The sequence below is a fragment of the Hibiscus syriacus genome, unplaced genomic scaffold, assembly GCF_006381635.1.
Source record: "Hibiscus syriacus cultivar Baekdansim isolate YM2019G1 unplaced genomic scaffold, ASM638163v2 tig00110419_pilon, whole genome shotgun sequence".
Lineage (NCBI taxonomy): Eukaryota > Viridiplantae > Streptophyta > Magnoliopsida > Malvales > Malvaceae > Hibiscus > Hibiscus syriacus.
This window is the reverse complement of record NW_024062731.1, coordinates 798,262-870,350: the sequence shown is the minus strand read 5'-3', so window position 1 is coordinate 870,350 and position 72,089 is coordinate 798,262. Positions and strand designations below refer to the sequence as shown.

Genomic DNA, 72,089 nt, shown 5'->3' with positions numbered 1-72,089 from the left:
TTTTTCAAAGTTTGGTAGATGTTTGTTGAAAAATGATAATGAGATAATCACAATTAATCCCTAGGCTTTAGGGCATTTACAAGATTAAGTCCTTAAGTTTCAACTATAAATACCCTAGCTCATTTAGCTTCAAAACCATCCCAAAAATCATTTCTTTCTCCCAATACTAGAGAGCTTTCTTGTGAGTAGTGAGTGTTTTGTAAACACCTGTAAATATTCTCTCTTAGTAAAAGATCTGCAGCAGTCCGAAGACGTAAGCACAATTGGCTGAACTCCGTTATCAATTTCGGGTATTATTTTTTCGCTTTTATTTCGTATTCTCACTAATCTGACTATAGGGAAATTACTTGTACTTGGTTTATTTCCCAACAACTGGTAATCAGAGCTTTTGGGTTGTGAATTTTGTCAATTTTTTGCGAGGTTACTATTCGGGTTACTATTCACATGAATAGTGAATTTTGTGAATAGTAAAATTCGGTCGGCGATACGAGTTTGTCGACGGAGGTGTTCTAATACACGGCGGTTCGCAAAAATTGTCAGAAACGATCCAAACGAAGCCAGATTCGAGTGGGAGCGATGGCTGCAGACGAAGGGAAGGTGAAAATTGAAAAGTTCGATGGTGCGGACTTTGGATTTTGGAAGATGCAAATTGAAGATTTTCTATACCAGAAAAATCTATATCAACCCCTGTCAGGAAAACAACCAGAGGGCATGAAGAATGAAGACTGAGCTCTTCTCGACAGACAAGCCCTCGGAGTTATCCGACTGACGTTATCCCGCAATGTTACTTTTAACATAGCAAAGGAAAAGACCACGGCGGGTCTTATGACGGCTCTCTCCAGTATGTATGAGAAGTCATCGACCTCAAACAAAGTTCATTTGATGAGGCGATTATTCAATTTGCGGATGATGGAAGGGGCATCGGTGGCACAACACCTAAATGAACTCAACACAATCACAACCCAGTTGAGTTCAGTGGAAATTGAATTTGATGATGAAGTTCAAGCTTTAATTCTCTTATCATCTTTACCAGACAGTTGGAATGCTACTGTTACAACAGTCATCAGTTCGTCGGGAAACAGCAAATTAAAATTCGACGATGTTCGGGATCTGGTACTGAGCGAAGAAATTCGACGGAGAGAATCGGATGAAGCATCAACCTCCTCAGCCTTGCACACGGAGTCCAGAGGGAGAACTTCAGAAAGAAATTCAAATCGTGGCAGATCAAAATCCAGAAGGGGAAAATCAAGAATATGAAATAAAGATTTTACCTGTTATAATTGCGGCAAGAAGGGCCACTTCAAAAGAGATTGATGAGCACCAAAGAAAAATACCGGCGCACAGGAATCTGCCAACATGACGGAGGAGACAGGTGATGCCATGATTTTAAGCGTCAACAGTCCGATTGAATCATGGATTTTGGATTCAGGGGCATCTTTCCACTCCACGTCATGCCAAGAAATCATGGAGAACTATGTCAATGGTGATTTTGGGAAGGTTCATCTTGCTGATGATGAAACCTTGAAGATCGTCGGAAAAGGAGACATCCGACTAAAGCTGCCAAACCAGACCACCTGGAAGCTGACAGGAGTGAGACATATTCCTGGTCTCAAAAGAAATTTGATTTCTGTAGGACAGCTTGATGGAGAAGGATACAGTACAACTTTTTCAGGCTGTGAATGGAAGATTACCAAAGGAGCACTCGTCATTGCTCGTGGTAAGAAGACTGGTACTCTCTATGTAACCTCAAATTTAGAGAATATCATTGCAGTAGCAGACGTTGATGGAAAATCAAACCTATGGCACCAAAGGCTTGGCCATATGAGCGAGAAAGGAATGAAGATACTTCTGTCAAAAGGGAAGCTGCCGGATCTAAAGAATGTAGATGTCGGACTATGCGAGGATTGCATCTTTGGCAAACAAAAGAAAGTCAGTTTTGCAAAGATTGGCAAGACACCCAAGGCAGAAAGGTTAGAATTAGTTCATACTGATGTATGGGGACCATCCCCAGTTCCATCTCTTGCAAGCTCACTATATTATGTCACCTTCATCGATGATTCAACAAGGAAGATGTGGGTTTATTTTCTGAAGAAGAAATCAGAAGTCTTCGATACCTTCAGAAAATGGAAGGCCATGGTGGAAAATGAGACTGGTTTAAAAGTCAAGCGGTTGAGGTCTGAAAATGGAGGAGAGTACAGAGATAGTAGATTCAGAGATTTCTGTGCAAACAATGGGATCAAGATGGAGACAACAGTTCCCATAACACCGCAGCAGAATGGCGTAGCAGAGCGCATGAACAGAACTCTGAATGAACGTGCCAGAAGCATGAGGATACATGTCGGATTGCCCAAATTTCTATGGGCTGAAGCTATCAACACTGCAGCTTACCTGATCAACCGTGGGCCCTCAGTTCCTTTGGATGGCGGAATACCAGAGGAAGCTTGGAGCAAGAAAGAAATAAACCTTTCACACTTAAGAGTGTTTGGTTGTATTTCTTATGTACACATAAACTCTGCTGAAAGAAGTAAGCTTGATGCCAAGTCTAACAAATGCGTATTTGTTGGTTACGGTGGTGATGAGTTTGGTTATCGGTTTTGGGACTACGAAAATCGGAAGATCATTATAAGAAGAGACGTCATTTTCAATGAAAATGTGATGTACAAAGACAGGTCAACCGCAGAATCAAGTAATACCGAAGCTGAAACAAAGGAATTTGCTGAGTTCGAGGAGATTTCTGGAAATGATGTTCAGATCAGTCCTGAAGCAGTTCAAGAGGAAGAACCAGGCACACCAGAACTGAGACGCTCCTCCAGAATTCATAAACCAACCCAACGGTATTCTCTTTCTTTGCACTACTTGTTGCTGACTGACAATGGTGAACCAGAGTGCTATGATGAAGCAATGCAAGTGGAGGATTCAGTCAAGTGGAAGTCTTCCATGAAAGATGAGATGGACTCGCTTATGTCAAATCAGACGTGGGAATTAGCTGAATTACCACCAGGCAAGAAAGCGCTCCATAACAAGTGGATTTACAGGATCAAAGAAGAGCACGATGGGAGCAAACGCTATAAAGCAATATTGGTTGTCAAAGGTTTTCAACAAAAAGAAGGTATTGATTACAATGAAATTTTCTCTCCATTCGTGAAGCTATCTACAATCAGACTGGTGTTGAAAATTGTAGCTGCAGAGAATTTATATCTTGAGCAGTTAGATGTAAAGACAGCTTTCCTTCATGGTGATTTGGAGGAAGAAATCTATATGAGGCAGCCAGAAGGCTTCATAGAGGTAGGCAAGGAAAACCTGGTATGCAGGTTGAAGAAGAGCTTGTATGGTTTAAAACAAGCTCCTAGACAGTGGTACAAGAAGTTCGATAGTTTCATGAGTAGCAGTGGTTTTACCAGATGCCAAGCATATCATTGTTGCTACATCAAGAGGTTCGATAATAGCTTCATTATTTTATTGTTGTACGTTGATGACATGCTCGTTGCAGGCTCAGACATGCAAGAGATTATAAACTTGAAGCAAAAATTGTCAAAGCAGTTTGCTATGAAGGATCTGGGCGCTGCAAAGCAGATTCTTGGGATGAGGATCAAGAGAGATACAAAGTCGGGGACTTTGATATTATCACAGGCTGAGTACATCAACAAAGTACTCTCCAGGTTCAACATGCAAGATGCTAAACCAGTAAGTACACCTTTAGGTGTTCATTTCAGACTCTCCAAAGAACAGTCACCAAAGACGGAGGAAGAATGTGCACACATGGTGAATGTGCCGTATGCCTCAGCAATTGGAAGTCTGATGTATGCCATGGTTTGTACCAGACCAGATATTGCTCAAGCAGTGGGAGCTGTTAGCAGGCATATGAATAATCCGGGCAAGGTACACTGGGAAGCAGTCAAATGGATCCTCAGATATATGCGGGGTACCACAAACAAAACACTTTGTTTCAAAGGTGGAGATACGATACTGACAGGCTATGTAGATGCTGACTTAGCCGGAAATGTTGAAATCAGAAGGAGCACTACAGGGTATGTCTATACTCTAGGAGGAACCGCAGTGAGTTGGGTTTCTCAACTACAGAAGATAGTTGCTCTCTCCACAACTGAAGCAGAATATGTCGCTGTTACGGAAGCCAGCAAGGAGATGGTTTGGCTCCAAAGTTTCTTGGAAGAGTTAGGCAAGAAACAAGAAAACAATGTCTTGTATTGCGACAGTCAAAGTGCTATACATCTAGCAAAGAATCCATCTTTTCATTCCAGGACAAAGCACATACAATTGCAATATCATTTTATCCGGTCTCTTCTGGAAGATGGGATTTTGAAACTTGAAAAGATTAGTGGAGCTCAAAATCCGGCAGACATGTTGACAAAGACGGTGACTACAAACAAACTGAAGTTGTGTTCAACTTCAGTTGGCATGCTAGAGTAACAAGACTAGAAAAGTTGTTGCATTGATCGAGGTGTGAAGACAGATTAAAATCAGTCTTCAAGTGGGAGATTGTTGAAATTATTAAAATGGTTTTCAAGTTTGGTAACCAACTTTGAAAAAATGGTTTTCAAAGTTTGGTAAATGTTTCTTTGAAAATGGTTTTCAAAGTTTGGTAAATGTTTCTTTGAAAAATAGTTTTTCAAAGTTTGGTAGATGTTTGTTGAAAAATGATAATGGGATAATCACAATTAATCCCTAGGCTTTAGGGTATTTACAAGATTAAGTCCTTAAGTTTCAACTATAAATACCCTAGCTCATTTAGCTTCAAAATCATCCCAAAAATCATTTCTTTCTCCCAATACTAAAGAGTTTTCTTGTGAGTAGTGAGTGTTTTGTAAACACCTGTAAATTTTCTCTCTTAGTAAAAGATCTGCAGCAGTCCGGAGACGTAAGCACAATTGGCTGAACTTCGTTATCAATTTCGGGTATTATTTTTCCGCTTTTATTTCGTATTCTCACTAATCTGACTATAGGGAAATTACTTGTACTCGGTTTTATTTCCCAATAGTTAGCGGCTTGCGGTGGCGTAATTCGGGACTCTAATGGACGTTGGATCCTGGGTTTTACAAAGGCGTTGGGCTACTGTACAACTTTAGATGCTGAACTTTGGGGTCTTTATGAAAGCTTATAGATGGCTTGGGAGATGGGATTGAGAAGTATTGTGGTAGAGTCAGATTGCAAAGACGCCCTCAATCTCCTTCAACGAGGTGGGAGAATAGATGGAGGTTCTCATCTGACTCTGCATTTGATCGAGCTTCTCTCGAAATGCTGGCAAATCCGTTTATCATATGTGCCAAACGCCATGGTGAAGTTCTCATGGACGCTCCCTTTTAGTTTGAATCGGTTTACTCCTCCACCAGCAGTTAAATCAATTCTGCAGGATGATATGGCTATGGCCACTGCTTAGTTAGTTTTTGTTTTTACTCCTTTATATTCAATATATATATATATATATATATATATATATATATATATATCTAAAATATATGTTAATTTAAAATTTTCAAGACGATCACTCCTTCCATTTGCCTTTCTTCGGTCTATCCCTAACTGTAACGCAACATTCTAAAAAAAAAAGTTGGTTTTGAATTGAACCCATAATGTTATGGAGCATAATGGCACGACACTTGTGAATAATATATGTTGTTTATATCAGGTTTATGGTGGAAGAAGAAAAAGGAAGCATGCAATTTTTATTTTATTTTTTAATTGTCAAGTTAGATTTCTGTCATTGGATTAACAGAAGTTAACGGTTAAAGAATCAAAATCGAACTGATCGGTAATATAAGATGTCAAAATAGATTTTTTTTTGAACCAGTGACTAAAATTGAACATACTAAAAACATAAGGGTAAACGGAAGTTAATAACTGAGTGACCAAAATTGAACATATCAATAACATAAGAGCCCAAAACTGATTTTTTTTAACGGGTGACCAAAATTGAATGGATAAAAAATATAAGAGATTACTCGTGTAATTTATCCGTGAAATTATCAAGGGATGTTGATTGACTTTTGATTACGTTGAAAGCTTTAATCGATATGTCCGTTTGAATTGCCATTTTGATCATTTGACATAAATAATAAATGTTTTTATTCAAAAAGCTTCTTTTAAAGACTTGAAAAATATTTTTTTTTATCCATTTGCATGCATGCATGCTCATAAGAAGCATGGACAATAAGGTGGAGGTTTAATACGTTTCTTCTGTAGAGATCTATAATAAAAGTAACGGTAAATTACACATTGTCACTTACTTTTATTATGTTAATATTTTGGTCACCTAATTTTATATTTTTAACATCCAACTTCTGAATTTCATTTTTAAATCACTCGACCGCAAAGCATCTAACGTCAATTAAATTTGATTAAATTTATATAAAAAACCTACAACTTTCCTTTCAAACTCAAATTTTCAGACTCTCTTTTATTACGATATGTTAAAGTACTTTTTTTCAAGCTCAAACGATGGGATGTCAAAAACAATGAGAAAACCTATTGTCGTAACCGTCTTTCGGTTGAGTCCCGGAATTGGGCTTCGACGTGAATTAAATGAATTGGGAGTCGACACCGATCATTTACTTTACGAAAAGCGGGTTGATCAGATACCTTATTTCTTATCTGATTTGCGTCTCACCAGAGATATGTCGGATTCGGGAGTCGGTTACAGTCAAGGAAGGGTTAGCACCCTTGAACTGCCCTTTCGGTACTACGTAATTTCCAGTTGTCATTAAGTAAGAAAATTGAAAGTTTAACTCAAAAGGTAAAATTACGATCCAAAATTACTTACCCTAATTCGATTTGAAAGTATCCTTTTTTTAAAAAAGGCGAGAAACACGCTAGAGGAAAAAGACAATGAAAGTAAATAAATAAAACAAAGAAAACACATAAATAACACGAATAAACAAAATGAGATAAAAAATAAGAAAATAAAAGAAGTAAAAGTAAAAATAAACAAGAAAAAAGAATGAAGTAACGAATCTAATAATAAAAACAACAACAATAAAAAAAATGAGGAAAAATACAAAGAAAATAGAAAAGAAATGAAAAGAAAAAACAATCACATAAAAAAATAAAAAATATAAGTTAAAAGTAAAATAGTAATATCAATTATAATGATAATTATAAATATAAATATATAATAGCAAATAATATAATATAATATATAATATATATATATATATATATATATATATATATATATATATATATATATATATATATATATATATATATATATATATATATATATATATATATATAACAACTTATAAACAAGGTATAAAAAATAATAGTAATAATAAGTATTAAAATAAAAAAAATAGTAATAAATAAAAAAAGAAATAAAAGAAATTATAAAGAATATGAAAATCAAAGTAAATATATATATATATATATATAAAGTATAAATGAAATAAAAAATAATAATAATGGAAATATAAGTAAACATATATGATATTAGTAGGGGATTAAATTGAAATAAAAGCTAAATCAGTAGGCAAATGTCAAAGAATATTGAAAATTAAAACCGGCAAAAATAAAAAAGTTTTCATTTTTTTATAGATTTTCGCACTCTCACTCCAAAAATGTAATTTGTTTTTGTGAAATAGCCTCTAGGGAACGTAGATCTGAAATCAAAGTTTCAAAAAACTCCCTCCGGGTCATCGGCTAAAACATTTGTCTTTGGGGTTCTCAAGCAAAGAAAACGCGATTAACAACGTATCCAAGTGAAGAGTAAAGAGAAACAAACGAAAGATAAAAAAAAAACTTTCACCTTTATTACTTCGAATCGTTTACAATAGCCTCGAAATCACTTTTTCTTTGCTCGTATTTTTCTGGCATTTTTTTGTGTGTAACTCCTGTGTGTTATGGTGTAGTAATTACAAGTCTTATTTATAGTACTAAAAAAACCCTATTTTAGACTAGTATTTGAGTCCTAATCCAACTCTATTTTAGACTAGTTTTTGAGTCCTAATCCAACTCTTCTTTGTTGGTTACATGAAGACTCCTCGGTTGGTAGGACAAAATCTGGTGTCTTCAGCTGCCCCTCTTTGCTCATTATCGTATAACGAAAATGGAGCAAAGATTACAAGACACAAATTTTGTCCATATCGAATATCCTCTGTCGTAGAGTTGAAATCATTGTGAGGTTGAGTCAAACTTGGAAAATTCTGAGCAAGAAATCATTCGTCGTGAAGTTGAAAACGAGCTTAAAGCTTTTGACAAGTGGCCTCTGAATCGTCTTCTGGCTCAATATACTTCGTCATGAAGGTGGAACTTGACCTGAAGACTTTGGTGTTATGATGTTACAGATGACCCCTTCGTCGTGAAGTTGAGTCAATCCATTGGGGTATGATATCCTTCGTTATGAAGTTGTATATGTATATGGCCCCTTCGTCGTGAAGTTGAGCCTGAGAATTGGATATCCTTCGTCATGAAATTGAAATCCAATGTAAGTTGCGTTGCTCCGAGTCCAATATCCTCCGTCGTGAAGTTGAAATTGGCTCTGGAAATGGGAAATTGTTTGTTGACAGTCAGTCGCCCCTTCGCTGTGAAGTTGAGCTTGTGTTGTCTCGAGTCTAATATCCTTCGCTATGAAGTTGAAATTGACTCTGAAATTGGGAAGTTGTTTGTTGACAACCAGCTGTCCCTTCGTTGTGAAGTTGAACTTATGTTGTCTTGAGTGTTGAGCCTGGTAATTGGATATCCTTCATCGTGAAGTTGAAATCCAAGTAAGTTGTATTGCTCTGAGTCCAATATCCTCTGTCGTGAAGTTGAAATTGGCTCTGGAACTGGGAAATTATTTGTTAACAGCCAACCTCCCCTTCGCCGTGAAGTTGAGCTTGTGCTGTCTTGAGTCCAATATCCTTCGCTGTGAAGTTGAAATTGGCTTTGAAACTGGGAAATTGTTCATTGACAATCAGCCGTCCCTTCGTTGTGAAGTTGAACTTGTGTTGTCTCCAGTGGCACGATATCCTCCGTCGTGGAGTTGAAATCGTGGATGGCCCCTTCATCGTGAAGTTGAGCCTTGACTTGAATATCCTTCGTCGTGAAGTTGAAATCCAAGTATTGTATGTTGCGGGTGGACACGATTCCCTTCGTCGTGGAGTTGAAACCGTGGATGACCCCTTTATTGTGAAGTTTGAATTCGAGCTAGATATCCTTCGTTGTGAAGTTGAAATATACTCTCGAGCAAATTGTGTCTTTTTGAGTTCAATATCCTTCGCCGCGAAGTTGAAATTGACTCTAGCTAAAACCTGAAAAAGTTATACATACATGTGATGAACATATGTTATCTTGGGGCTCTGGAGAGAAATCTCGATCTCCAGTTGTCTGTCTGGAATTTTGATTCTGGAATCTTGAAGTTTCGATCCTTGGTCTTGAATTCTTCAAATGTTCAAATATGATGTCTGTTTTTTATCCTTGATCTGGGAAAGGCTCCTCGACCATCTCAAGTTTATGCATGAGCCTTGATCGGCTTCCGAGTATCTGTACTTTTCAATGAATCTTTGTACAGTAATATGCAAATATCTTTTGCATAAGTAAATAAATCATTAAGCTTAAGCTCAATCTAAGATGCTCAAAAGGAATTGGTTTGGAGAAAAAAAAATTTCTTTTATTCATGAGGAAAAAGGAACAAATAATACATGGCAAATATTCTGGAAGATGAAGACATGATGAGGTGTAAACGAATGTCTTAGATTTCAATAATGTGTGCACTTCTGAGCTGAAAAACCGTTAGGTGACCCTGAATACAGCCTTTGCCAAAGGATCTTTGAGAATGCGACAACATTCAGGAGAGTGCAACCTTTCTCCGACTCGTTGAGTCTGTGGAAAATTCAGATGCTGGGGAGTTTCAACTGTCTGGATTTCTTGAATTATCCAAATCGCCCTTTCGGGTTTTCAACTTGGATCCATCCTTGGTTGCAAGACGCCCTTTGCGGGTTTTCATCTTGAACCCACCTTATTTTTGTTCTTTCTCTTTTTTTTCTTTTTTGAATTTTTTTAATTTAGGGCGCCCTTTCGGGTTTTCACCCTAAACGTTTTTTTCATTTTTTTTTCTTTTTCCCTTTTTTGACTTAGGACGCCTTTTCGAGTTTTCATCCTAAGCGAAGTATTTCTTGACTGTATCTGAATTAATGGGATGCGGCAGTTCAGGTCCGTCCATTTCAGCCAGGACAAGGGTTCCTCCGGAGAAGGCCTTTTTCACGACATAAGGTCCTTCCTAATTTGGCGTCCATTTTCCTCGAAAATCTTTCTGGACTGGCAAAATTCTCCTTAGCACTAGATCTCCTTCACGAAATATTCTCGGGCGTACCTTCTTGTCATGTGCTCGAATCATTCGTTTATGATAGATTTGACCATGATGAATGCCTTTCAGTCTCTTTTCATATATCAGGTTAAGCTGATCGTATCTAGATTGCACCCATTATACGTCATCCAGTTTAACTTCTGTCAAGACCCGTAATGACGGAATTTCTACTTCAATGGGCAGTACTGCTTCCATTCCATAAGCTAATGAGAATGGAGTTGCCCCAGTCGAGGTTCGTACTGAGGTTCAGTAAGCGAACAAAGCGAAAGGCAACTTCTCATGCCAGTCTTTGTAGGTCTCGGTCATCTTCTCCACTATCTTTTTAATGTTTTTGTTTACTGTTTCTACTGCGCCGTTCATATTTGGTCTGTAGGTAGTAGAATTTTGATACTTTATGTTGAATTGCTCACAAGCAGCTTTCATCATTTTATTGTTCAAGTTTGTAGCATTATCGTTAACGATCCCTTCAGGTAAACCATACCGACATATGATATTTTTTTCAAAAACTTGCAAATAACGGATTGAGTGACACTGACATAAGAAGTAGCTTCTACCCACTTGGTGAAATAATCGATGGCTATAAGGATGAAATGATGACCACTCGAAGCCTTTGGATGGATTTGCCCAATAACATCCATGCCCCACATAGAGAAAGGCCATGGTGACGTCATGACATGAAGTGGATGAGGTGGAACATTTATTTTATCTCCGTAAATCTGACATTTATGACATTTTCTAGCGTAGTTGATGCAATCACTTTCTAGTGTGGACCAGAAATATCCGCATCTCATTATTTGTCTCGACATCATATGCCCATTTGCATGTGCTCCACAAACTCTGTCATGTACTTCTTCCATTATCATTTTTGCCTCTTTAGTATCAACGCACCTTAACAGAACTTGATTATGGTTTTTCTTGTACAAGACCTCCCCATCAAGGGTGTATCCAGCTGACATCCTTCTAATGGTTCTTTTATCGGTTTCAGTGTCTTCCTCTGGATAACTTCGATGCTTGATATACTGTAAAATGTCATAGTACCAAGGCTTAGTGTCTTTTACTTCTTCAATCTGGTAGCAATGAGCCGGGTACTCATACGACTGCATGTCAATTGGCATCATTTCAGACTCTGCGCCAACTTTGAATGCGGCTGCCAAGGTAGCCAAAGCATCAGCCATTTGATTATCTTCTTTTGGCATATAGTGGAAAGTGACTTCATCAAATTCTTCGAACAGATCCAATATTAGCTTCCAGTATTTCCTCAGTTTTGTATCTTTGGTTTCCCATTCTCCACGGAGCTGATAGATTACTAATGTTGAATCTCCGTATATCCGCAAGGTCTTTATATTTTGCCCCAGTGCAGTTCGAATTCCCAAGACACAGGCTTCATATTCTACCATGTTATTGGTACAATCGAAGTTCAGTCTGCTGGTAAATGGGTAGTGACTCCCTTCTGGAGAGATCAATATTGCCCCGATACCATGTCCTAATGCATTGGATGCCCTATCGAAGTACATTCTCCATGAACTGTCTGTTGAAGGACTTGTTTCTTCTAAAGATAAAGCCATTAATTCTTCGTCTGGAAAATCAAAGTCTAATGGCTCATAATTCTCATCGGTTCTGTTTGCCAAGAAATTTGATATGGCACTTCCTTTTATGACTTTTTGGCTCACATACTCGATGTCGAATTCAGACAATAACATTTGCCATCGGGCTAACCTTCCAGATAGAGCAGGTACACCCATCATGTATTTTAGTGGATCTAGCTTGGAAATCAACCAAGTGGTATGATACAACATATATTGTCGGAGTCTTTTTGTAGCCCAGACTAAAGCACAACAAACTTTCTCAATAGGAGCATATCTGGCCTCACAATCGGTGAACTTCTTGCTCAAATAGTAGATGACTCTTTCTTTTCTTCCAGATTCTCAATAGGCAGGTACTCTTTCACCTTCTCGAATGCAATCTGACAGTTTTCATCCCACGCTCCAGGGTTGTTCTTTCGGAGAAGGTGAAAGATTGGATCACACTTGTCGGTTAACTGATATATGAAACGAGCTATGTAATTCAATCTGCCCAGAAAACCTCAGACTTCTTTTTGTGTTCGAGGTGGAGGTAGATTCTGGATAGCCTTAACTTTGTCAGGATCAACCTCAATGCCTTTTTGGCTGGCCACGAAGCCTAACAGTTTCTCAGATATCACCCCGAAAGTGCACTTGCTAGGGTTTAGTCATAGCTGGAACTTCCTCAATCTCTGGAAGAGCTTTCTCAAATGTTTAATATGTTCATTCTCGGTATGTGCCTTGACAATCATGTCGTCGACATAAACCTTGATTTCTTTATGCATCATATCGTGGAACAGGGTCACCATAGCTCCCTGATATGTTGCCCCAACATTCTTTAATTCGAAAGGCATCACTTTGTAACAGAAAGTTTCTTATATTGTGACGAAAGTGGTCTTCTCCATGTCTTCTGGGTGCATCTTGATCTGATTGTACCCCAAAAATTCATCCATGAATAAAAAGTAGTTGTTCCCGGCTGTATTGTCTACCAGAGTGTCTATGTGTGGCAGAGGAAAGTTGTCCTTGGGACTTGCCTTGTTTAGGTCCCGGTAATCGACACACATACGTACTTTCCCGTCCTTCTTCGATACAGACACTATGTTGGCCACCCACTCCGGATATTTGGCCACTTGAAGAAATTGTTTCTTGACTTCTTCCTTTATCTTAAGAAGCATTTCTGGTCGCATTCTTCTCAGTTTCTACTACACGGGTTTGCATTCTGGTTTGTTAAGCAGTTTGTGGACTACCATATCTGTGTCTAATCCCGGCATGTCTTGATATGACCAGGCGAACACCTCTCTGTATTCCTGAAGTAAGACTATCAGGTTTTGCCTTGCTTCAGTCGAAAGAATTGTACCGATTTTAACATCCTTTCGATCTTCCTCAGTGTCCAGATTCAAGACTTCGATTTTCTCTTCATGTGGTAGTATTTGTTTATCTTCTCTTTCTACCATTCTCAACAATTCGGTAGGCAAGTTGCACTCCTCTTCAGTGTCGCATTCATCAAATTTTCCGAGACAAATGGCCGATTCAAAATCCACCTCCTGATCAGGATCATTAGTGCCCACATTATCGTTATCTGGGGATTTGAAAGAAGGGAAAATGTGCATGCGTGAGGGGAAAATATCCCACACGAAATAGTCAAGAATTAAATTCGAGAGAAAGTGGAAATGAAGTATCGAAATGAAGAATATGGACAATGAATTCAAAAAGAAAAAAGGAAAATTTGTTTGCCATGGGAAGAGGGAAAAAATGCATATTTTATTGAATTTAAACATAATGTTTATTCACCCTTACAAAAGATCACCTATTGCCCCGGGTATAGGCAAATAGGGATAGTTCGAATATTACTCTGAAAGACTCTTGTAAACCACATGTAGTTCTTCGACCGATCAACGGCTAGGCACGAACCCAGGTGGCAGAGGGCATATCCCAGGTCTAATTGCGTCGTCAGCATTTTCAGTGGTTACGACATTGATGCTCAGATCTTCCAAAGCCGCTTTTAAATCGGACGTGGTGGTTTCAAACACATAACTACCTGAATTGAATGTGTGGCAAAGAGGCGGGAATGTCACGGGCTCCTCGAGTTTTTCCATCCTAGCCTCCATTTGTCTCTTCTTTGCTCGAGTATTGTGTGGATGATGCGTATTTAATGCTTGCGGTGGTAAACTTGGTATTTGCTCTTTCTGAGACATATTCTGTTAGTTAATAGGAATGTAAAAACATGAAAAATATAAAAATAAACATGAGATATAAAATGCAAAGTATGCAATGCATGATGTATGCAATTTAGAGGCATTGATCCAGAAAAGTGTTCATTATTGTAAACAATCCTTATTCAGACAAAAATGTTTTATCTTGTAAGAGACATGAAAAACAACCAAAGGTACGTTCGGACTAAATCCTCTAGACCCTGAATAGCTTCTAGTAGGTTGACAAGTCTTTTGCCTTCATTTGTCATTGGTTGAATGCCTTATCGAACCACTCCGACTTCCCTTGCAAGGCTGTGAAGATGACGGGCTGCCTTCTGTACTTGATCTAGGAAATCTCGGATGACTGCGTCTCTAGCCTTTACCCTTTGTTGTGCTTGCTCCCAACGAAAACGCCACTGCAAACCTCTGTCAAATGGTACTATCTGGAGCTCGGCCGCTTGCTTCTTGAATCCATCTACGATAGCTTCCAACTCGGCTATTGTTTTTCCGTCTCTCTCATGTTGTTTTTCTAGGTCAGCCATCTGGATTCTCAAGCATTGGTTTTGATACTGACTGTCTGCTAAGCGCCTCTGAGCAGTTTTCAACTGTTCCTTCCAAGCTCTTTCATCAGACCCCTCAAACTTTCTTTTCAGGCTATGAGCTTTGTCTTTCCAATACTCAGATGTTACTTTCAACTTGGAGTTATCCTTGACTTTATCCTGATATCCCTTTCTCAAGTCTTCGAGCTCAAAACAGACTCTTTTCTGTTCTCTTTCCAGTTTGTCTGCTCTATCTTTCTAAGAGTCGACATCTAGCTTCCATTGATAATGTTCAGCTTCTAGTTCCTTAATTTTCTGCTTCAGCTCGTTATTCACAGCTTCAAACTCTGCCTTGGTTATCTCAAGTTCAGAAGGGACAGGCATGAGATGTTCCTCCATGGTCCGGGTGTCCTCACATTCTGGCACCGGGATGCTATCATTCTTTCTCAATCTTCGCCACTCCATATAATCCGGAGTAAGCATATCTTTAGCAGCCACGACATCCATCCGAAATACTTTCTTCCATGACTCAGCTATTTCTTTGATCATCTTCTTATAACTGTCACCGTGATACACAAACTCCGATATAGATAATCCATATGTTGTTGGGACAAACTGACGTGCCCCATACTGTCTAAGTGTCAACAACGGAGCATACCCAATTACACCCCAAAGTCCAAGTAGGGTCACAGTGTCAGAATTCCCACACTTGAAAAGAACATCACTGAGGAACAACCATGGGGTTCTCCATGTAATATCCCGGTCCTGAAGATGCGTGAAGACCTTCATCCATTTTTTCTTTGTAGCACCTTCATGCCATTTCATAGTGAAGAATTCTCCCAAAGGTGAATAGGTGGTGCTAAATCGGCGGTAGGCAACCTCGTTAGTCTTCCAGAAGTGGTTGTGAATCCAAACTTGAAGGAGCTGAACACATCCAATGAACCTTTCTCCACCAGTTCTTCTACAATGATTAAGAGACCGAAAGGTCTCGGCTAAGATGGTCGGTGCTGGGTTGACTTACCTTGGAAGTTGTTCAAATAGTTCTACCACGGCTGTGTCAATGCAGCCCAAAGTCTTCGGAAAGATAACCAGGCCGTACAGACCTAGTGCAAAAAGGTCTATAGTCTTCCATTCATCAGGGTGGTTCTTCATTAGTTGCCTTATGTGAATCCACTCGATTCCTTCCCCGTTATCTTTGTGTCGAAGTCGATCAGTCACCCATTTTTCATCAACCCCTGCAATCTTAGCTAGTTCGTTCTTGAATATGCCCTCTCTAATATGATGTGTTTGATATATGCCCTCTCTAGTCTGATGTTTTCGCAGTGCAGTAGGGTAGTATACTCTTCAATTGTGGGCACCATGTCCTCCTGGTTAAAGGTGAAACAACTATATCCCCGGTTCCAGAATTGAATTAATGCTCGGAGCAGGGGTTCATCAGTCTTGACATGGAGTAAGAGGGCAATATCACCATATCGTTGGATGAACTTATACTTTCTGTCATTCCCCCAACTGTCCAAAATATTTCGCAGTTCTTGGACATCGTTTTGTTTCAGGCTGACAGATGCGTAACTAACAAGCTCTGACACATAATTTCCCTGAAAACTGTCTCCATTCTCTTTCTGAGTCTTCTCGGACCATAGTCGTGCCTCAGCGTTTTTAATCTCTTGTATTACAACACCTTTTTCCATTAATTCGGATTTATTTTGTGTTTAACAAATGCTTTTTAAGGATCAATAGTCTCTTGTTATGATGCAAATGCTAGAAAACAAACACAAAGGCAAAATGATTAGTAAAATAAAAATAAAAAAAATGAAGAAAAAAAACACAAAAAAGAAAATGGTTAGGGTAAAAATATCCTAGGTTTTGGAATATGGTTTCGGGGTAGGCTCTAATTCTCCATGGTTTTTCGGTTTAGGTTCTAAAAACGATACCCCAGTTCTCCTTGCCGGTGCCCCCTTGGGCTTGCCAGACCCTTAGTTCTAAACCCATCACAGGCTTGTGTGGACTAAGTTAAACTCGAGAGGACACATTCCCTTATGTCCGCACGGTGAATACATTCACACGAAGACATAAGCTATATGAATCCTGAAGGCTACTTGTTAGGCCTGCACGGTAAATAAATTCACACGAAGGCGTCGCTTTCACCCCCACTTAAGACAGGGTTTGGAGCTCGAGTATAGAGCCTTAAATGAAAAAGATTTGAAGGCTGAAATCACGAGAAAACGATTAGTACAACTATTTACCCGAAAATATAATCAAAAGTAAGTAAAAAAAGATCGAAATGTTACCTTAAAATTTAAACTTACAATTTTTCGTTAAAAGACAACTGGAAATTACCTTAGCCTGACTCACTTACCTGTCCCCAGCGGAGTCGCCAAGCTGTCGTAACCTTCTTTCGGTTGGGCCCCAGAATTGGGCTTCGACGTGAATTAAATGAATTGGGAGTCGCCACCGATCATTTACTTTACGAAAATCGGGTTGATCGGATACATTATTTCTTATCTGATCTGCGTCTTACCAGATATATGTCGGATTCGGGAGTCGGTTACAATCAAGGAATGGTTAGTACCCTTGAACTGCCCTTTCGGTACTACGTAATTTCCAGTTGTCATTAAGTAAGAAAATTGAAAGTTTAACTCAAAAGGTAAAATTACGATCCAAAATTACTTACCCTAATTCGATTTGAAAGTATCCCTTTTAAAAAAAGGCGAGAAACACGTTAGAGGAAAAAGACAATGAAAGTAAATAAATAAAACAAAGAAAACACATAAATAACACGAATAAACAAAATGAGATAAAAAAATAAGAAAATAAAAGAAGTAAAAGTAAAAATAAACAAGAAAAAAGAATGAAGTAACGAATCTAATAATAAAAACAAGAACAATAAAAATAATGAGAAAAATACAAAGAAAATAGAAAATAAATGAAAAGAAAAAAACAATCACATAAAAAAATAAAAAAAATGTAAGTTAAAAGTAAAATAGTAATATCAATTATAATGATCATTATAAAAATATAAATATATACGTTAATAGCAAAAATAAATAGTAATAATACTAGTTATATGAATATATATATATATATATATAACAACTTATAAACAAGGTATAAAAAATAATAGTAATAATAAGTATTAAAATAAAAAAATAATAATAATAGTAATAAATAAAAAAATAAATAAAAGAAATTATAAAGAATATGAAAATCAAAGTATATATATATATATATATATATATATATATATATATATAATAAAGTATAAATGAAATAAATAATAATAATAATGGAAATATAAGTAAACATATATGATATTAGTAGGGGATTAAATTGAAATAAAAGCTAAATCAGTGGGCAAATATCAAAGAACATTAAAGATTAAAACCGGCAAAAATAAAAAAAGTTTTCATTTTTTTTATAGATTTTCGCACTCTCACTCAAAAAATGTAATTTGTTTTTGCGAAATAGCCTCTAGAGAACGTAGATCTGAAATCAAAGTTTCGAAAATCTCCCTCCGGGTTATCGGCTAAAACATTTGTCTTTGGGGTTCTCAAGCAAAGAAAACGCGATTAACAATGTATGCAAGTGAAGAGTAAAGTGAAACAAACGAAAGATAAAAAAAAACTTTCACCTTTATTACTTCGAATCGTTTACAATAGCCTCGAAATCACTTTTTCTTTGCTCGTATTTTTCTGGCATTCTTTTTGTGTAACTCCTGTGTGTTATGGTGTGGTAATTACAAGTCTTATTTATAGTACTAAAAAAACCCTATTTTAGACTAGTATTTGAGTCCTAATCCAACTCTATTTTAGACTAATATTTGAGTCATAATCCAACTCTTCTTTGTTGGTTACATGAAGACTCATCGATTGGTAGGACAAAATCTGGTGTCTTCACCTATATATCTCAATTTCATGATGATTAGATGGTGGAGATTGCATATCAGATAAAGATAACATCAAAGCTTTAATTTGAGTTTTGTTGATTTCAAGGAGATTTTAAAGAAAACTAAACTAAGAAGAATAAACAGAGGAGAAAAAAAAAGGAATATTTTAGTATCAATTTAATAAAAAATGATAGTTGATAACATACAAACAACGAGAGGGATGTCGATCAATAAAAATAGATTAATTTCATAAATAAAACTATTTAGGGTTTATTTAATGTTGTCTGAACGCACTTTTGGTCTAAAAGACAGGTCTAAAAGTAAAATCATAACCAAACGGCTAAATTTTAAAGGTAAAAGTGCATTTAGAACAGTGGTTTTAATCCAAACGCAAAACCTAAATTTTCTAGTTTTTTCAGTTCAAATTTCCGTTTAGAAGAAAAGTTATGATTTTAGCCTTAGTGAGATGCATGGGCTCTGCTCCTTTACCCAATTTTTTTTAAATTCAATTGTTTTATAAATTATGTATTAATTATATGGTAATTATGTTTTACCCAAGAAAAAACTTTTAAATTCATTTTATATTTTTATTATAATTATATTTGTCATTTGTATTTTTTATAAATTTAATTTGGTATATTTTATATAATAAAAATATTAAAAAATTAAATTAATATATTTTTAATTTATAATATAACGTTTAAAAGGAACATTTTATCTTATTAAAGTTACTTTTGGATAACAATACTAAACACTAGAATTTTAAACTTAACATTTCAAAATCGCTTTTAAAAATATTTTCTAACATCATTTTTTTAATATACTTTTCAAAAACAATGTCAAATTAACCCTTAAAATGTGGAGTTTTGTTACTAGCTTAAACAAAATATTCTATTATGAACATAGCTTAAAAGACCCTAAATGATTTGGGAACATTTGCATTACAATAAATGATTAAAAGAAAACATAATTTTATATAAAATCTGATAAAACGAGAAAGAAGAAGATACATAAATTAATCAACAGCTCATAGGAGGAAGATCAGATGTTTTACAATCGAACATGTCAGTATTCTTCTTAAAAACCCTACTACCAAACAAAAGAAATCCCAACGTATGACCCAAAACCGCAACCAAAAACACTCCGCCATTAAAAGACATGACAGCAAGCATTACCAAATACGCAAGACCGATCCTAATCCCATACAACAACGTCTGCTTAATACCAGCCGAGACATTATCGCTCGATCCCGGCTTGATCAGCCGGCAATGCGAGAGCCATTCGACAAGGAAAGCGAGCAAGAAGATGAATATCAAGGCTAAAGCGTACATACCGGCGCCGTGACGACCGGGCCAGCCGGAGAAGAGGATCTCGGCATTTTTTCCCCAAAAGAAGCTCATATGCATCATCATCATTTTGTGGGGATGCATCCCAAAGGTTCCGTTGGTTGATGGGTATGTCGGTGCCATGCCTTCCATGCCATGATCACGATTCATTGTGTAAGGACCGTGAAAATTATATGGAGATTGGTGTAGTGTTTTTTGGGTGGAAATTAGCGTTGAATTTAAGGGAGATGAACTGGATGATTTAAGGAGGCGAGTAATACCCCAAATTTTAGTACTTTTAGGAAATTAAAATGTATAGTACAATACTTATTATTGTACTATTAGAGTTTGTACTATAATTTAATTTATTTTAATTTCTTCTCCAAGTAAGAGCGTTGAATTTTTTTTTTAAAAATGATAAAAAATTTCCTTTGTGATGTATGTACGTCGGGGTGTTCAAACAGTTAATTCGGTTAATCGACCGAAAAAAAATTAATAGAATTGAACTAAGTAGGTTAATTGATCAGTTGACCGAATTAACCAAAATTTATAAATATTATATATCATATTCAACCCTTAACTTTAGTGAATAACAAATAATTTTAATAATTTAAATTAATTGTTGTACATGTCAAAATAATCTCATGTTGGTCTGAACGTTTGAGTCATTGAGGAGCTTGTCACGTAATTAGAGTTGTCATCGATTGTTTTGAGATAGGTATAACCAAATATCCGTAAATTTGATTTGTGTTTATATTAGGACCATAGTTGGATTTGAGAGTCAATTACAAGTGGAAAGATTGAAACATTGCCACAACGTCCAAAATTGATACCTAAAAATGTTACATCGTTTAAAAAAATGATTAAAAGGACGGGGCTAGTTGCACACCAAAAAATAAAATATATATAAAAATGATGAATGAATAAATACTAAATAAATAAAATAACAAACATTCTTAAAAATAAAATTGCAAATGATTAGAAAATAGGGGTTTAGAATCTCAAATTGATGTCTAATTATAATCGATTAAAAGAGTAAAGTTAAATTTATTAATCAATTTTGCATTAACGATTAAATTGAACGCAATTAAGAAATTAAAGACAAAATGTGAACCTATTCCATAGTAAGAGTCAAATCGAAGAAATTTTAAAATACGAAGCCCAGTATGAAGCCCAATTATTAACCAACTTTATCAACTAAGGACATGATTCAAAAACTCTAGTCCTAGAGGCTAAAATTTTATTAACTAACCTAATTGTACAAGTCTGAAATTATAAAATAAATTATGGGATAAGGGTCTAATTGTAACAAGTCTAAAATTATAAGGACCGATTATCAATAAAAATATGATAAATATTATTATGACTTCACAAAAATGTAAAAAACATATGGATTAAACTTGTTTATTTTATTCAATTGCGAGCAGTGATCGATTATTGGATTAATACAAAAAATTTTAGTAAACACATATGAGATTTTATTAATGTCTTAAACATATGTTTGTAAGTTTTTTTTTTATCGATTTCTTTTTGCAAATATATTTAATAAAATAATGAATTGAGAAAAATGCAAAAAATTCATTAACATCAAATAATATATAGATCATATATTTGATATTGAATTATATAAATATGACAAGGTCCAACCACGTATGTTGTGGTAGATGGTGGCCCCAATTCAATTATATCTCCTAACCACACTAATTAATATCTACATTTATGGTACAACTATCATTAATTAAAGGGTAGAGACTTAAATAAATTAATCAAAGTTAAATTATGACTGTGACAAATTAAACCACCGGCCTGTCATCAACTTCCCCTATCGGCATGCCCCTTGCCTTTCCCCGCATTTTTTTGGTTCAATTGTGGTTTTAGCCCCTTGATATTTGAGATTTATTTTTTATTTTTGTTTAACATAATTTGATCTTATAATTAATTTTATAATGTTATTGATATGTTCAAATAGATAACACTAATGAATGCTTTCGTTAAAGTGACGCTATGGGCTCTTTTTAAAAATATGTGTCTTCCACGTCAAGTTGATATATAAATTTTATATTGATAAAACATTTGGATTTCTGGGTGGCTCTTATTAGGTGATTGAGTAATAGTATAAAAAATATTTCGTTAATATTTTAACAACAATTAACGATATATATATATAATGGGTACGTTAGCAGAGTTAGTACGTAATGAGGGATGCCATATGATATCCCAATATTTTTTGAAAAAATAATTTTTTCATAAATTAATATAAAAAGTTTAAAATAAAATAAAATTAACACATGTTTTAAAAGAATATCGACATCCTAAACATAAATTGACACTCATTAGTTATTTTCATCCACTTAAAAATTTTCCTTCATATGATTTTAAATTTGGCACCACAAAATAATTTTTTTTTTCTAAACTTGACACCTAAAATGATTTTTCTAACCCACGGATATAAATAAAATTTTAGAATAGATAACATTAATAAAATAAATTATTAATCATTTTTTAGTTTTAGGATCAATAAAACGTGGATCCGCCATATATATATATATATATTAATACATTTAAATGTTATATAATAGGATTATTCTTCCACGCTCGACGAGCGGTGATGAGCACCGCTAATGATAAGCATCGATAAATTAATTTTTATTAAACGTTAAAATTTTAAAGGACTCAACATATAATTATAAAATAGTTTAAAATTTAAAGGTAAATTATTTAAAATAAAAGGTAAACTATACAAATGACCACTAACTATTGTCCCTTTCTATTTTGAGCATCATTTTTGAAATTTTGTCAATTAGGTCACTCAAGTACTATTTAAATGCATTCAATAAAATCATTTGTCGTTAATATTTAATGGAAAAGCTGATGTGACGTTAAAATATTTGATATAATTACACATTTAATCATTGTTACTTATATATTCTATGGTCCTAATTTTAATAAATTAAAATAAATTTAACCCTCAAATATTCCAAAGTAGTTATTTGGAGAGGAATCCAATTTAATGTCAGCGAATACAATTTTTATTTTCTCTTTATCATCTTTTATTATTTTCAATAATAAAATAAAATAAACATGCCAATGTTTTGTGATGAGACGTGCTAGTATTTCTCCATGTTCTTCGTTTTTTTAGCTTAAAATAATATATTTTACATTGATACATGCAAGACAATTAGTGTGACAAATTCATGTGTTTAAATTATATCTTTCAATGATTTTAGGAGTTTAAATTAGATGTTTTATTTTATTTTGTAATTACTTTTAGACCGTTTGTTTAAAAATATTTATTTTTATTATTCAACTATCCAAGTGTTATAACTTTATGTTTACCTAATTCACCGCATTATAAATAAAATCTAATTGTTTTGGATTAATTTTTAAGAGTTTAAATTTTGATTTTACTTAATACATATGTATTTTGAAATCAAAGCTTTTGATATTTAATTTTTTAAAATTTCTCAAAATAGAAATCAAATTTTTTGTAAGTTTTCTTTTCTTTTCTTTCTTGTTTTTTCCCCTACAATTTGTAAGAATAAGATGAATAAAGACTACTTTGGCACCATTTGATTTGACGGTTAAGACTATTTTAATTTATTAAAATTAGGACCAAATTAATAGAATATATAAGTTATATGGACCAAATGTGTAATAATATCAAATATTTTAACTGCTATACCAACTTTTCTGTTAAATATTAACGCAAGTTGCTTAATTGAATGCATTTAAATAGTTGAGTGACCTAATTGACAAAATTTCAAAAATGATGGTCAAAATAAAAAGGGGCAATAGTTAGGTTTAGGTGGTCATTGGTATAATTGACCTTTTATTTTAAATAATTTATCTTTAAATTTTCAACTAATTTATTGTTACGCTGAGAAATTTAAAATTTAAAATTTTTATAAATTAAATTAATGATGCTCATCGTTAGTGATGCTCATCAGTACTCGTCGAGCGTTGTAGAATTTTCTTATATAATATATTATAAGAATTAGTGATAAACTTTAGGATTCGAATAAAACAAATTGCAAAACTTAGTGAATTGGTTTCTCTTTTTTTCACCAAACAATTAAAACCCACACGATAGAATAGAAATTAGGAAATAATGTAAAGATACATTATTTCTTGAAATGCTTGATAGGGTTTTCAGTATATGAGAAAGTTGTTATAATTGACACTCGATACGTTTATATGAAGTACCATTTTGTTCATTTCAAGTAAATAAAAATTTATTTTTTTATTAAAGAAAGTTAATTTTAAGAAAATTAAAAAAAAAAATAGATGTTTTTATGTCCATTACCATGTCATTTGCATGCAAGCTCTTAGGAAGTACGGGCAATACAATTTAGAAGTTCATTACGTTTCTTTTACATGTCTTTGCATGCATGCATGCATGCTCATAAGAAGCATGAACAATAAGGTGGAAGTTTAATACGTTTCTTCTGTTGAGATCTATAACCTTAATAAAAGTAACGGTAAATTACACATTGTCACTTAACTTTTATTATGTTAATATTTTGGTCACCTAATTTTATATTTTTAACATCCAACTTCCGAATTTCATTTTTAAATCACTCGACTGTAAAACATCTAACATCAATTAAATCTTATTGAATTTATATAAAAAAGCACCTACAACTTTCCTTTCAAACTCAAAATTTTCAAACTCCCTTTTATCACGAGATGCTTAGGTACTTTTTTCAAACTCAAACGATGGGATATCAAAAATAATGAGAAAAACCATATATCTCAATTCCATGATGATTAGATGGTGGAGATTGCATATCAGATGAAGATAACATCAAAGCTTTAATTTGAGTTTTGTTGATTTCAAGGAGATTTTAAAGAAAACTAAACTACGAATAATAAATAGAGGAGAAAAATGAATATTTTAGTACCAATTGCATCAAAAATGATAATTGATAACAAAAAAATGACGAGAAGGATGTCAAACAAGAAAAAATAGATTGATTTCATAAATAAAAATACATAGGGTTTATTTGATAATACAGTCTAAACGCACTTTTGGTCTAAAAGATAGGTTTTAGAACGGTGGTTTTAAACCAATCGCAAAACCTGAATTTTCTAGCTTTTCTAGTTCAAATTTCTGTTTAAAAGAAAAGTATACTTTTACCTTTAGTGTGATACTCAACCTAGAGTATTGATACTTCCTTAACTCAACAGACACGTCAGATATGATGTATCGATACCAACAGGTGGGTATCGATGCCAAGGGTTCAGTATCGATACTAAAGGATTAGTATCAGTACCCACGAGCAGAATTTGATAAATAATCCAGGGGTTAATGGATTATACTCGAGGTGCCTCAATTACACTTGAATAACATCAAATAAAACTTCAAGTGATAACAGTAATTAATATCAGAATAATTGAAATAGTAACAGTTAGGTTCACATAAAACTAGCCTTGTTTGACATTCATGAAACAGTTAGGACACCCGAGTTACTTTTAGCAGGAATACAACAGTCAGTGGATCCAAGTCAGTGCCACGCTAATTCAGCAGCCGACTGGGCACTAGATAGCCCAAGACTATAAGAAGTAATTGGCAAGTGTAAGTTTCTGATGACAGAATTTTGGATTCCTACCCGGTAGGCTAAAGGGGTGTGAGCTCTGAGATGACAGATTCCCTTCGTCGCACCATGATGTCTATCACGGTTTAGCATATTAGGTCTCAATTTCTTATGTCTTCGCATGTTTTAGACTTGTGCCACTAGTTAGCTCTTTAAATGAATGCATATAGTATAAAACATTTATTAGTGAGACACTGAGCTCGTAAGCTCAGTGTTCAGAATATGTTTCCGTGCACAGGTTCATAAGGGCAGATCATGGGGAGTTATCATCAGTAGATATTCCAGTGTAGTAGACCCCACCAGCATTGACTATCAGAGTACGTCTTGAGTCTTCTTTAGAGGGTATGTACTATTTATGGACCCTTTTTTGTATATTCAGTCATAACTTTGATTTGTACTGGTATTGTATTTATTTTGGATATATTTTTGGAGCTCCCTAATATTTGTAAACGCAGATTATTATTATGGTTTGTTTTAAATTTCATGGATGAACTATTTCAGTAGATTAAAAGAAGTTTTTAAAGAAAAAATTTTGGGTCACTATTTTGGTAGTCCCATGTGATATTGTGATCCATGGATCTTTGAGCCAAACTAGATTAGGGTGTTATATTCAGTGGTATTAGAGCTTCTAGGCTTAGTCGTTCCTAGGAATCGCAGGTTAGAGTCAGCCAACGTCTGTATATATACATACCTCTAAGGAGTCAAGAGTACTATAATAACTGGAATGACGATAATGACCCATTTTCTTTCTAATTTCATATAGACCCTATGATAGACGAACCATCTTATAACTAGGATGGCATAGATAAGAGTCATGTTTCATCATCGCTGAATATTAGTGAGGGATTTATCCTGGATACCTATGATCGAGGGGCCCCAATAGATGCGGGAGTTGAAGAGTAAACCTTTTCAGGGACCTCACCCCGTGTTTAGACAGATAGCTAGGTCCCTCCCTAGTTCTTCAGTTGTACCACTTCCCCCATCAGTATCCCAGGGCAGCTAGTAACCATACCTCATAAACACCCAGTAGAACGACTTCGCCGATACAAGATCACTAAGTTCTTCGGTACTGAGGATGATGATCCTATAGCATGTGACCAATCGCTTAGAGATACTCTTCGCACCCTTTGATAATTACACCTTACCCCAGAGGGTAATCTTGAGTGCGCCACCGTCCTACTCAAAGGTGACACTATAGATTGGTGGGAGATGATTGAGGTGAAAATAGAGCCAGAGAGGTTGACATAGGAGTAGTTCCTCTTAGAGTCATGGGGCAGCTAGACGAGTAGTCGATACAGAGCCTAGAGTGACCTCTAGACAATATGCAGTACAAGCCTGATAGGAGGTTGATACGGCATATGTGATATTAGATATATTTACCGTCTTTTCCTTTTCAATTACCGCATTGATAGACATCGATTTCACCCATTCTTAAATCTACTCTAGTTTAAGAAATAGAAATTCCAATAGATAATCTACATATAGGTGTTCGAGTCGCAAGCCCCCTAGGGTTAGAAGTCTGTGGATAAAATTTTCATACGATTCCCAGTGAGGATTCAGGACCAGACTTGATGGAGTTACCCTTCAGAGAGTTCGACTTGATCTTGGGGATGGATTGGCTAACCGATCACGATGTTAGTTTAAAGTGCAAAGTCAGGTGACTTAAAATTAGGACAATTGATGGGAACAAGTTAATAATGACTAGTGAGAGATCCCATCAGATGAGGATAATATCACTTCTAAAAGCCTAAAGGATGACCGACCATGGGTGTGAGGCCTTCTTGGCTCACATGGTCGACATATGAATTTCAGCACCTACACTCGAGATATACGAGCAGAGCAATATTTTTCTGACTTGTTCTCAGAAGAGTTATCAAGTTTACTACTCGAATGTGAGTTAGAGTTCGACATTGAGGTAATGAAAGGTTCAAATCTGGTGTCCATTACTTTCTATTGCATGGCACCGACTGAACTAAAGGAGTTAAAGGCTCAGATTTAGGAGTTGCTAGATAAGGGCTTCATCCGGCCGAGTATCTATCCTTGGGGAGCGTCAGTATTATTCGTTAAGAAGAAATATGGGTCGATGAGGTTGTGCATCAACTACAGGCAGTTGAATAAGTTTACCATCAAGAATCGATATCCACTCCTCAAGATAGATAACCTCTTCGACCAGCTTAGAGGAGCATGCATCTTTTTAAATAGAGAAAATAACCTCAGTGACCAAAAATCCCAGATAATATACGATTTTGACCAACTTTTTTTGGATTTACGAAAATGACCAACAAAATCGCAATGCGATCTCCATTATCGCAAATTCGAGTTGCGATAGTTGAAAATCGCGTTGCGATTTTCCATTTCACGTTGCGATAGTCTACAGTTGTCGTTGCGATTTTCCAAATTCGTTGCGAAAATTCGTTGTGATAGTTAAAAAAAAGATTTTGTTTCTTAAGAATTTTCTCTAAAAAGTTAGTATCCGCGCGGACATGTCGAAGACACGTATTACCACGACCACGACCACGACCACGAGACGAGACGAGACAGACGGCGGCGGCGGCGGCGTGCGAGAGTCCCCTTTGTTTTCTATCACTCAACAAGGAAGTGGGAAAGCCAAGCCTTAAATACCATTCCCAATAGTGTTTCCAATACTATGTGGGATTTGAGCATTACCAACACTTGTTCCTAATACTATGTGGGATTGAGCCTTAAATAGTGATATTATTTTTTAATGTTTTGCTTAAAATTGCAATAATCGCGATTGATTGTAGATTGACTTTTAATTATGACATATTTAATCGTATAATACTAATGCAATTGGTTGCTGATTCAGTTGTTTTAAGGTGCATGATTGTTAATTGTTTCCTGAATAATCACATTGTATTGGAAACAAGTGTTGGTAATGCTCAATCCCACATAGTATTAGAAACACTATTGGGAATGGTATTTAAGGCTTGGTTTTCCCACTTCCTTGTTGAGTGATAGAGAACAAGGGGGACTCTCGAGCGCCGCCGCCACCGCTGTCTCGTCTCGTCTCGGGTCAGGTCGGGTCGTGGTCGTGGTCGTGGTTGTGGTAATACGTGTCTTCGACACGTCCGCGCGGATACTATCTTTTTAGAGAAAATTCTTAAGAAACAAAATCTTTTTTTTAACTACCACAACGAATTTTCGCAACGACAACTGTATACTATCGCAACAACAACTGTAGACTATCGCAACGAATTTGGAAAATCGCAACGAATTTGGAAAATCGCAACGAATTTGGAAAATCGCAAAGACAACTGTAGACTATTGCAACACGAAATGGAAAATCGCAACGCGATTTTCAACTATCGCAACGCGAAATGCAACGCGAATTTGCGATAGTGGAGATCGCAATGCGAATTAGAGATCGCATTGCGATTTTGTTGGTCATTTTCGCAAATCCAAAAAAAATTGGTCAAAATCGTATATTATCTAGGATTTTTGTTCACTGTGGTTATTTTCTCTTTTAAATATTGACCTACGATCATGCTACTATCAATTGAAAGTCATGGATGAGGATGTGATAAAGACAACTTTCAAAACAAGGTATGTCATTATGAGTTCTTGGTGATGCCATTTGGATTCACCAACGCTCTGACGACATTCATGGACCTAATAAACCATATTTTCCACCCATACTTGGATCAATTTGTGGTGGTGTTTATAGACGACATCCAGGTGTACTCCCTATCAAAGGGCGGGCATGATCAATACATTCATATTGTTCTTCAAACTCTCAAAGATAGACAATTGTATGCGAAATTCGGGAAGTATGAGTTTTGGATATTGGAGGTTTCTTTCTTAGGCCATGTCATGTTAGCAGATGGCATTAGAGTCGAACCTTAGAAAATTTAGGCTATAGATTAGTGGGAGCCACCTAAGAATATGTTAGAGGTGTGTAGTTTTCTCGGGTTAGTCGAGTACTATAATCGGTTTGTTCAAGGCTTCTCGTTGATAGCAGCCCCGTTAACTAAATTGCGTCAAAAATGAGTTCCCTTCATTTGGAATGAGAAGCGACATGAGATCTTCGAATAGTTGAAGGTCATCTTGACCCAAGCCCAGTTTTGACCCAACCAGAGTCGGGTAAGGACTTCACAGTTTGTAGTGATGTTTCATTGAATGGACTTGGATGCATTATGATATAGGAGGGTAAAGTTATAGCTTACGCGTCCTGCTAACTTAAGCCTCATGAGCGTAATTACCCTACACATGACTTGGAGCTAGTAGCAATGGTGTTCGCTTTAAAGATTTGGTGACATAATCTTTTCACTGAGAAATGTCACATCTTCACTTATCACAAGAGTCTCAAGTATCATCTCACTCAGAGGGAGTTAAACCTCAGACAACGTAGATGGGTTTAGCTGCTTAAGGACTACGATTATATAATATATTATCATCTGGGAAAGGTGAATGTGGTAGCAGACACCTTGAGCAAAAAATCAATGGCCGAGTTGCGAGCTCTCCTAGCACGTTTAAGTTTACCCTGTGATGATGAATTGCTAGCCGAGCTACGAGTCGAATCGGAGTTGTTAGGAGAAGTTAACAAGCTATAGAGTTTAGATGACCGATTGAGAGCTCGGATTAAGTAGGTTCGACAAGACGAGGCCCCAAGCTTTGAGTCTCGTGATAAAGATATAATATACTTCAGGGGCCAATTGTGCATACTCGTAGAAGCTCGGTTGTACAGTAAGATTCTCCATGAAGCACACTATAGTCCCCTCTCCGTACACCCAGACAGTAACAAAATATATTAGGAACTTTGTCGATTATTCTATTAGTCGGGCATGAAAAGTGAAGTGTCTGAGTTCATAGTGAGATACCTAGTGTGTGAGCAAGTTAAGGTGGAACACAAGTTTCCCTCAGATTTACTAAAGCCCATTCATATTCCTCAGTGGAAATGGGACAGGGTGACCATGGACTTTGTGATCGAGTTACCATTGACCAGACATAGACATGACGCCATTTGGGTCATAGTGGACCACCTAACCAAATCATCTCACTTTCTCTAGTATCGATGAACTATACATTAGAGAGGTTAGCTCAATTGTATATCCGTGAGATAATAAGGTTGCACAGGGTGCTGACCTCCATTACATCAGAAAGAGATCCTCGATTAACCTCTCGCTTCTGGTAAGCCCTCCATAAATCTTTAGGCACCAAACTACACTTCAGTACAACTTTCTATCCTCAGACAGGTGGCCATTCAGAGCGAGTTATCTTGATTCTTGAGGACATGCTCAGGTGCACCATCATTGATCTGGGTAGTTGGGAGGATCACTTGTCGTTAGTGGAATTTACCTACAACAACAGTTTTCAGTTGAGCATCCAGATGAAACCATATGAGGTCTTGTATGGGCACAAGTGTAAAACTCTGCCATGTTGAACAAAGCTCAGTAAGGGTAAAATAATGGGGTCGGACCTGATCAGAGAGACAAATGAAAAAGTTTGACTAATCCAGAGTCGACTAAAGGAAATGTTAGGATTCGATGAAACTCAAATTGATCAACCGAATAATTTGCCAAAAGAATGTGAATTTGCTTTTTGAGTTTAGGGAGTAATGAGAAAAAAGATGAAATAATTTCCACAAGTATTTATAGTGGTTCGACTTCTCAACCAAGTCTACATCTACTACCAAAGCTCCTCACTTAGGATTTTCTAACAAATTCACTCATTTGTTCTTTGTTTTTCCAGGACAAAGAGATAACCTTTACAACTCCCTAACTTTTCAAAGGCTTAGCTAGAACCAATCCCATTTTCAAAATGAATAAGATATATAAACAAGAAACCCTCTTAGAGGAAGGTGTTTACAAAAATTAAGCTCACTAAAACACTAATATTTACAAGAGAAATGAAAATAAGAATGAAAATCTATTCTCTTGTGTTTGATTCCTTGGATAGGTGTTCTAACCTTCCTCAAGTGTCCTCAACTTGTCTTTATATGTTGGAATGAGTTTGTGGCTATTTATAGTCGTTACGGATGTTTTGGAGCCGTTGGATATTAATTTTCTGTAAAATAAAATTTTCCAAGACAGGGAGTATCAATACTCCTTTAATGAGTATCAGTACTACCTTTGTAATAATTAAATAAACTAGCCATTGAAGACCGTTGGGCTTGACCAGTATCAATACTATGCTTCATGGTATCGATATCACTATGTAAAGTAGTATCAATATCTATTTTGCATTCTGTATTTTAAGCAATTTAAAAAACATATGGTAGTATCGATACTTCCTAGAGGGTATCGATACTTCTTTTACCTTAGGTATCGATACCACATGAATAGTATCAGTATTGTTCATGTAGTATCGATACTGTAAGAACAATATCAGTACTACATACTCAGAAAACTTGTGAACAAATTCTAGTTTAATAGACTTTGAATTATTTTTGAAAACTTTGAACAAATTCAATCAAGTCCAAAAATATTTTACCTTAATTTTTTATATCAAAATATTATAAAACATAATTCTACAAGAAGCTTCAAACAGACAGAGGTCTTATGCGGATTTGAAGCGTAAAGACATCGAGGTCGCTGTTGGGGATAAGGTGTTCTTTAAGGTTTCTCAATGGAAGAAGGTACTTTGCTTCGAGAGTAAAAAAAAGATTACTCCTCGCTTTATAGGACCTTATGAGGTACTCTAAAGAGTTGGACTAGTGGCTTACAGCTTAGCCTTACCGCCAGAGTTGAAGCGCATCCATAATGTGTTTCATGTATATATGATCAAGAGATACCACTTCAATCCCTCATATGTCTTACCCTTAGAGCATATTGAAGTCAGCTTATACATGATCTACACAAAATAACCAGTCAAAATCTTGGCAAACGAAGTGAAGGAATTAAGGAACAAGAGGATTCATTTAATTAAGGTGCTATGGAAGAACCATGGTGTCGAGGAGGTGACTTGGAAAACGATGGAGGACATACAGCTTCAGTATCCTCACCTCTTCTACCGAGGTAAATTTTGAGGATGAAATTTTTATTTAGAAGATGAGAGTTGTAACGCCCCGGATTTTGGGTTAAGTGGTTTGGACTAACCAAAGTTGGACCTGAAATTTATTTTCTTAATTCACAAGGAGTTTTTAACCAAATTGAGATGGATTTGGACTAGATCCAACCCCAATATAGAATAAAAAAGGGTAATTTCAGTTCACAATCATAAGTTGAGGGGCCAAGGAAAACATTTTACCATTAAAGATTTCAAAAGCTGAATAGTTCTTAATTGTAGGTGGTCTCACATTATCCCCTCTATTTTTTTCCCAACTCTTCATTGTCTTCTTCTCTTTCCATTGATCCTCTTGTTCTCCCTTTGCAAGTTGAATCAAAGGTAAAAACTTTAGCTTAATTCCAGCACCTCTTAGCAAGCCAATGTAATGTTTGAACTCTGCAACTTCAGAGCTTTAGATTTAGCCTATACTTCACCTTTTCACTATGGAAACCAAGAATGAGTTTTTGAGGGGTTTAAGAAATTTCAAGATTTCAGCCCGTTTTCGGATGTTTCTATCTTTATGAAGTATCTTTAAACTCTCTTTAATCCCTAAAACCAATTAGTGACCAATGTTTTGATTGTGTTGTAGTGAGAGAAGTTGGGGAAGGCTCTCAAGCAAGAGGGAATAAAAAAACTCACTTTGGTTGAGCCATTTACTCTCTCAACAGTCTAGACGCTCAAGGTAACTCACTTCGAACTTATTTATACCACTTATAGCTCAGTTAGATGATATTAGTTTGTTGCATAGGCTTGAAACATGATCATGGTAGATTGCATAAAGTAAGTGTTTTCAGTATGTTTACATACTCTTTATAACCCCTAATATCACATAAAACACTTAAACATTAATTGGAGACCTCAATGGGACATTTAGGGTAGAAATATAGGATTTTCGTGCCAAAACAAAGCACCCAGTAGTGACAATATCGGTACTGTAAGAACAGTACCTATATTGTTCTTCAATCAGGCATAAATTAGGCATTTTTTATAGGGGTAGTATCGATACCCATTCATTGAGTATCAATACCAAGGCAAGAGTATCGATACTCCCCATAAGGGAATCGATACTAGGGTAATTTTTAAAACATCGACACAAAATTTCTTATCATTACTCAGTCAAGTATCGATACCCCAGCACCAGAGTATCGATACTCAACCTAGAGTATCGATACTTCCTTAACTCAACAGACACGTCAGACAGGGTGTATGTAACACCACTAACCCGTACCTGACCCAAATACAAGTCTGAGATGTCACATTGACTTTTCAACTTTGATTATTAAAGAAAAATCAAGGAAATTTTAAACTTTCATTAAAATAAAAGTTATTACTTTACATAAGTTGGCCAAAACAAGACAAAATCGATCAGAGCATTCGTAACTAACACATTTCTTACATGCCAACACACTATATACGACAAAATACATACTTTATCAGTTACTTCTGATCTGATCTTCTAGTAATAATGTTGTCCTTGCCACTCCTATTTCTGCTCTTCTTGATTCTTGGTACGTGTAAATCACTTACACGCAAAGTCACAGACTTAGTGAGGCATAAAATGAACACAAACTAATAATATCATGAACATGTACTACTATCAATCTATTATAACCTTGCAATGCACATTTAGATACCACATTATGACATACATAAACATGATATGCACGAATGAGCATTTACGTATTATAAGAGTTTTCATTCAATATATCTTTGGATACCAATGTACATTATTGAGAACAGGAGGTACGTGAGTACATTGAGGTTGTGCACGAATGTTGTCACCACAGCTCGAATAAATTCCCACTAGGGGCACTGAGTATTTGTCCCGAAGGACCACTATGTCCCGAGAGACCACTATGTCTCGAAGGACCACTGATAATCCCTCGACTCTTGGCATGCCAATTATACCTACATCTCTCATATTAAATAACATGGGCTTAATTATAAATACATTTTTCATTTTCATATCTCTTCTATCACTTTTCATATAAACACATAATTCACTTCACATGCATACACATGATCACTTCCATTATTTCACATACCTGAATGGATTCTCGTATAATTGCATTCATTCATATAAGTTCATATTAAAGCATGGAATAATTATGCATGAAATCACTATTACAATAATAATATATGTATGCATGTACATGAGTGTAAAGTCATAAATTCAACTGTAAGAGATAGACTTATCACAAGTTTTATCTCTGTACAACTCTATCTAGGATATGCACTCACCTTAGCCTTGTTTGCTTTAACTCGATCCTAACCTTTCGATTATTCCAGAACAGGATTACGTTGTATATCTACATAGTAATACATTGATATATATCAGTATACTAATTGATATATTCTAATCTATCACTTCTTAGACTAAAAGAAATGATACTTTCATCTCTTAATTAAGGTAAGTATCGGTACACTCTACAGTGTATCGATGCATCCCTTAATGTGTGTATCGATGCACTACCTATGCATCGGTACATAAATTACATTCGATGTTTTCATCTTAAGGGGGTGTATCGATGCACTCCCTATGCATCGATGCACTTATAGAATTCGATATTTTTATTTCATTTGAGAGTGCATCGGTACCCATTGAATGTGTACCGATACACACAGCCCAGAAATTACATTTTGAGTACGAAATCACTTCATTTTCAGCTCAACACTTTATGTTTCACCTCCTTTAATATTCCTAACTTTCATACACATACTTACACTCATCACTACTCAATAATCACTTCTTTAAACACAAAATCATATCCTTTATGTGGCATTAAAAAATTATACTCAAATATCAACATGTTCTAAATCCAATTCTAATACTTCATATTCCTTATTTTGATTGATGACAAGTCAAATTTAACTTCGAATTCTAATTAATATTTTTTTTATCAAGATTTCACTTTTTCACTTCCTTTCTTTAATCCTTCATATATCTTTCATCTTGTTGTTTTAAGACAAATTAAGCTTTCCTTAAGCTTAATTATCATCTAATGATCATAAATCAACCTTAATTTCAGCAAGAACTTAACTAACAAGAAATATTACCTTTGTTGGGCTCTCAAATATGAAGGAAGAAAGGAGGAGAAAAGAAGTTTAGAAGCTTGGATTTTTGCTTCCTTCACTTCCACTTGGTTAATATATAACCAAACTTAATTATTTTCCTTGTAAATGACCATTTTATCCTTCTATTCATTCTTCTTTTCAATTTGATCTTACACCACATTTTTTATATAAGTCCTTAAACTATCCAATTATTCTACTTTAATCACCAAATTCTATAACATTACAATTTAGTCACTAACCCGGTATTGAGGATGTTACAAATCTCCCCCTTAAGAAAATTCGTCCTCGAATTTTCATTACGCAAAGAGATGGGGGTATTGATTCCTCATATCTTCTTCACGTTCCCACGTTGCTTCCTCTATTTTGTGATTCCTCCACAAGACTTTGACTAATGGAATAGTCTTGTTTCTTAGTTGCTTAACCTCGTGAGCTAAGATTTGAACCGATTATTCCTCATACGTCAAATCCGATTGAACCTCGATCTCTTTTGGAGTCACAATATGGGAGGGATCAAATCGATACTTATGAAGCATTGAAACATGAAAGACATCATGAATCTTTTCCATTTCAGGTGGCAACGCCAGTTGATATGCCACTGGTCCAACTCTCTTAACGATCTCATAAGGTCTGATGAATCTAGAACTAAGTTTCCTTTATGTCTAAACCTCAAAACCTTTTTCCAATGAGATACTTTTAAAAACACTTGATCCCTAACTTGATATTATATCTATTTTCTATTTAAATCTGCATATGATTTCTATCTATCAGCTGCTACTTTGAGGTTACTCTGAATCACTTGGACCTTTTCTTCCGCCTCCAGAATCAACTAAAGACCGAGAATTTCTCTATCTTTAAGCTCGAACCAATTCAAGGGTGTACGTCATCTTTTTCCATAAAGAGCTTTATAGGGCATCATTTTCATACTTGATTGATAACTATTGTTATAAACGAACTCAACAAGTGGCAAATACCTTTCCCACAATCCCTTGAATTTTATTACACAAGCTCTTAGCATATCCTCAAGAATTTGGATGGTTCGCTCAGACTGTCCATCTGTCTGTGGATGAAATGTGGTGCTGAAATTCAGTCGTGCGCCTAATGCTCCATGCAAGGTTTTCCAAAATCTAGAAGTAAAACGAGGGTCTCGATAAGAGACTATGGAAACAGGCACTCCATGCAATCTAATGATCTCTCTAATATATAAATCAGTATATTTATCCATAGAGAAATCAGTCTGCAATGGAATGAAATGAGTTGACTTAGTTAATCTATATAGGATCACCTAGATTGAATCTCTTTTGTTCGGAGTTAAAGGTAATCCCGTTACAAAATCCATTGTTATATTCTCCCATTTCCACTGAGGAATCGACATTGGTTATAATAATCCTGACGAAACCTGATGCTCAGCTTTGACTTGCTGACACGTCAAACATTTGGATACGAATTCCGTAATGTCTCTCTTCATTCGAGGCCACCAATATCGACTCTTGAGATCCATATACATTTTGTTTTCTCCAGGATGCATGGTCAATGGACTACAGTGAGCTTCTGTTAACAAGTCTTTCTTCAACTCATCATTATCCGGAATCACTAATCTTTCTTGATAATACAAGTTCCCGTCAGACTTGATCTCATAATATTTTATCTCCTTGTTCTTTACTTGTTTCAGCTTCTTCAAACACATTTTATCTTTATTTTGCAATTCCTTGATTCGATCTAGCCATGATGGCTTAATATTTAACTCTGCACATATTGCCCCCTATCCACTTAATGATAGTCTGGCATCCATAGCTCGCAAGGTTGCAAACGTCTTTTGACTTAAGGCATCCGCTACCACATTTGTTTTCCCCATATGAAAATCAATCACAACATCATAATCCTTTAGAAATTCCACCCATCTTCTCTGTCTAAAATTTAACTCATTCTGAGTCATTAAATATTTCAAACTCTTATGGTCTGTATACAAGTAACATCGTTCACCATACAAGTAGTGACGCCAGATCTTAAGAGCGAACACTACTGCAGCTATCTCCAGATCTTGCGTTGGATAATTATTTTCGTGTGGTTTTAATTACCTCGATGCATACACTACCACTTTACCCTCTTGTATTAACACGCATCCCAAGCCACTATGGGACGCGTCACAATACACTACAAAGTTCTTGCCAGACTCAGGTTGAACTAACACTGGAGCATCTGTCAAAATCTTCTTTAACTTTTCAAAACTTTCCTGACATTCTGGAGTCCAAGCAAATTTTACCTCTTTCCTCAATAACTTAGTTAGGGGTAATGCTATTATCGAAAAGTTTTTAACAAACTATTGGTAATAACCGGCTAACCCCAGAAAACTATGAACTTCTGAAACATTCTTTGGAACTTCCCACTCTAAAATGGCTTTAACCTTTTAAAGATCCTATAGAATTCCTTCTGCAGAAATTACATGTCCAAGTAATGTCACTTCATTCAACCAGAATTCACATTTAGACAGTTTCGTATAAAGCTTCTTTTCTCGTAAAATCTGCAACACCATCGTCAGGTGTGAACTATGTTCTTCTTTGGACTTTGAATACACTAAAATATCGTCAATAAACACCACTATGAATTGATCCAAATAGGGTTGGAATATTCTATTCATGAGATCCATGAAAGCAGCTGGTGCATTCGTAACTCCAAATGTCATCACGATAAACTCATAGTGACCATATCTCGTTCGAAAAGTTGTCTTCGGAATATCTTTATCTTGAATCTTCAATTGATGGTAACCAGAACGTAAATCAATTTTCAAGAACACTGAAGCTCCCTTTAACTGATCAAATAAATCTTCAATTCGAGGGAGGGAATACTTGTTCTTGATGGTCACTTTATTGAGTTGCCTATAATCAATGCAAAAATGCATTGATCCATCTTTCTTCTTAGCAAACAAAATTGGAGCTCCCCATGGTGAAACACTTGGTCTGATAAACCCTTTATCCAACAATTCTTGTAATTGAATCTTTAATTCTTGTAATTCTTTTAGAGTCATTCTGTATGGTGACATGGCAATAGGTGCAGTTCCCGGCATTACTTCAATCTGAAATTCTACCTCTCTATCCGAAGGTAACCCTGGAAACTCTGCAGGAAATACATCGGGAAACTCTCTAACTATAGGAATTTCTTCAATCACCTTCTCTTTAGCTCTAACATCCAGCACATTAGTAATGAACCCTTGACATCCATGTAGTAGTTATTTCTTTGCCAACATCACTGAGATTACACTTGCCAGTGGATTCCACCCTTCATTAAATATAATGACTTTTATACCATCTAAACTTCTCAATGTTACTCTTTTCAGTCTACAATCAACATTAGCGTAGTAACGATATAACCAGTCCATTCTCAATATCACATCGAATTCATAAAAAGGTAATTCCATCAGATTAGCAAGGAATTCAATTCCCTGAATCCGTATGGGACACCCTCGACACATCATATTGACCTGAGCACTGTGCCCTAACGGATTAGTCACTATCACCTCACTGCTAGTAGCTTCTAACTGAATATTTAATTCTCTCACTAACTTACTGCAAATGTAAGAGTAAGTAAACCTCGAATCAATCAATACAAAAACATTCTTGTCATACAACTGAAAAATACTTGTTATAATCTCCGGGGTCATCTCAATCCTCGCTAGTTTTGAGATTATGCACATGAGCTGTGGAGCGTATCTCTTGTGGAGCTGAGAACTCTAACTGACTTATTCCGCTACCTCTACCTCTTCCCCTCTGAGTAGTAGAAGCAGACCACTCTGACTGAGCAGATTCACCAACTATCATGGGACAATCCCGAATAAAATGCTCGATGTCCCCACATTTAAAGCAGGCTCCCGAAACCATTTTGCATATCCCTGAGTGATTCTTTCCATAATGTGGACATTGTTTGACTTGTTTAAGGTTAGATCTCCCAGCTCTAGATCCCGCTGACTGGGTTTGTCATCCCCTCAACAGATTTGATCCCCTCGCGGAGGATGCCACTGACTCCGATATAGATAGAGGTCGAGAACCAACATCTCTGCCCCTTTTTGATGGTACAGAACTCGACGACGCACCCATTCTTTTCGATGTTTGAGCTCTTGAATCTCCAATTCTTTCATTCTGAGCCCTTTCTAGAGCTTTGGCACGGTTCACTACTTCTTGAAATGAAGATAGATTTAACACAATTAACATCTCTTTCAATCTTGGACGTAAACCTTCTACAAACCAATCATAAGCATCTTTCTATGTTGGAATGAGTTCGGCAGGAAAACGACTCAACTTGTTGAATTCACACTCGTATTCATACAATGTACGGTTCTATTGCTTCAAATTCATGAACTCTTGCTTCATCTGTTGGATAAACTGATCTTCAATGTATTTATGCTTGAATTCTTCTAAAAATAAGGACCAAGTTACTTGATCACCAGGCATTCCAACGTAACGTTGGTTCACCAAATCCTTGCTTACCCTCTAAGCAAGAAAATTACTTCATCGAGCTTCTCAGCATCAGAATAATGAAGTCCCTACAACATGATTTTTACATCATTGAGCCAAAGGTCTGTAACAACAGGACCTTTTTCGGCTTCACCTCTAAACTCTGATGCTCTTAAACCCTTCAACTCCTTTGCAACATTCATTCTCAGAGTTGAAGTAGCAGGAGGTTGGAAACGCGCCAATACCACGTCCAATATCCTAAAGAACACATCTTGATCACTCACAGGCACTCTAGAGGGTGCTTATTCTTCACTCTGTCTGGCCAAGGCAGGTGAATTACTACTTTCAGCGGGCCTATCATCTTCTGCTTCACTTCTAGAACTATCATGTTCGGAACTCTATAAAAACATAACCATATCGTTCTATTAGCAAGACATCATACTTACTATAATATCAAATCATAAGTTTTCACTATTTTGTTGGCATGTATATATTTTAAGACACTCTAGACTTCGGTTTATGCCGAGAATTGACTAAACCGTAGCTCTGATACCATTAAATGTAACACCCTTAACCCGTACCCGACCCGGATACAAGTCTGAGGTGTCATATTGACTTTTCAACTTTGACTATTAAAGAAAAATCAAGGAAATTTTAAACTTTCATTAAAATAAAAGTTATTACTTTACATAAGTTGACCGAAACAATACAAAATCGATCAGAGCATTCGTAACTAACACATTTCTTACATACCAACACACTATATATGACAAAATACATACTTTATTAGTTACTTATGATCTGATCTTCTAGTAATAATGTTTTCATTGCCACTCCTATTTCTGCTCTTTTTGATTCTTGGTACCTACGTGTAAATCACTTACACGCTAAGTCACAGACTTAGTGAGGCATAAAATGAACACATACTAATAATATCATAAACATGTACTACTATCAATCCATTATAACCTTGCAATGCACATGTAGATACCACATTATGACATACATAAACATGATATGCACGAATGAGCATTTACGTATTATAAGAGTTTTCATTCAATATATCTTTGGATGCTCATGTACATTATTGAGAACAGGAGGTACGTGAGTACATTGAGGTTGTGCACGAATGATGTCACCACAGCTCGAATAAATTCCCACTAGGGGCACTGAGTATTTGTCCCGAATGACCACTATGTCTCGAGGGACCACTATGTCCCGAAGGACCACTGATAATCCCTTGACTCTTGGCATGCCAATTATACCTATAACTCTCATATTAAATAATATGAGCTTAATTATAAATACATTTCTCATTTTCATATCTCTTCTATCACTTTTCATATAAACACATAATTCACTTCACATGCATACACATGATCACTTTAATTATTTCACATACCTGAATGGATTCTCGTATAATTGCATTCATTCATATAAGTTCATATTAAAACATGGATGAATTATGCATGAAATCACTATAACAATAATAATATATATGCATGTATATGGATGTAAAGTCATAAATTCAACTATAAGAGATAGACTTATCGCAAGTCTTATCTCCGTACAACCCTATCTAGGATATACACTCACATTAGCCTTGCTTTCTTTGACTCGATCCTAATCCTTCGATTGTTCCAGAACAGGATTACGTTCTATATCTACATAGTAATTCATTGATACGTATCAGTATACTAATTGATATATTCTAATTTATCACTTCTTAGACTAAAAGAAAGGCTACTTTCATCTCTTAATTAAGGTAGGTATCGGTATACTCTACGGTGTATCGATACATCCCTTAATGTGTGTATCGATGCACTACCTATGCATCGGTACACAAATTACATTTGATGTTTTCATCTTAAGGGGGTGTATCGATGTACTCCCTATGCATCGATGCACTTATAGCATTCGATATTTTTATTTTATTTGAGAGTGCATCGGTACCCGTTGAATGTGTACCGATACATACAGCCCAGAAATTACATTTTGAGCACGAAAATCACTTCATTTCCAGCTCAACACTTCATTTTTCACCTCCTTTAATATTTCTAACTTTAATACACATACTTACACTCATCACTACTCAATAATCACTTCTTTAAAAACAAAATCATATCCTTTATGTGGCATTCAAAAATCATACTCAAATATGAACATGCTCTAAATCCAATTCTAACACTTCATATTCCTTATTTAGATTGATGACAAGTCAAATTTAACTTCCAATTCTAATTAATACTTTTCTATCAAGATTTCACTTTTTCACTTCCTTTCTTTAATCCTTCATATACCTTTCATCTTGTTGTTTTAAGATAAATTAAGCTTTCCTTAAGCTTAATTATCATCTAATGATCATAAATCAACCTTAATTTCAGCAAGAACTTAACTAACAAGAAATCATACCTTTGTTGGGCTCTCACGTTTGAAGGAAGAAAGGAGGAGAAGAGAAGTCTGGAAGCTTGGATTTTTGCTTCCTTCACTTCTACGTGGTTAATATATAACCAATCGTAATTATTTTCCTTGCAAATGACCATTTTATCCTTATATTCCTCCTTCTTTTCAATTTGATCCTACACCACATTTTTCATATAAGTCATTGAACTATCCAATTATTCTACTTTAATCACCAAATTCCGTAACTTTACAATTTAGTCACTAACCCGATATTAAGGATGTTACAGTGTATCGATCCCAACATATGGATATCGATACCAAGGGTTCAGTATCGATACTAAAGGGTCAATATCGGTACCCACGAGCAGAATTTGATAAATAATCCAGGTGTTAAGGGATTAAACTTGAGGTGCCCCAATTACACTTGAATAACAACAAATAAAACTTCAAACTATAATAGTAATTAATATCATAACAGTAGAAACAATAATAGCTACGTTCACATAAAACTAGCCTTGTTTGACGCTCGAGAAACAGTCAGAACACTCGAGCTACTCTTAGCAGAAATACGATAGTCGATGGATCCAAGTCAGTGCTAAGGCGCTTTAGTAACCTACTGGGCGCCAGATGCCCCAAGACTCGACGATGTGGTTGGCAGTGTAAGTTTCTGATGACAGAATTATGGATTCCCACCCTGTAGGCTAGAGGGGTGTAAGCTCCGAGATGATAGAATCCCTCCGCCGCACCTTGATCCTACACAGTTTAGTAGATTATGTCTCAGTTTCTTATGATTTAGACTAGTGCCGCTAGTCAACTCTTTAAATAAATGCATATAGTATAGAACAATTATTAGTGAGACATTAAGCTTGTAAGCGTTCGGAATGTGTTTTCGTGCGAAAGTTCTTAGGGTTAGATCGTGGGGAGTTATCGTCAGCAAATATTCCAGTGCAGCAGACCAGACCAGTAGTTACTGTTAGAGTACGTCTTGAGTATTCTTTAGAGGGTGTATACTATTTATGGACCCTTGTAGTATATTCATTCGTAACTTTGATTTGTATTGGTACTGTATTTATTTTGGATATATTTAGGGAGCTCCCCGATATTTGTAAACTCATATTATCATTATGGTTTGTTTTAAATTTCATGGATGAAATATTTTAGTGGATTAAAAGCAGTTTTTAAAGAAAATTTTTTGGTTCCCTATTTCAGTAGTCTTGTGTGACATTGTGATCCATGGATCTTCATGTCAAACTGGATTAGGATGTTACAAATACAATTTAGAAGTCCTTTACGTTTCTTCTACTAAAATTTATAAAATTTAAAGGACATTATAATTTTATTATCGTAATTTGAAGTAACCGCATAGAAAAATAATACCATATTTAAGAGAAAAAATATATTAAGATTCATCCCCTTTGAATGTAGCTGAATGTGTGCTACATTTGTGCATAGAAACGAGATAACCTTATCCGCAAATGACTCCAACGTGGAAGACTGTACAAACTCCAACAAGATTTCGACTAACAGTGGTTCCCTCTGATTTTGCAAATATGAAATATGAAATATCTTGGTTTTAATCGGGGATGAACTCGGGACGGGTTGAGGAAAGTTAACCCATGAAATTTAAAATTTATTTTATATTTTAAATTTTTATATATTTTTTATTGAAAATCTGATTCCGTCTCTGGAATTTTGTAAGTTTAAATTCGTCCTTTAAAATTTTATAAATTCAAGTTCGTCCCCTAATATAAAATTCTATATCCGTTCCTAAATTTAATATCTCCTGTCACCATTCATTTTGTTGAATCCTTTGCATACAAGTCTAAAGTTATCGTTAATTTTTTAGATTGGGACCAATGGTATAAACAGAATTTCTGATTTTGGAATAATTATCGAAAATAATTTTAACAGTAATGATCAAATTATGTATATTTGTATGTGATTTCATGGAGTATGTAGATCTATAACATATTCTTTTAACAAATTAGTTATTGCGGTTTTCTTAGAACGGAAATTAAAAAGAAATGTAGTCTAAATTTTTTATTTACTTTCATTAATTACATTAATTATGTATTAAGAAAAACTAACACATTAAAGTCTTATTCCCACAAAGACAATCCTAAGGTGGCGTTTGGTTGGCATGAATCCCTTGTAATTAGGAGGAATCCACCACTTTCTCATGTTTGATTCTAGTTTTCCAAGAGAATTGGAATCCCTCATGGCTTCAACTTTTCATCAAATGAGGGAAAGTGAATTCCATCCATTATATGATGGAATTCAATTCCCTTGTTGGAGGGAATTGAAATTTGATCATACTACCCTCATTAATCTTTTGGTAACTTATTCATGTATTGAATAAAAATATTTTTTTATTATTTCGGGTCGGGTCGGGTTTCTAATTCATATATTCGGGTCGGGTCGGGTGAAACTTTATTTTGGTCGAGTCGGGTCGGTTTTTTTAAGTGTAATATTCAGGTCGGGTCGAGTTCGGGTGTAGGGTGAAAAATACCTGACCCAAAAATATATATAATTTTACCTTATATATTTAGGTATAATTACAATAATATCCCTCTATATATAATTTTTTTTCAATTAAGTCACTATTTTTATTGAATAAAAATAATTTTTTTATTATTTCGGGTCGGGTCGAATTTCTAATTCATATATTCGGGTCGGGTCGGGTCGGGTGAAACTTTATTTTGGTCGGATCGGGTCGGTCTTTTTTAAGTGTGATATTTGGGTCGGGTCGGGTCGGGTCGGGTTCGGGTTTAGAGTGAAAAATACCCGACCCGACCCGACCCAAAAAATATATAATTTTACCTTATATATTTAGGAATAATTACAATAATACCCCTCTATATATATTTTTTCAATTAAATCACTGTTTTTATTGAATAAAAATAATTTTTTTATTATTTTGGGTCGGGTCGGGTTTCTAATTCATATATTCGGGTCGGGTCGGGTCGGGTTTGGTCTTGGATGGAGGTTCCCTTGTTCTCGGGTCGGGTCGGGTGGACCAAAAACTTGACCCATGGCCATCCCTAATTGGGATGATTTTAACTTATGACGTTTATCAACATGATTTTTATAATTTATTAAAATGAATAATCAATCAATAAAATTAAATTTTTTTTTTTAAAATTTTTATAATATATTGCTACATTTAATTTATAAAACAAACTAAAATTAAGCAAAAAAACAAGAAGGGCAATCCTGTCATTTTACATTACTGAAATCAAATTCATCTAACATGACTGCGAACCAAACAGAATATGGAATTGGATTCCAATTCAATTTTCTGCCAACCAAACAAAATATGGAATTGGATTTCAATTCCTGACAGATTCTAATTCCTTCACAGATTCTAATTCCCTCAGAAACATTCGAGCGAACCAAATGCCACCTAAGATTTCAAATTTATAGTTGTCTCAAACGTCAAATTCTAGGTGAATGAGCAATCTTTGATCCAAAGATGGAAAAAGATCCGTTTAGCCAAAAGATTAACATAATTTGATTTCAAGTTGATTCAATGATTGATAGTGGTGGATCAAAAAGTTTTTCTTCTAGTTCCTGTTGAAATTTGAAGAAATCAAAAGATTTTTTTTTGACGAGTTTGAGCCGAAGGAAAGAGAGAGAAAAAGTAGTTTGGTGATCTTTTCACCTTGTAGAAATCACTGAACATCGACAAACATAACAGTGGAAGAAGACAATTGTCCAATAGAAACTAAAAGCTAAAACATTTTCCTTTGTCACAATTAATTGTTGAATCAAGTTGAAATTGAATTATATTAATTTTTTATCAAATAAAACCTTATCACTTTTAGGATTAATCGGTGATCGATCTATTCATTGAAAAATCTATATGTATAGTAATTGATCATTTGGAAGATTAGGGTTTTTTTAAAGAAGATTTTAAGGTGCCACAACAATTTTTGTAACGATAGTTAATGATTGTAATGAAAATAAATTATAAGTTTAGTGATTATAATGCAATTTTAAAAAGTTAATGACTAAAGTGAAAGGGTCTTAAAAATTCAAAGGCTACTAGCATTGTTTACCCTAATAATTTTTCCAAATTTCAGAGGCATGATTCAGCTAGTCCATATTAATTTCTACCGCTGGTTTGGACTAGAGTTGTTTATGGACGATTAATCATATCGTTTAGTTTAAATATTCGGTTAATCATTATAATGGTTATAAAAAAATTTTAATCGTAATTTAATCATTAAAAAACGGTTAACTTTTATATTTTAGTCGAATACTTCAATCTAATTTTACGTAATCTACCCCCTATAATATTTTAACTTTTATATATTTTTAATAATATAAATAATTATAAAATAATTTTTTTTAAAATATTTTAGTCAGTCGATAATTTATATATATTTTATAGTTGTAATTGTTCGAATTTAAATTATTTACAAATAATAATATTTTTTTCTACTATTAAGGTTACTAAATATATTTTAAAAATTTTATATAAAATAATTGTAAAAAATTGTATTTTACTCTCTAACATACTAAAATTTTACCTTAATTAAAATTACAACATTTTAATTAAATAAATAATACAAATATATTTTTAAACCTTTAAAAATTAATTAAACATTGACAACTATTTTTTTATGGTTTGGTCCCTAAGTTTGAGAGTGAAACACCATTGCATTAAATCGACGTTGATATGACATGCAACCTGCTGGCTAGGATCATGAAATCACAGCCTCACGTTTAAGATTGGAACCAGTGCAATAAGCAATCTATGGATTTTTTTTCTTTTTCTGTCAAATGAAAAACAAGTATGAAGAAGCAAAGCATAGATCTAAAACCATAAACTTCAGTAAGGGTACTTTAGGAACGAACCCATCAACAGCAAGAACCCTAATAATTCAACAACTCAGCGGAGGAGGAAGATGATCGGATGTTTTGGCGGGAACAGCGGCGGAGTTCTTGAAAATCCCACTGCCCAATAGCAAAAACCCCACGAAATGGCCAGCCACGGCGGCCAGGAAAACGCCGCCGTTGAAAGACATGATAGCCAACATCACCAGATACGCAAGCCCGACCCGGAAAGCGTGCAGCAGAGTCTGGACCAGACCGGAAGCCACGTGGTTATCGGAACTGGGTTTCAACAACCGAGAGTGAGAGACAAACTCGGAGGTGAAAGCAAGGAGGAAGACGACTATGAGGGCCAAGACGTACATGGCGGTGCTTGTTCCGGGCCAACCCGAGAAGAGAATCTGGGCGTCGCTGCCCCAGAAGAAGGTCATGTGCATCATCATCTTATGGGGTTGCATCGCCGCCGTCATACCGCCGTCGGATTGGTTGTTCATCATGCCATGCATATGGTCATGATTCATGTTTTCCATGGACGTTTTCTTTGGTTTCGGTTCAGTTCCGTTTACCTTTTTTGCTTGGTTTATAAAGACAAAATGTGATAGTACATTAGACGCTGTAATGTTTAGTACATGAACATGAGATGGGGGGATATTAAGGAGGGGATAACTGCAATGCAACTGCCTTTATTTAATATGATTTTTATTTTATATAAAGATAAAAATTGAAATCTTTTTACCAATGTTATTAAAATCGGACTAGATCGGCCGGTTAAACCGTGAACCGGTGGACTGTCCGGTCCGGTTAACTCCTAAAACCGGATTAGCACAGAACCGGTAAAGAACCGGAAGAATCGGTTGAAAACCGGAAAAATCGGAGTGAACTGAAAACCGGTTTGAACCGGTTTGAACTTTCGGTTTACTATTTTTCTTTTAAAAAAAATTAAACCAAACAACGTCGTTTGTTCAACGAGCCGAGTCAAATTCGAGTATTGCTGAGCTCGACTCAAACTCGAAAATTTTAAAAATAAGCTCAACTCGACTCAAAAACTCACGAGCTAAAAATTATCAACTCGAAATATAATATTAAAACTTGAAATCGAAAAGGCTCGAACTCAAAAAAAAATTTAGAAGTTCAATTGAAGCCTAAAATTTGAGCTCAATTGAAGCGAAAGAATAGTTCGCTTTGTGCTCACCAAAAGGCTCCATGATTTTGAATGTCAAATTACCTTTATTATTTATAGAAGTAAGTTGAGATGCTCTTCTATGTTTCTTAGTCATGTGAGATTATTTTGTTATCATATTTTTACTCTTTAAACTTTTGAGATACTCTTCTATGTTTCTTAGTCATGTGAGATTGTTTTTTTAAAACAATTAAATCAAATGACATCATTTATTATGATTTTTTAAAACCCCAATTTTATTTTTTTGATTATAGTTATATAATTATATTTATTATTTAATATGTTTTACCTTAAATATTATGTTGTAGTTGATTTGAATCATTTTGTTTCACTTGATTTTAAAGTTTTTGATTTATACATATTATGACTTGTGATATTTTTATACCTTTTAATATTGTAAACTTAAAAAAAGTGTTACATATATATTAATATTACTTTGAATATTATGTAAAATTAAAAAAAAATTATTTTATATAAAATCCGGTTCAACCACGGTTGAACCCAATTGAACTACGGTTGAACCCAGTTGAACCAGTTGAACCAGTGAACCAGTACCCTTACAGGTTAAATGTCCGGTCCGATTTTGAAAACATTGCTTTTTACTAAGTGGTTGTATAATATTAAAATGAGTAAATTATGCATTTAATACATAAATTATCAGTTTTTGTTCATTTTAATACTTAATTTTTTTTAAATCACACCTAACGTTTTGTTTCATTTTTAGTATCCGTTGTTAAAAACTATACATATTTAATATATAAACTATCAGTTTTTATTCGTTTTAGTACATAAATTTTTAATTTTTTAATATCCTTAATAAAATGATAATTATTATTTTTAAATTATATGTGAACAAATGGCCCTCTTGCCCATGACCTAGTAGAATCCCTCAAGATATGGCTCAAGTTTTTCAAAGAATAGTCACAAACGGTACATCCAGCAGAAACTATCACCCCCATGAGTCCCAATGAGCACTTGTCACCAATGTATCGCGCCACGCCAACCAAACAAAACATTTCCATCTAATTGGGATTGACAACTGCCAAATATATGTATTATCATTTTAATTTTTTTTATTTTGATTATTGAACTTTTAGAACCTATATTTTGGTCTTTATATTATTGATTTATCACGAAAATATCATTTATATATTGATTTATTGCAAAATATCATTGGAATGTGAAATCTTGTACATTGATGATGTTACTAGGGATGACAAACGGCGGGTCGGTGCGGATATCTCTATTCCCATACTCACTTAATATTTTTAAATCTATCACCCGCCTATCACTTATGATGGGTAAAATTTTTCAAATCCACCACCCGTTCACACGGGTACATTTTCAAATCCATCCTCACACCTACTACCCAAATGGAGACGTGCCCGGTTAGATCTGCCTGACAGCATATATCTTATACAATATTAAGATTTATAAATTAGTCTCTAAAATTATACCTAAATTCATAATGGTTTAAACTTTAATGGGTATTTAGTGGGCGGACGGATGTGGGGTGGGCAGATGCGGGGCAGGTAAGGTCTTAAACCCATCACCAGCCCACTACCCACGACGGGTACTACTTTCTAAATCCACACCCGCCCACTACCCACTAAAGTTATACCCATCCCCGCCCCAATTGGAGCGAGTACGGTGCGAAATCCACGAAATTGTACCCGTTTGTCATCCCTAGATGTTACATATAGGAATGGGTAAAGTACTTGAATCCGACTGATTTTGCTCAACCCAAAAAATAATGTAAATATATATATATATATATATATATATATATATATATATAGGGATAATTATAATAATATTTATTTATATATTATTTTTTTCAATTAGATCTCTATTTTTATCGAATAAAATTAATATCTTTTTATAAATATATTTGTTCCTGGTTGGATACGAGTTTTATCTTAAAAATGTGGGTCAAATGAAGTCATCCTAAACTCGGGTCAGGTTAAGTTTTGGGTGAATGACATATTTTAGGGCTGGGTTGGTCATAAATTTGACCTAACCCGACTCATGATCATCCCTAGTTACATGTTAACACAAAGAGTTGATTTCTAATTTGATCCCTATAGTTTAGAAATATTGTTTTTCTTTCTTTTCTCTCTGTTTTCTTTCTATTTCTTCCATTAAGAACCCTAGTCGTTTAGTATTTGTTCGACATTTGTTCATGCCGTAAAAGGGATCGAAAGATTCGTCTCTCCCTATTATTTTTGGTTATTTGATTTGTTTTGTCGAAAATTTTATTGAAAATCCCCAATTTTTTGTAAACCTTTTCTTGACCATTTGGATTTTGATTATAACTTATTATCCTCGTTGTTGCCAACGTCTTGACCATTTGGATTTTGGAACGACGCCTTGAACCCCAATTACCCAAAAATCCATAAAGAGTGTCTCCTCTATTTTGGCCCATCTCGATTCACAGAGTTCAAAGTTGTTCTAGCTACATCTCATCTCACAATCTGGTACGTTTGGTTTATGGAATATAGCATTACATCTATGAATAAGATTACTAGGAATATAACATTACCTGATATATTTTGGGAATATTATATTACTATGTTTGGTTTGTTTGACAGGAATATAAGATTATAGTGTTTGATTGAAAGAAAATGAGATTACTGGAACATATATTTTATCAAATTGTCTTTGTTTTATATGTGTTAACAAGTGAAATTCTAAATATTTATATAAAAAATCATCGAAAATATATTACTTTATTATTTTAAAATTATATACTTTTTAATAAAATTAATATATACTTTTTTTATTAAATTTAAAAGATAAATGAGTAGAATAAAAAATTAAATATATCATAATATTATTTTTTACATTATTTATCTAAAAATATATTAAAATTTTACATCAACATTTAACTAAATAAAATATTAAAATTTTAATAAATAAATCATTTTACTCCTACTAAAATGGAGGCCATGCTAACTTTTTGACTTTGTGCTTCGTTAGTAGGAAGCCCCATGTCTACTGTGTGACGAATTGCATATTCCCTATTAAGCTTTCTGTTACTCCTTTCTATGTCAACATCTGCAGGGGTCAAATGGGGGCTTCTACCGAAGGAGGCGAACCGAAGCTTCCGAATGGGACCGAAGCGAAGAAAAAAGAGAAGCACGAAGAAACGACTGCTCAGAACACAACGGAAAATGCGGGTGGTTGTTGTCAGGGTGCTAATGGATTCACCTGTTGCATGACTGCTAGCTCAGAACCAAGTGACAAAAAGAGAAACGAAGAACCGAGAGACTTGCCCAAAAAGACCTGGACGTGCGATCTGACAAGCTGGATAGAATCATGGGAGCAGCGTGACGTTCTTACAGCAGCCGCTGTGGTCGAAGCTGTTGCAACCATTGTTGTGGCTTATAGCTATTATAGAAGGTCAGGCTGAAGGAATCCTTGTAATCAAACGTTAAAATGTTTGCTTGTGTGTTCTATACCCTCGTTTTCTCGTCGCCAAGGCGGTAGTTAATAAAACAATCCTACAAAACACAAACTTCTCTAGGAGATTCATAGAGATAGCTGAATAAGAACTAACTGGCAAGCTGCAAAGTCTCCTTGCGAAGTTCATATCTTATCTAGTAAAAAGTTAATTCCGATCAGGTAAGAAATTGACAAAATGATGAAATATAAAGTAAAAGAAAACACGGTTTTCTCATCGCATGCATGTTATAGTTCGAATAAATGGTTCTAAAACATAGCTAAAGTGCAACCCCATCATGATACCAACAAGGAACATCAATTATAAGACGGAGCAGGGCCCTGGTTAGTGGAGATCCATGCAACGATCAAAAAGCACGGTAAACAAACGAAACAAGGGGAACCTTAAAGATCTGGCAAATGGAATTTAACAGGCTAAAAACTATATGTTTTGTTGAGTTGATAATTCAGATCAGCAGAAAACCCAGAGAATATTAGAGTATTATGTGTGTTAAAGGTTGTTATAACCGTTTGGAGGTTGTTATAACCGTTTGGAGGTTGTTATAACTGAAGCCTATTTTGTTGGGCTAATCAGTTGGGCTAGCTAGTGTTATAAATAGTGGGCCTGTCCACTATGCAAATTACACGTGAAATATTTTTGTGATTTTACTGAAACTTTGTAATTTCCTATTCTGAAATATCATTGAGCACTGTTTTTCATTCCTTCTTCTCTTCTTCTCTCTTTCTCTTTCAGTTCATCATAGTTAGATCATTTGTTGCTACTTTGAGTATTTCCTGTTATGGTATCATTCGCCTAAATTCCTGCAGCCTTTTGTCTTCCGTCCTGCGTAATTTTTCTTGTTTCCTCGACAAGTTCTCTGCGGTTGTGCATCGTTTGGATCCTTGAGTTGTCGCTTTCTCTTCGGCTCTGGTTGTGATTCTGTGTTTTGTCTATGTTTTTCGGTGGATCTTCGATACTGTTTGCTGCATTCGAAGCTGCTTCTTAGCATCCTGTTTCTCGGCTGTTTCTTGTTCGGCCTTTTTTTTATCTTCATTTATGGTGAGATTGCTCCTTTACTGTTCTCGATTAATTCGACATACTGCTCTTCGATTTGTGTTTGTTGTTCTTGATTGGTCTGTCATACTGCTATTTGGTTTGCGTTTACTGTACTCGGTTGAACTGGCATACTGGTTCTTTGTTATTCCTTTTCTGCTTTGCTGCTCACATTTTGTTCTAGTTGAAAGCTGCTGCCTGTTTCTTATATGGAAAATACTACTGATGACAGTACTATTAACTTTTCTAGCTCTGCTTCTGCTGTCTCCTCTAGATTATTCTCTACTAAGAAAATCAATGTGACTTTAGATGATCACAACTACCTTCTATGGCATCAACAAGTGTTTCTTACTATTAAAACTCATAGACTTCAAAAATACATAGACTCTAACATCTCTTGGCCCACACAGTATGTAACTAGAGATGGTGTTGTTAGTCTAAATCCTGAGTATGAACTTTATGAAGAGCAGGATGGAGCTCTTGCTTCCTGGTTGCTCTCCACTGTTAGTGAGGAGGTGCTATCTCATCTCATAGGTCTCAATACTGCTGCTGAGATCTGGAACACTTTGTATAGGCTGTATAGTGGAAAAACTACCTCTAGGTTGATGTCTTATAGGAGAATGCTTCATTCTCAAAGGAAAGGGGACCTGAGTATGAGAGAGTACTTGATGAAAATCAAGTCTGTCTGTGACAATTTAGCTAGCTGTGGTGAAATAATTTCAGAACATGAGCATATTACTGCTATTTTGAATGGTTTGCCACCTGAATTTGAGTCAGTTGTTACTGTTATAACTGCCACCCCTACTCCTACAGATTTAAGGTCTGTCAGCACCATATTACTGGATGCTGACACAAGACAGTAACAATCCTTTAATCATGTTACTGCCTGTGCTCACATCACCACTCAAGCTTCAGCTGATCAAGTTACTTCTAACAATGCTTCTTATTCTGAGTATCAAAATAAAGGAGAAGTTGGTGATAACACTGGTCAGAATTTTAATAATAATAACAGCAGTAATAGGGGTAGAGGTCGAGGACATTTTTCATCCTCTAGACCACAGTTCCAGTTGTGTGGTCGAATGGGACATCTTGTGGAAAGGTGCTATTATAGATTTGATATGAACTATAAAAATGAACCTCTCGACCTACACAAAACACTAATACTAAAGGCTATCCCAATATTCAAGCCAATGTCAGCTCGTATAGTCCCAGCAATGACAACTTCAACCCTTATAATCCAGTATATTATACACGTTCTGCACCACAAATTCCTCAATTTTCTGCACCTCAAATTTCTACACACCAATTTTCTGCACCTCAAATTCCTCAATTTTCTGCACCACACTTTTCTGCCTCTCAAGTTCCTCAAGTTTCTGCTTTTCGACCACATAATTATCCTGTTAATATTTAACATCAAATATATTCAAATCCCCACAACATGTATTCTTTTTCCTCTGGAAATACAAATCAGTTCAATGCTGTTACTCAACCACATGTCACATCTCAAACTTATATAGCTACACCTGAGGCAGTGGATGATAATGCTTGGTATCCAGACTCTGGAGCGACTCATCATATAACTAAAGACTTTAATAACTTGCAGATTAAAGACACTCTCCCTGGAACAGGTAGTGTAATTGTAGGCAATGGTAATTCTCTTCCAATAAAGTGCACTAGTCAGTCTTATTTTTTCACTAATTCCAATAAATTTCTTTTAAATAAATTGTTGTATGTTCCTAACATTACTAAAAATCTGCTGTCTGTTTCTAAATTCACTCAGGACAATCAGGTTCTGCTTGAATTTTACCGTGATTTCTGTCAAGTTCGTGATTTGCATACTCGAAAAGTGTTATTAAAAGGAAGTCAAGATGGAGGGCTGTACAAACTCAATATAGCCATGAATAACACTGATAATAATGGTAGTTGTATGATTACTGGTGATGAAATGCATGTTAATAATTCTAATAATAGTTCTTTGTCTTCAATAAGCTGTCACATTGTAAATGCTAGGGTGTTTGTAGACATGTGGCACAAAAGACTTGGCCACCCCTCTAAAGAAGTGCTAATTTCTGCATTAAAACATTACAATGTAACTGCTTCTGACATAAATAAAGAAAAAATGTTGTGTAAAGCATGTCAGCTTGCTAAATCACATAAGTTGCCCTTCTATGACTCACACACTGTTTATGAACAACCACTAGAACTTATAGTATCTGATGTGTAGGGCCCTGCTCCTGTTTATTCTAATGGGTTCAGATTTTATGTTGCCTTTACTGACGCTCATAGTAGGTATACATGGATTTATTTCTTAAAACAAAAATCTAAAGTCAAATATGTTTTTCTTCAGTTTTATAGACAGGTGGAAAGACAATTTGGTGTCAAACTCAAGGTTTTTCAGTCAGATGGAGGAGGTGAGTTTGGTGCTCTTCAAGCTTACATGAAAGAGCAAGGTATAATACATAGGATTTCATGTCCTCATACTTCTGAACAAAATGATTTAGTGGAAAGGAAACATAGGCAGATAGTTAAGGTAGGCCTGTCTATGCTAGCTCATGCCTCTATGCCTTTAAGTTTTTGGAATGATGCTTTTTCTAGTGATGTTTTTCTTATTAATCGGTTACCTACATGTGTGTTGTCTGGTATATCACCATATGAGAAAATTTTTCATAAAGCACCAGATTACAGTTTTTTAAGAGTTTTTAGTTGCACATGTTACCCTTTTTTAAGACCCTATAACCAGCATAAAATCCAATTTCGTTCTTCTGCCTGTGTCTTCTTGGGGTATTCACCTGCTCACAAGGGATATAAGTGTTTAGAATCTAGTGGTCGTGTATATGTGTCAAGGCATGTTCGGTTTGAAAAAAATGAGTTTCCTTATCAACAACACCAAAGTTTTCCCACTAGTTCTAGTTTATCAGTTTTAAATAGTCAAAAACACTCTAGTGTCAAAAATATTTCTCAAAATAGCTTGTTTTATCCTTCTTTTCTTTCCATCCCTACTAGCACACACAATCACAAATCAGACTTATCATCTACTACACCATCAACATCATCATCTTCACCACAAGTTTCATCTTCAACACAATAACTCACCACATCTCCATTTCCTTCTCCAAATTCATCTCATTCAAATTCCCATTCAAATTCATCATCTTCTACACCATTATCATCGTCATCTTCACCACATATATCGTCTTCATCTCAAAAATTCATCTCACCTCCATCACCACCACCATCTCCACCTCAGCTAGTTCAGAATGCTCATCCTATGGTTACTCGTGGCAAACCTGGCATTTTTAAACCTAAAGTGCTACTTGCTGAGACAAGTCCTTAAGAGCCAGCAAATGTCTATGAAGCGTTGCAACATCCTGCTTGGTGTGAGGCTGTTCAAAGTGAATATATTGCCCTTATGAAGAATGGTACATGGGAGTTAAAGCCTCCGCCACCAGCACGCAAATCAGTAGGCTGTAAATGGCTTTTTAAAGTCAAGAAAAAACCTGATGGGTCAGTTGAAAGGCTTAAGGCTTGTCTAGTGGCCAAGGGGTACTCTCAAATGGTGGGAAGAGATTTTTCTAAGACGTTTAGTCCAGTGGTTCGAGCTAGTACAATAAGAACTATACTGGAAGTTGCTATCATGAAAAATTGGTCACTTAGACAAATTGACATCAACAATGCATTCCACAATGAGAGGCTAACAAAAGAAATATACATGTGTCAGCCTCAAAGTTTTGAGCAAAGAAATGAAGATGGGAAGGAATTGGTGTGTTGCTTGAAGAATGCTCTTTATGGGCTTAAACAAACACCTAGAGCATGGTTTGAGACCTTGAGGAAATTTCTGATTGAAAGTTTGGATTTTGTTGCTTCAAAAGCTGATTCTTCTCTGTTTATCAGAAATTCAGTATTTCTCAAGTGTTATTAATGGTATATGTAGATGATATAGTCATCACAGGAAGCCAGGTGATTGAAGTGGATGCCATAGTGCAAGCGATTAACAAGGAGTTTTCTCTTAAAGATTTGGGTCAACTAGAACTATTTCTTGGAATGCAAGTTGAAAATTCTGAAATAGGCTTGTTTTTGAATCAAAAGAAGTATATCAATGAGCTACTAAAAAGGTAAAGTATAGTCTAGTTGAGCCAACTCCCACTCCTACTCCCATGGTTGTTGCTCCTAAACTCAAGGCAAATGATGGGCAGTTGTTTGGTGATGTCCATCTTTATCGCAGTATTGTGAGAGGTTTGTAGTATATATGCTTAACAAGACCTGGCATAGCCTATGCTATTAATAAGGTTAGTCAATATATGAACTGTAACATCCCAAATCAGGGTCAGTGACTAAATTGCAAATTTTAAAAACTATATGCTCAATTTTGAAATAAGTTAAAAGTTCATGGATTTAATTGAAGAAAGTTGATGTTGGATTTAATGGTAAAGTTTAGAAATAACAAGGGTATTATGGTCTTTTCTAAGAGAAGATTTTTATTCTCTTTTAAGGGAATATAAAAACGTGGGAAATGAGATAATTTCTCCAGAGTATTCTTCAGTCTTCTTCTTCCTCCTCTCCACCGTGAAGCCTTGTATAAGGTAAGTGGGTCTTCAGTTGGTTAATTCTTTCGTTTTAAAGCTTGTTTTGATTCTTGGGATGTTAAGAAAGATTAAGGAAAGCTTTAGGTGACTTAAAACTCAAAGATTAACAAGTTATGAGAAATTAAGAAAAATGAGTTTTTAAGTGAATTTTTGAAATAGAATGAGTTAATAGATTTTGAAGTTTAATTTGACTTGTCAAGGGTTAAATTAAGAGATATGAAGTGATAGAATGGGTTTTAGAACATGTTGGAAATTTAGTGTGATTCTTGAATGCCATGTAAATGATAGAATTTTGAGTTTAAAGAAGTGATTATGGAGTAAAAATGAGTTTAAGTATGTGTATGAAAGTTAGGAATATTAAAGGGAGTGAAGTATGAAGTGTTGAACTGAAAATGAAGGGATTTTCGAGTTAAAAATATGATTTCTGGGCAAGGGGAATCGGTACCCATTCAAGGGGAACCGATACCCCTTCAAACGAACAAAAATTTCCAGAATGTCATGAGGGAATCGATACCCCCATAGTAGGGAACCGATTCCCCCTAAAGGAAAAATATGAATATTGGTTTAATAAGTTCGTTTAAGTTTCTAGTATCCAATTACAAGGTGTAGGTATCTGATGATTGCCTCAAAATGTACATTTATGTAGATTCTACGTGTAAAGCAATTTCGGAACATTTGGCAAGTAATATCGATCAAGGGAAAGATAAGAGATTGGAATTTACTAGTGAGGCCAAGGTGAGTGCATACTAGTGATATGTAGTGTTTAATGGAAATAAGACTTGCGATGAGTCTATTTCCTAGAGTAATATGCATGAAGTCATGGACATGATTATGTGTTGTTATAATTATATGTGATTATCTGTATTACATTGATTGTATGTATGCATGACTAAAGATAATGATATGCTTTGTATATGTTATGTGATTATGAATAGGTAGAAAGGAAATAAATGATGATATAAGAATCTATTATAAGATATATGATATGAAAATATGATAGTGAGCTATGTGAAAGAACTATGAGATATATGAGTTATATAGAAAATATATACGAACAAGATATGACATCTATGTTTATATGAAACAATGCAAGGTGATATGAGGTATGTGAGATATGAATATAAAATCATATGAGAAGTGAAAAGAATTACATGAAAATAGACTAAGTGATTACATGTATATGTGAAAGAAGCTATGAGCTTATATGAACATGTGATATGATATGGAATACATGGTTACACATACATATGGTATGTGACAGAAGAGAAATGACAAGTAATGTGAACTGTTAAATGACAATGCCCATGTTATGTGTCATGAGAGCTAGGGGTATAGTTGGCATGCCAAGAGTCGAGGGTCTATGTGGTCCTTCGGGACATATATGTATTCTTTGGAACATGTGTGAAGTCTGGTGAGACACATACTTGATCCCTAGTATATGTATATGATTCTTAAGGAATGATATGTGGTCCTTATGGACATTATTATATAGCACTACGGTGCAATTCTATGCGGCACTACGGTGCAATTCTATGTGGCACTTCGGTGCATTTATATGAGCTGTGGTGACAACATTAGTGCACAACCTCCATAAACTCACATATCTATAGTTCTCACATATGTACATGGGCTAATCAAGAGATATAAACAAATATATGTTAGTGATATGATAAATGTTATAGAAATGATATGATGTTGTGTGTGTATAGTGTTTGATTGAAAAGGCTAAGCATAAAAGTATGTGATTACATGATGAACTGTTAATGATGAGTTATGTGTATGTATGTATTTACTGTAATTAATCTGATATGATTTTATATGATACGAGGAAATCATGTAATTTGGTATAACATGATAGAACAGAACATGCATGTATTGATATATGTTATAAAGTGCATTATAAGTTTTTATGCCTCACTAAGTCTTCGAATTAGCGTGTGATTGTTTCACACGTAGGGTACAAAAGCAAGAAGATAAGAAGAGTATTACATGTCAACATCTCCCTTACAAGATTTTAGACCAGAAAATAGATGAGTTAAATGATTTTTGTTATTTTGAATATAATTGGCATGTACTAATTGATTGAGTTAAATATGCTCTGATCGATTTTGGTTATTGTGGTCAAATTACGTAACTAAACTGCTTTTACTCTAAGGAAAGTTTTAAATTTTCTTTGAATTTTGTCAAGAGTCAAAGTTTGAAAAGTCAATGTGACACCTCGGACTCGTACCCGGGTCGGGTACGGGTTGGGGTGTTACATGAACAGTCCGTGTGATACTCATTGGAGGGCAGTGAAACGTATACTGAGGTATCTCAGTGGGACACTTGAGTATGGGTTGTTCTTCTAACAAACTAAAAATTTTAGTATAGTCTGCTACACTGATGCAGACTGGGCAACCTCGGTGGAAGACAGACGATCCACAACAGGCTATTGTGTATACCTTGGAGGTAATCCAATTGCATGGTGCTCTAAGAAGCAAAGCGTTGTCTCCAGGTCTACATCAGAAGCAGAGTATAGGAGCCTTGTTAATTCTGTTTCTGAGTTGGTTTGGATTGAACAATTACTTGGTGAAATAGGAATTAGAGTAACTGGAAAGCCAGTTGTATGGTGTGATAACACCTCTACAATCTCTATGGCAGCAAATCCAACACATCATGCTCGTATAAAGCATGTAGAAATTGACATTCACTTTGTGAGGGAAAGAGTGTTGGCTGAAAAACTCCGTGATAATTTTGTCCCTTCTGCAGAACATGTAGCTGATATACTCACCAAACCGTTACCACCTGCAGTATTTGGTGACATGCGCTCTCGTCTTGGTGTAAAATATTGGGCAAAGATCAATGGTACCAGCCATACGAAGCAAGGCGACCCACCAGGTGAAGAAAGTCTGAAGAAGCCATCAAAATACTGAGTTGATAATTCAGATCAACAGAAAACCCAGAGAATATTAGAGTACTATGTATGTTAAAGGTTGTTATAACCGTTTTGGAGGTTGTTATAACCGTTTTGGAGGTTGTTATAACCGAAGCCTATTCTGTTGGGCTAAGTAGTTGGGCTAGCTAGTGTTATAAATAGTGGGCCTGTCCACTATGCAAATTACACGTGAAATATTTTTGTGATTTTACTGAAACTCTGTAATTTCCTATTCTTAAAAATCATTGAGCATTGTTTTTCATTCCTTATTCTCTTATTCTCTTCTTCTCTCTTGCTCTTTCAGTTCATCATAGTCAGATCATTTGTTGCTACTTTGAGTATTTCCTGTTATGTTTGATCCTAATTAAGTTTAAACATTAGACTATCCCCCGAGACCAATATAACCACGAGATCCTCTTCTGCTCAGTATTACGAGTTAAGTCTTCATTTATTGTTTTAAACAAGAATATAATACACTAAATTCTGAAACATCAAAACTTTATCAAACCCTATTTCCTCACCAGTATGCACATGCGGGCTACCGATAATGACTTATCTTCATAACCAATATTCAGACACATGAAATGATATCAACAGCACATCAAAAATAGCAATATGAATTAACAATCTAAATAGGCAGTATCCTAAGCATTTCGATATTCACAGACAACCAATCTCACCAAATTCACTGGTTATTCAATACCTCTTGTTATGCTATGGCCTAAAACCCGAACCATCATAATCTTTGAGACCAGAAAACAAAACAAGAACATATCAGATGGTGCAACAGAAAAAACAAGATGGAAATTCATTACTTTGAAAGAGACCGAATAAATCAAGGCGATTTTGATACTTACAATGTTTTGAATTTTAACTTGGTCAACTGATTGTAAGAACTGATTGTATGCGTCATTATCAGACAAAAGCTTCCGTAACTCATCAACACTAAGAAAATAGGAAAGTAATTAGGATTCGAGAAACATTCTTAAGGGAAAATGGAGATTTCTTTGTTGATAACAACATATGGAAACGTATGAACCAAACCCCTCACCTTTTTTCCTTTAAAAGAGCGATGACTCCAGCAGCTTCAGCAGGTGAAACAAGTAAGGGTGAATGCGACCACTCTGTAAGCCTCTACGAGTTGAAGCTGTTAAGAATTTGGGGAGCTAACTACCGAATGAGGATACCAAAAGTGTGAAGAATTGTCTTGCAGATGCGGCTAAGCTTGTTGCTCATGTGAATTCCTACAACACAATGAGACCAATATGTGCATATCAGAAAATAGAAACCAAGTAACATTACTAGGAAAATAAAAGAAATGGAGTGGAGAAGAAATCTTACCAGGAGAAATCGGTCTGAGAAAACCAGGAAATTTTTTTCCTTCTCATACGCAAGCTCACGGGGAGAAGATAAGAAAATGTATTTTAGCCCTTAAGGACGAGAATAAAAAAATACCTAGGTTAGATGTGGGAATAATATTCCCAATAATACATACCCAAAAAATACTGTTGGTATTGATATATTACCCTCACTTAAGAATGTATCCTATCCAAACGTGGGTATCTTAACCAGAAAAAATATTCTTCCTGAGAATGTAAAAATCCATGATCCAAATGCCCTTTAAAGGTGCGTTTGGTTCACGGAATGTAAGATTACCAGTGAGAATAAAAGATTATCATAAAATATGATAATGTTGTATTTTGTGTTTTGGTTGGTTTAGTAGGAATGTAAGATTACTGTGTTTAGTTAAAGGAATAAAAAATTATTGGAATGTATATTTTACCAAATTATCCTTATTATATATTTGTTTTTTAACAAGTTGAATTCTATTATAATATTACTATAATTAATTTATATATTTTCTTTAAAAAATTTAAATTCATAAAATTTATATAATTTTTTCTTACAAAATTGAAAAGCTAAATAGGTTTAATGAAATGGTAAAAATTTATTTTAACCCATGAACTTCATATAAAATTATAATTATGGACTTTTTTGTAAACCTAAAATAGTTTAAGGATAGATTTGTAATTTAACCTTCGTAGAATTTTTATTATTCAACGACAGAATAAGCATACTTTTGAAGAAATTTTTTTAAGGGCATTTTAGTCCAAAACGTCGGTAATCCAACAATACCTAAGGGAATAGGATAATCACATTCCTGATAATATACCCAAAAAAATCCACTATTAGTAATAAAAGATTATCGGTAATAAAATTACTGGCTAACCAAACGGGAGAATGAGGATTTCATTCTCCTAATAATGTTGTATGCCGTGAACCAAACGGCCCTAAGGTATTATTAACCCATGGATTCAATCTCTTACGAAATCAATTTATGCCATTAACTCTGGGTTTTAGGTGACCATGTACTTGAGGCTAAGGACGTGATGGTCTTTAATTATTTACGGCCCCCGTTACACACATTCTTTCGGGATGATTAATAAATTAGGCGACTCGTGAGTTATTCGAATTTGATTTAATTAAAATTTGATTTGATCAAAACTTGATCAATACTCGATTCGAATTAATAAAACTCAAAATTTTAGTGAATTGAGTCGAGCAAGATCGAACTCGACTTGATAAGTTCATGAACAGATTATTAGTTTTTTATAATTTTTAAAAAATTACCCTAAAAACATTTTATTCAAAACAGTAAATTTAAATAATAATTACTACTAATTTACAAATCGATGAATTTTTAATAAACAGTAAGAAAAAAAATTAAATTATTAAATAATAATTATTAATTTAGTACACTAAAAATCAAACTGTAATTATTATATCCAAAAATTATGCTGAGTTTAACAAGTAACAACTAGATCAATAAGTTTTTTTTAACGGGTACGAGTTGAGCAATATTTTAATGAGTTTAACGAATACGAGTTGGGTAATAACTTTTTTAACGAGCATGAGTCAAATAAAATTTTAACAAACTTAATAAATAACGAATACGAGTCGGGTAATAACTTTTTTAACGAGCATGAGTTAAATAAAATTTTAACAAACTTAACAAATAACAAATTAAGTCGAATAATAAAATTTTTTAACCAACATAAATCAAATAACGTCAAACTCACGACCCATTCACTCGATAAGCCCCTCGATTATCCTGCTGCTTCAGCAAAGCTATTGTTTCAATAGACTCCAATTGCTCAAAGAACACTGTTGACACTTTTGGTCATTGAACTTCAATTTACAGAGGTGTCTCTAGGATGGGCATGGGTCGAGTTTTTTGTCCATCCGATCCGACCTAATAATAAGGAATCCTCCACCCGAAACTCAACCCGACCCGACCAAAACAAGATTTCATCATACCCGAACCCGACCCGATATATAACTTAAAAACCCGACATGACCCGAAATAATAAAAAATATTATTTTTATTCAATTAAAACAGTGACTTAATTGAAGAAAAAAAATATATAGAGGGATATTATTGTAATTATTTTTAAATATATAAGGTAAAATTATATACTTTTTCAGGTCGGGTATTTTTAACCCTAAATCTAAATCCGACCCAACCTAATCCAAACCCGAAACCGATTTTTTTTAAAAAAAATATGTCCACTTCATGTTCGGATCCTATGCCCATCCCTAAACGTGACCAATAGTATCACTTCAATCCCCATCATTTCCCTTCCTTGTAATTCCTCACTACATGCTATTTTAACTTCATCAACCCATTAAAAAAAAAACCTTCATCAAACCCAAATTTTAGAAGGCCTTTCTTTACAGGGGCCGGTGCTGAAAATAGTTTAAACTCAAATTGTACATACCAAAACCTACGCTTTAAACTATGAAAATATTGAACAAATTCTTGACATCTTTTTTTTTTCCATCTTTGTGCATGTTTTCTTCATTTTGATTTAATTAAGCTACTTGGTGAATTTCTCCACTATAAGTTGATGACCATTTAGTTTCTCCACTACAAAAGTACTTTATATAATATATATATATATATATATATCATAAAATATTTAATATAATATATATATTGATAAAATATTAAATGCAATATTTATATTTTTGTCAAAATATCAAATATGATACCTAAATTATGATTCTATTTATTTTTATGGTACTTGAACAAAAATTGTCGCTAAATGACAATTATTTTATAAATTATCCCTTATTGAATTATTATTTAAAATTTATTATTGATAAAAATATGAAAAAATATATTTTAGAAAATTTTAATAAAATAATTTTGAAATATATATTTAATAAAATTTAATTTTTAAAATATTTAAAAATAATCATGGACAATGTTTAATTTTTTTTAACTTTTAAAAAGTAAATAATATACTTTTTAATAGGACAGAACTAATCTAATTTTGGCTTAATAAGTACCTAAAATTTGTCTCAAAAAATGTTTTAGTGTCTAACGTTTTCATCGGAGTAATTTTAGGTGTCTGGACTGTAACGACTGTTAAATTTGACTGTTAAGTGACACGTGTCAAGCCCTAGTAATTTTGAGAATTTATTTTAAAAATTTTAAAAATTTTAAAAATAAAAATATTTTTTTATTATTAAAAAAACAAATCCCTTCCTCGCATGCTCAACTACCTTTTCTTCCCCCTTCAGCCTTTCTCTTTGCACATTTCATGGTCATTGATCAGCTAACCATGACCATCACCGCCACCTTTATTAACACTGGTGTCGACCCTCGATTAAACCCACGTTAACCTTTCGTCGTAAGCTGTCATTATTTGTCGTGGAGAATGGTTCGAATGTTCATATGATTTTAAGCTACTGTCGATGTTTTTGGTCGATTCCAATTGATTTCGACGTCCATAAGCCACACTGTCACCACCATTTGAAACACTGTGCAATTCCGCTCAAAATCCATCCTCGCCATCGCTCTGTCGTTGCTCCTTTAGTGTTAATCGTGGAGATTAAGATTTTAAAGGTTTAGGAATTTTGATATTAGGGGATTTTAGAATTTAGGGAATTTGGGTAACGGTAAGGGCGACAGTAGATCAATGGGTGGGCTGCGACGAGTGGGTGACTGTTGGGCGATGACGATGGTGGTTGAAGATGGCCTCTAACGGTTGGTAAGTGGTTGAAATGAGATATTTTATTTTTTAGAGTTTTTTTATAATTTCATTAAAAGTTTGGGTTTTTTTTATAAATAAATTAAGTTTTTATTTTTTAATTTTTTATTGAAAAATAATATTTTTATTATTAATTTTTTAAATATAATAGTGGACGCCTAAAATTGTAACAAAGAAAACATTAAACACCAATTTTAACTAAAATATTTTAGGCACCAAAACATTTTTTAGAAAAAATTTAGTCACTTATTATTTTTGTATTAAGCATATAATTTATATTTGTTTTTTTGGTTAAAACATACGGAAGCAGTAAGCTAAGACTTAAGTCCTCCCATGCACATCAGATTGGAGTATATCAGCCATTTCAACAGGTGGATGCACCATCTCAGAAACACCTATCGACGTCCACGACTCCATTCGGCCAAGAAATCAGCAGCACTATTCTGATCCCGTCTCACATGGTTTAATTCAGTGACCCAATCCCTCCCCCTCAGTTCATGAATCGCGGCAACTAGAGTACTCCCCGTCAACGCCTCCGATTGAGAATACCAGATCCTCATCACCTCCAAGTTATCAGTTTCAATCATTACCCGTCGAAATCCAAGATTCCAGGTATATTGGAGAATATCATGTAATGCTCATAGTTTCGCAGTTAGTACCGAATAGCGACCAAGGTTGCACGAAAACCCAAAGATCCAGTTGCCTTCCGAGTCTCGGATCAGGCCATCAGCAGTCGCTTTATTATGTAAGAGTTGAACAACCCCATTAGAGTTAGTTTTTACCCATCTATCTCTCGGCTTCGTCCAGCTCAAAGCTGGGTTGGAAACACCATTATTCAACATTTCAGCAGACAGCATGGTGTTAACAAACTCGGTCGACAGGCGATTGCATCGCAGGAGGAAATCCTCATGCTGGGAAAAGTTAGGGTCGAGAATTAAACTACACCAATTAATGTCTCTATAGCTGCCAACAAATAACAGCAAATCTTAGGCACCAATTTCCCCCTCTGTTACCATACTATCACTTCAGAACAAGTTCTTCTTAAACCAATCCATAATGTTCGTATGGAAAAACTTCGAGATTTGATCTCTCCTAATGAGCTTCGACCACACACTTTGCACAAGAGAGCAATGTCTCAAGACATGATCCACCGCTTCATCACCATTGTAACAAACCGAGCACAATGGAGATCCAATTAAGTGTCTCCAAAACCTTTCAATGTTAACGTCGACAGTCATTTTTGTCCGAGCTTATGTTTTTATATTATTATTATTATTATTAAATAATAAATACATTACAGGCCTAATTTACAACAGTTGACCCAAAGAGTCCAATTACAACCTGAGCCCAATATATCCAACCGGTTCTAACATATCCAAAACTCGGTTTAGACTCAAATTTGATCCAGGCCCAGATAATACAGTAGGCCCAAAGAACCCTGAATTCAGTTACTAGGGTTTCTACATTTCATCTCCAGCCGCCACAGATTTCAACCGTTGGATCTGGAGATATCCAATGGCTTAGATGGAGTTTTCAAAAAACCTAGGGTTTCATTACAACCCTAGGGGCTATTCCGGCCGCTGCCTTTAACTCCTTCAACCATTGGTTGCCACGCCACCACCACCTCAATAGAAGGATCTAGAAGATGCTAAGTTCACCGCACACTTCATCAACCCTAGGGTGAGTCACCACTATAGCTCTGGTGACTCACCAAAAATCCATCATTACGAACGGCTCTCCGAGCCCTATAAAAGGACTCGACTGAACCTGTAAAAAATGAGACACAGAAACAAGAGAGACATTCGAACCAAAAAAAGGAGCAACGAACACAGCAATCAACAACAAAACGAAGCCGAAAGCAAAAAGAAAAGATTGAGATAACTTACCCAACTGTCGGAGCCTCCACACGCTTTCGGAGAGTCGAATCATTGAAGGTATAATCTCAAATCTAGGCTGATTGGGGAGTTTTTAGGATAAAAGGTACTTAGATTAGGGTTCAAAAAAAGGAGGGATTTTGGTGTATTTTATAAATTTTGGCAACCGTGGACGGTGGATAGGATCTTTTCTTTTCATTAATTGGTATTAACCATTTTTCTTATCTTTATTTATTCTGTAGACACATTTTATTTTTCTCTAACTTGTTTATATTGATTTCTTTTGGTTGTATTGCATAATCATGACATAACCAGAAGGTGTTGATTTGTGAATGATCATCAAAATAAAAGGTTTTCATTATGGACAAATGATTTCATGATCAAGTAAACTATAACACAGCTAGGGAATGACATCCTGAGCGAACTTCGAGGATAGAGGAGAATTATGTACCTAAAGATCGTATGTCCATTGAAGAACAAAAAGAGATAAGAGATATAAGAGAGCATATGTCCAAGATGATGGATAGAATATCTATTTTGGCCAAAGGAAAATAGACTCATGTACAAAAAGAGAAAGAACATAATCCTGTAGTCTCAGATATACAAGGGACTTATGATATTAACCAATTTGAGAAATCACACACAGTCATCATTCGTATCAACAAGTTGCCTAAAGATACCAAGGAAATGGTGACAACTGTAGAAGTTCCCAAAAATGATAAGAAATCATTTAATCAGAACTCGTTGATATTTAAAAGTCTGATCTCAAAGCCAAAAACTCAAGTTCAATCCAAGATAAAAGGTGGCTTTCATTTTGATCATATCCCTATATCATATAAGGAGTTATACAATAAGCTACTAGAAGCACAAGAGATGGATCCGCATTATGTGAAACCTCTGCAACCTCCAAATATAAATTGGTATGACAACAACGTTCATTGTGAATACCATGCCAGAATTCAAGGATATTCCATTGAGAACTGCACCACCTTCAAGCATCAAGTCCAACGTATTTTGGATAATGGAATCTTAGAATTCAAGATAAAAGATCAACCTAGTTCGGTAGCTGATGATCCTGATAGATTAATACCAAAAGTGTTTAAAGGTAAGAGTAACAGTGTGGGCATCCAAAAAAGAAGAAGATTTGCTGAAGTGCGAGGCTTAAATACATCATTTAAAATTTGAAAACGGTAAACTGAGCGCTGAGATGGAAACCATACGTAAAGATTTTTAAAAGATCATTCAATCCTTTCAAAAGTTTGGTATGGGAAATGCCTTGGAAGAATGGATAACAGAGGTCACTAAACTGAAAAAGAAATTCAATGCACAAGAAGGTCGAGCCAAGAAGTTCTTTTATGATTTATAATTGCTGAAGAAAGACATAATACAGCCGTCATCAATTTGGAAAAATGTCAAGCCAAGAATCATATGTTGAATATGTCCATAACCAATATGGAAACTTTATATCAACAACTGAGCATGGGTGGAAATTAACTTGAAAGAAATAGAGAAATTAAGAGTAAAAGTTATACCTTATATGTAAAGTTTTATTGGATGCATAAAAACCTTTTGTGTTCAATAAAAGCTATTTTAAGATAATCACTCTTAAATGACACCTTTTGCATACATACATTTACATTTCATAATTTGCATTTTTATTTTTGCAATTTTGCATTTTATATATTTTGCATCTTTATATTTGTATTTATATGTTATATATTGCATTACATATTAACATACGGAAATCGTGAAAACATGGGAGTAATCTGTGAAGGATTTTATGGTAGAAGTTCTAAAAGCAAATTCAAGTCATTTGAGGTAGGTATCTAAAAGATTGAAAGCAATGAATAAGATATTAGCCCATGTTAAAAGATTGAAAGCATCCAAAAGCTACTTGTAAAGACTCAACAAGAAATGTTTGATGAAACAAGAAAGTTCCAAATCGAGTCCAAGGAACAGATGACCAAGCTGATGAGTATGATGGTTACTGTAATGTATGGGGAGAAAACGTTAGAAGACCCTATTGAGCAAGAAAAGATTAAAACATTGGGTAAGAATCAGAATGTTAGTGATGCAGTTAATGCTATGATAACAAATGACCAAGAACCTGTTGGGGAATGAAGAAATCCAATTCAACTCCAAAAATCAGGTATGATCCTAGAAAATACGATCAAGTTGGAGAAAGCAGAAATTAAGGGTGAAACCTCTAACATGAATATTGAACTTGATTCAAAGAAGATAAGCATGGAAGAAGATCAAATGCCATTGAGAAAGACTAAAAAGAGAAGAAAGAAAAAGAAAAGGATACATCTCATTACAATTCCAGTTTCATATTCAGACTTGTTACCCTTTCTCTTTGAAAGTGGTCTCATAATGCCCATTCCTCATAGTACTTATTTGCGTCCGGATTGGCAAGACGTCAAAAATTCATGCAATTATCATTCTGGAGATTTTAGCCACTCTACGAAGAATTGTACGGCTGTGAAATTAAAGGTTCAATATCTCATCACAGAAGGGTTGTTGTACTTTGAAGATGAAAAACCTAAGATCCCTAGAAACTCAAAACTTGTCGAGGAAAAGAGATCTTCAAATCACTGTCTCTCTCATGATGTTTGTCAAAAGTCAAACATTCAAAGAAAACATTTCGGTAATCAGTCACAAGGTCTTCAAGATAGCAATAACAATTGCAAAGAGACAATAAGGTCAAAAGAGCTTCTACCCAATTTTCCTTCACTTCCGTGCAGCAAGTTATATTCCAAGTTATTCCAAGCCCATCTTATTGCTCCATGTATGGCTAAGCCCTTGTTGCCCCCTTACCCGAGTTGGTATAATGAGAAAGTCTTTTGTGAATATCATGTCGGAGCCCGAGGGTACTCCATCAAGAATTATGGTAACTTCAAACGATGGCTCCAAGATCTTTTGGGTCATGGATTTATAGAAGTGGATGTTAAAAACCAATCCATTTTGGTCAAAAAATTGGGAGTCAACTCCCAAAATAAAGTTAATAGGGTCAAGGCAAGTGAAGTTCATACAACAGAAGATATTGAAAAGAAAAAAAAGGCAAAACTAATGAAGGTGATGTATGTATGGCAGATTCAACTTTCGATACCTCTCTGATGCTAAAGAACGAGAAATAAATGATAAATAAAGAAGTGAAATGAAAGGTAATTCGAGACTGGCCCATAGGTCTAAGAGTGAATTGGTTAGATGCAATCCTGAAGAAACCTCAAACACTTATATCAGTTTTTTTGAAGACAAGTGAATTAGTGGGCAATTTAGGGAGTCTGGTGAATACTACTCCATTCATAGATGCAATGAGCATTCAAAAACACGACAAAACTGTCATCACCAAGGAAAATTGTTCTGGATCTAAAATTGAGCCTAATTTCCCGGCGGGGAAGAAAAAGATGATGATGAGAGATTTACCAAGAAATTGCTCAGGAGAAAACATAGATTTGTGGGTCTGAAAGTTTATCCAAAGAAGTTACTCAATAAATGATTAAGAAATGGGGGGCAAATGAGGACAAAGATCATGATCCGATTACACACCCAACATTCTAGGAGTAATGGAGCAAGTTAGATAAATAATTGGAGGTTGTTATCTACCACTATAGTACCTTTCATTTTCAGCATCTTGTTTGAACATGTTTTTTGTTCCTTTCTCCGCCTTTTTTGTAATAAATAAATTTGTGTTGCTTTTAAGGTTATGAGCATTGAATCAATTTTGCAATCTTATAGTTCTTTGAATATCACTAGATTAAAAACTCTTTATGATTATAGTTATACATCTTTGAAAAAATATCAAGATTGAAAACTAGTAAAACAAGGAATTTGACCTTACCTCAAAAGAAATACACCCTAACACCATACCATCCTCTAACAAATACGAGATAACCTTCTCCTATTGCAAGGAATTAGACAAAAGGCTTGGTATTTATATATATGAGCGTACAACATGGGGCATCTTTTGTGTAACATTGCAAAACTGACTAGACTACTCTTCTATTGATGACGTTCGGTGATGAACGTAATCTTCACAAATAGGTAAATCTAGTTTAAGTCAGTTGCTTGGGAATTGAACTCTAACGATGAGATTTTCTGACTTCCACCAAAACACCTAGACTGTAACAGGTTCTTCTTAACAAGCTTAAGAAGTTGGAGATGTATATCATACTATATTATTATATACAATAAAACTTGAGTTGTCTCTCTAGAGCAATTGGTTAATTACCCCGGCTTTATGGATAATATTCAGTTAGCCTATTATATTACTATTATATGCAATAAAGTTGTCCCTCTAGAGCAATTGGTTAATAGCCCTGGCTTTATGGATCATATTCAACTAGCCTGATAGAGGTAAATTACAATAAAGCTGAATTCAGCTAGCCAAAATGGCAAAAGGTTACCAAATAATATGATGGACTAAGGGAGTTAAGGAACACCTATTATAGTCAACTTCACACGAGCACATAGAAATTTCATTTCTAGACCGATATTTTCACACTGCCTTGGTTAGAGGAGTCTAAATGGAAGATTTTAGAGAACCGAAATAGAGGTATTCTAGAAAGTCTAGTAATTGACTATGCTAGTTGCGTCATTTTGCCCGCATTCGATTAAAATACCAAGTCAAGAAAGTGAGGCATGTGATAATATTTACAAAGAGCGAGAGAGGACTGACATCTTAATATATGAAACAATAGAAAATAGGAAAGCCAACCTGAAACTAACTCATCAATTTTGATACTTGTTAAAGAACTATAACTCTAAAACCTTAAAGAGTTATTAATTCTTTTGATATTATTTGAACTCATGCTTATGATTTGATTCAATTGT

General features: G+C 35.0%; 2 protein-coding genes and 1 long non-coding RNA gene across 3 annotated transcripts; all 3 read right to left on the bottom strand.

Annotated features, from left to right (window-relative positions):
• Positions 1 to 19,481: 19,481 nt before the first annotated feature.
• On the bottom strand, positions 19,482 to 20,009 carry LOC120124574 (copper transporter 1-like). Its single transcript, XM_039143215.1, has one exon. The coding sequence runs from the start codon at positions 19,964 to 19,966 to the stop codon at positions 19,490 to 19,492; it is 477 nt and encodes a 158-aa protein (XP_038999146.1). The 5' UTR covers positions 19,967 to 20,009; the 3' UTR covers positions 19,482 to 19,489.
• A 26,990-nt stretch (positions 20,010 to 46,999) lies between these two features.
• On the bottom strand, positions 47,000 to 47,798 carry LOC120124585 (copper transporter 2-like). The gene has a single exon (XM_039143221.1). It carries the CDS (start codon positions 47,681 to 47,683, stop codon positions 47,204 to 47,206), a length of 480 nt encoding a protein of 159 aa, XP_038999152.1. The 5' UTR covers positions 47,684 to 47,798; the 3' UTR covers positions 47,000 to 47,203.
• Positions 47,799 to 51,891: 4,093 nt separating this feature from the next.
• Positions 51,892 to 61,446, bottom strand: LOC120124586. Its single transcript, XR_005516285.1, has 3 exons — positions 61,377 to 61,446; positions 61,183 to 61,270; positions 51,892 to 51,932 (listed from the first exon to the last, which is right to left on the bottom strand). It is a non-coding gene; the product is annotated as an uncharacterized LOC120124586 (long non-coding RNA).
• Positions 61,447 to 72,089: the final 10,643 nt, after the last annotated feature.

Bases quoted from the DNA above. Each gene is read 5' to 3' on its own strand.
- LOC120124585 (XM_039143221.1), bottom strand. From the start codon at position 47,683: ATGGAAAACATGAATCATGACCATATGCATGGCATGATGAACAACCAA.
- LOC120124574 (XM_039143215.1), bottom strand. From the start codon at position 19,966: ATGAATCGTGATCATGGCATGGAAGGCATGGCACCGACATACCCATCA.